The sequence below is a fragment of the Chiloscyllium punctatum genome, chromosome 40 (assembly GCF_047496795.1).
Source record: "Chiloscyllium punctatum isolate Juve2018m chromosome 40, sChiPun1.3, whole genome shotgun sequence".
Lineage (NCBI taxonomy): Eukaryota > Metazoa > Chordata > Chondrichthyes > Orectolobiformes > Hemiscylliidae > Chiloscyllium > Chiloscyllium punctatum.
The window spans coordinates 29,073,322-29,145,410 of NC_092778.1; the positions used below are offsets into that span (position 1 = coordinate 29,073,322).

Here is a 72,089-nt window from a genome sequence, read left to right on the forward strand (position 1 = left end):
TCAGTTAGTTTGCAGATGAAAGTTGAGATCAAATGACGGCCTCAAGGCACCCCCTCTGTGAGAACACTTCAATGGTTTCTCATCAGTGCGAACACATTGATGGTACAGCAGTTCGTTAGCACATTTAAAACATATTCCATAACATTGACAATTAAATGATTTCTCATCCATGTGATCCCATTCGTGCATCAGCAGGTTAGAAAACTGAGCAAATCAATTTCCAATCTCAAATCAGTTGAGTGGGTTCTCTCCACTGTGGTTGCACGAATAAATTTTCAGGGGAGAGGAATAATTGAATAGTCAACACATTCGCACAGTTTCTCTCCAGCGTCCATTCAGTTACATATCGATAGTTCAGATAGTGAATCGTTTCAATCCACACTGAATATATCTTTCTCCTTTCATTTTGAAAGGCCAGTGAGGTTCAGGCCACATTGAACATGACAACTCTGATGTGATGCTTAGTTTCAGTTTCCCAACTGCAAATTTTCATCTTCAAAACCCCTCAAATAGAACCAGAAACACCTCAGGAAGAGAGATCTTCTCAAAAGGCCAAAGCATATCATTTTCATTCTTCGTCGAATGTGGGTATTCCAGAACAGGTCAGCATTTATTGTTCATTCCTAATTTGACGAAATAAAGACATGATGAGCTGTCTTCTTGAACCAGCTTTTCCATGTGCTGTCGGTAGTCCCAAATTATAGGGGAGTGAAATCAACAATTTTGACCCAGTGATACTGGAGGAAAGGCAATATATTTACAGATCGGGAGGTTAAGTGGGTTTCAAGGATTTCCTATCTAACTACTACCCTTTTCCTTAGATGATAATAGTTGTGTGTTTGAACGGTTCTTTTAATTAGCCTTAGTTAGTATCTGCAGTGCATCTTATGGATGGTGCAGACTGTATGCCTGAATGCTTGGTGGTGGAGAGAGTGGATGATTGTCAATGTTGTGTTAGTTGTGTGCTGCTGATCAAATCAATTATGATATAAATATCTCTTGTTACTGAGTTGCTGCATCATGTTTAAGACTGAAATGATCCAGCTAAGAAGAACGATCACATCGTGTTCCTTATTTCTGTAATGTAAAGGAGTAAACAGTAGGACGGGAAAAAACAAAGAAAGAGAAGAAAATTTGGAAAAAGGAGTGGATAACGATCTGGCTATGACAGTGAATGACTGTTAATGGAGATTTCCAGTCACTAATCATAGATGGTGTGTAATTGCAGGCTATGTGATAGACAGGCTTTATGGAGTCACCAAAATCTCTGATTATGGCCTTCTCTTGACGCCACAGTGCACTATGGTTCGTGAAGTTCATTTCTCAAAGACATTGGGATTTTCACAGGACTTTTGGCCCATCTTGCCAATGTCGATCATCAAGCGACTATACATTCTCATCCCATTTTACAGAAATTGGTCTAGAGCCTTATGTGATGTTGTGCTACAAGTGATCAGAGATATATTGCATTAATTCCACCACCTCCAGCGAATAGCCATTACCAAACATATATACCCCTCCCTGCCCTTGTTGCCCTTCCCCACAGACCATTCGTTCCGTGGCACCGTGGTGCACTCTCTCTTCACTCTCAACACCTCCCCCACATCCCCATGGAAGCTTCTCCACAATCACTGAAGATGTGCCACATACATTCATAGAACATGAGAACGAAGAGCAAGAGGATCCCATCCTGGCCTTCAAGCCTGCTCCGCCATTCAATAAGGTCATGACTAATCTTTCCATGGATATACATCCACTTACCCACCCTCTCAAGATATTCTTTAATTCCTTTATTGTTCAAACAAAAAAATCAACCCTAGCTTTAAAAAAAATTGACTGAAGTAGCAGCAACTACTTCGCTAGGCATGCAGTTCCATAGATGAACAACCCTCTGGTTGAAGAAGCTCTTTCTCAGTTCAAACCTAAATGAGTTCCCTGAAATCTTGAGGCTGTGCCTCTTGTCCGAGTTTCACCCACCAGTGGAAGCTACCTCTCTAATTCTACCTTACACATTCATTCATAAATTTATATGTTTCCACAAGATTCATCCTCATTCTTCTGAATTTTGAATATAATCCTAATCTACTTAGACTCTTGTCATCAGCGAACCCCATCAACTCTGGAATCCTCCTCAGTTCCACCTCCATTCATGTAAATCCTTTGTCAAGTAAGGATACTAAAACTGCACAGTCCAGCAGGGTTAACCGCACTAGCACATTCTACAGCTGCACCATAACCTTTCTGATTTTACACTCAATCCCTTCAACAATGAAAGACGAAATTCTATTTTATTCCTAGTAACTTGTCGCACCTGCAGTCCAACTTTCATTGAGACATGCACAAGGATACCCAGTTCACTCTGCGTGGCAACATGCTGCAACGTTTTACCATTCACGTAATAATCTTTGTTTTTCCTATTATTTCTACCAAAATGTGTGATTTCACATTTAATAACACAGTATTCCACCTGCCAGACTATTACCAATTCACTCAATATTTATGTGTTCCTCTGCAAAGTTTCACAGCCCACTGCCCAGTGTGCTCTACCAATCCCATTCGTGTCAACGGCAAATGTTGACACGCTGCACATGATTCCCAAATCCAAATCATCCATGTAAGTTGTAAGTCCCAACACCAATCCCTCAGGAACACCGTTGATTGCCAAAATAATACCACACATTTAGCCCCACTCTTTGCTTCCTGTTGGGCAACCAATCCTCAATTCATGCTACTACTTTACCCTTAACAGCATGCATCCGTTTGCTGCCAGTCCCTGTGTGGCATCTTGTCGAGATCCTTTTGGAAATCTAAGAACACCAATTCACTTGATCCCGTTATACAGCATGCTCATAATGTCATCATAGAATTCCTAAAGATTTTGCAGGCATGCCCTGCCCTTCATGAACCAGTCCAATTTCTATCAAGATGCCCCAGTATTTCTTCCTTGACAATAGACTCAAGAATCTTCCCAGAGGGTAAGCAAACTGGTCTATAATTCCTCATTTTTTGTCTGCTTCCCTTTTAAACAGTGACGTCACATTTTTGTTTTCCAATCTGCTGGGAATGCCCCACAGACGAACGAACTTCGAAAAATTATCGACAGTGCACTTCTTTTTCACATGCCATCTCTTTTAGTACACTGCGATGCATTCCATCCGGGCCAGGATACTAATCCACCATTAGCTCAATTAGCTCCAATAATCCAACACTAGCTCTCCTGTAAAAATGATTGTTTCTAAGTCGTTACATATCTTTGTCTTTTAGTCAATTACTGGCATGTTGTTAGTGTCCTCCACCATGAAGACTGATGCAAATGCCTGTTTAATGTCTCTGCTATTTCCTCACATCCCATAAGTAAATACCCTTCTCATCCACAAAAGGACCAACGTTTACTTTTGCCACTTTTTTCATTTTATATTTTAATAGAACCTTCTGCTATTGATCTTAATATTCTGTGCTCGTTTTTAATATCATGTTCTTTCTCACACTTTTCTGCATTAAATACCATTTGCCACTTCTCAGCCCAGCTCTGCAGCTTATCTGTGTCCCTATGTAACTCGCAACAGTCTTCAGCACTATCCACAACTGTACCGATCTTAATGTGGTCAAAACATTTACTAGCTCATCTTTCTACGCCATCATCCAGGTCGTTTATTTAAAAAATGACAAACGGCAGTGAACCCAAAACAGCTCCTTGCAGTACACCACTAGCAACTGAATTCCAGGACGATCTTTCCCCTTTGCGTAACACCATCTGTCTTCTTTCAGTTAGCTAATTTCTGATCCAAATACGTATCGCACTCAATCTCATGCCTCAGTATTTTGTGCAGTGGCCTAACATGGCGAACTTTATCAAATGGTAACTGAAGTCCATATATGTACCAAATGAACGGCTTTACCCTCATCCATCTGTTTAGTCACCTGACGAGTTTGGAGAAGATTTGTAGCTCAGGTTTAGCGTCTTGATGAAGGTTTGCTCGCTGAGCAGTAAGTTTCATTTCCTGACGTTTCGTCACCATTCTGGATAACATATGCAAAAACTAATGTCATATACAAAATACCGTGCAACAGCTGTTACAAACACTACATTGAACAAACAAGCAGAAAACTAGCCACCAGGATACATTAAAATGTATCTGCCCAAAAAACGATGTGACATTCTCTCACTAGTATCGTTACTTACAGATAAGGAAGGACTCCATTTCGAGTGGGACAGCACATCCATCCTATGACAAGTCAGGCAGAGACACGCACGAGAATGACTAGAATCATGGCATTCCAACCGGAACTCTATCAAGAAACACATCGAGTTAGACCCCATCTACGTCCCCTTGAGAAATAAGAACAGGAAATAACGTCACCGCTGGAAATGACATCACCAAGCCCAAGAAACCCAAACATATCATTAAAGAGCAGGAATCATGAACAGAGCTTCGCCTGGAGGCCCACTGAAAATGTTGCCTCGTAAGGTAACAAAACATCTGGAAATGAACTTTCAAGTTCAGTGAACAAACCCACATCCAGTTTAGTAGTTACTGAAAGAACTAAATAATGTTTGTGAACTATGACCTACCCTTCACGAAACTGTGTTGACACTCCCTCATCAACTTGTTTTAATCGAGATGATTATAAATCTTATCTCTTATAACCTTTTCCAACACTTTACCCGCAACCGACGTAAGAGTCAATGTCTATAATTTCCAGGGTTGTCTCTACTCCCCTTCTTGAATGAGGGAACAACTTTTGCTATCCTGTAGTGTTATGGTTCTATAGCTTTAGACAATGGCGACATAAAGACCAAAGCGAAAGCATTGGCAACCTCAATCTTGACTTCCCAGCGAATCTTACGATAAGTCCCATCCAGCCCAGGGAATTAATATATTTTAACATTTTCCAGAATTTTTAACACCTCACCCTTGTGAACGTCAATCCCATCTGGTCTAGTAGCCTGTATCTCAGTAATTTCCTCGACAACATTTTGTTTTTCCAGTGCAAGTACTGACGAAAGATATTATTTAGCGCTTCCCCTATTGCTCCTAAATCCATGCACTACTTACCACGACTGTCCTTCATTAGCCATACTTAACTCCATTGATTCTTCTAGGTATTAGGTACCAATTCAAAACTTTAGAATTCTCCCTATCCTGTCTGCGATCAAATTCTCAGCTCCACTCTTGGCTCATCTTCAGTCTCTGTTCAAGACATTCCTGGTTAACTTGAAAAGCTCAATCGCCATAATGAGCCTTCACACCTCACCCTGGCACAAGCTTTCTTCGTCTTCATAAGAAATTTAACTTCTTTAGTAATCATGACTTCTGTGGTTGAAAATTTCTTCCCTGTCTGACAGGTACATACTTATAAAGGACACACAGAAGCTGTTCTTGAATAAGCTCCACATTTCTATTGTGCTCATTGCCTGCCGTTTCGTTTAAGAACCTGTGCATGTTTAATCTTGTCTAATCGCATCGTAATTGCCTTCCTCCAGCTGTAGCACTTGACGTCTGGTGTATCACTATTACTTTGAAACGTTAAAGTAAACATAACTGAATTTTGCTTGCTTTCACCAAAGTGCACACCGACGTCCAAAGCTAACACCTTGTCGGTCCATTACCCAGGAACAAATCTAATGTGACTGCGCACCTTGTTGGCCTGTTCCGTTACACACTATTCAATGAAACAATTGCGGATGCACTCAACACTCTCCTCCTCAAGACTACCTTGACCGAGTTGGTTCGACCGATCGACATGTACATTAAAATTCCACATGATAATTTCTGCAGCATTTTTTTCAGGCGTTAGTTTTTTTTTCTTTGTTTACTGCCCTCACCAATGTAATCTTAAAATATGTAGGCCGATAGACTACGACGATCAGTGACATTTTCTTCTTAGATCTTCTAATTTCCCCAAATGGAATCAAATTCATTCTGCATGAAACCTATATCATCTACCAGTACCAGTCTGAGGTTGTCCTTGAATGTTGGAGCTACTCCTTCCTATCCCGTCTGTCCATCCACATTGTCTCATGCCCCTGACCATTTACCTCCCAGTCTTGACGATCCTGTCTCTGTCATGACTGCTAAGTCATATCCATTCGTGATGATTTATGCCATTATATCTCCAGCCTTGTTCCAAAAAGTACGAGCATTCAGGTAAAGTGCCTTTATGGTCTCTTTCTTACCCTCATGACTAACAACATTGCTCATAATATTTCCTCACTTATCACTCCTTTTTGCTTCTTGCTTCTCCTCACTTGTCCATTTTTGTCCTCCTTCCTTAGTAAATAAGTGCTTAAACAAACCTTCCATGTGAAACAACACTTTCTCTACACTTGACACAATCCAGTCTACTACATTGACTGCTCGCAATCTGGTCTCCATTATCTTGGAAAACGAAATGTGTACTGCATGACCGATTTGAAGAACATCCAAGTTCTATCTCCAAAAATGTCCCTGAGCTTCCAGCTGACTGCTCCTTTAACACAGAACCCTGCTCCCTAGACAACATCTATCTCAAAGATTTTCTGCAAAGCTCTTCGCATGCTGGTTAAATCCAAATTTCATTTTCTTGTTGACGACCATGCGGCCCTCTGGACTACATATTAATTTCAATTATTTTAGTGGTGAAATCTCCCATGTCCTAGCCCCCTACACCACTCACCAGGCCTAGTGTAACATAGCCAGTCATTACACATTACCTATAGTTGGTCACTAACTGTCTCCATTAACAGTTATTCGTTTTCTAACCAAATCATAATTCGTTTGTCCAACTCTTAGCCTCTCTCTTTGAGCTCTAGCCCCATTTCTTGTTTAAACCTAATTACTGCATTCCGCCCCCCCCCCCCCACACCCATCTTCTGCGTATAACCAAAATTGTCCTGTGAACCATGAGCGCTGAAGAAGGGTCACTGGATCCAAAATGTTAACTCGAATTTCTCTTTCCAGCATTTTTGGTTGTTCCCCAGTGGAAGCGTGATACTGTGTTTGCACCATGATCGCCTACACATAAGACAGTACTGTGGCCCTGTTGAAAGGTTCTCTTGTTGATGAGTTCCATTACAATGTGAACCATCAGCATCAACTTCGTAGGCCAATGATTACAGCAATCATGTGCTTGTGATTTGTCCCACAGTTCTGTTCTCGATATGATGAACAACAGAGAGCAAAACATCACTCATATCAAATGCGAACAGACTGGAGTCTCCACAGGAGGTAGAATCAAATGACTGTATTGCAGATAGTGAATACTCAAACTATTTCTCACTCTAACAATGTGCCTGTGGTTATCAAATGTAAAGGATTTATAAGCGCAAAGGCTGAAAACAGCGTTTTCCAGTTAAAATATCTGAATGCTCCCCCACCAATTTGATAGTGCAGTTGTGTCAGTAAGTAGGATAACTGTGTGAATGACTTTACAATTTGAGCTGGTGAAAACTCCTCTTCTAGGAAGATATAGGTACAGAATGCAGGAAGAACGATTGAGAGGTTCTTGAACATTTTCACATGGGGACTGATGAGGTGTTGGAGGTTCTAACTTGCTTAAAATGGACAATTCAGGACGGACTTGTATCTCGTGTTTAACTGTGTAACAAGGGAGGAAAATACAGGTGTTCTGACCAATGGTTTTCCTTCCTCAGTGACCACAGGGGAGTTGGTTGACGACTGCAGTAAAACCAATGCTGTTCCACTTTTCAGCAAGATTGGTAGAGATAAACAAATGAATCACACGCAGTGAGTCCCACAGCAGTTGATTGGAAACGTTTTGCAGAAATCTCTGAAGGAGAGAATTAATTGCCAATTCTTCAGGCAAAAATTTATCGGGGAGAGAGATCAACGTTTTTTTTAGAGGATGTCATGCCCAGCAGATCGGATTAAATTCTTCTATTTTCGGAAGTGATCATGTGTGCAAAATAGGGTAGTGAAGTTGATGTCACTTGTGTGGATTTCAACAAAGCCTTTGACAATATCCCACTCGGAGGACTGCTGACAGTAAAAGTGAAATGGGATTCAAGGTGCCCTGAAAAGTTGGATCCATACTTAGTTTGGTGGTAGGAGACAAAGGATGGTGATAGGAGGCTGTTTGTGTGACTGGAAGCTGGTATGCAGTCGTGCAGCACAAGGACCAATGCTGGGTCCCATATTGTTTCTGAATGTACATAACCAATATAGAACATATGTTGGGGAAATGATAAGCAGAATTGCTGGTGATATGAAGTTTCACAAGGTGGTTAACAGCGAGGAAAAAGGTCTTGGGTTCGAGGAGCTTTAAGATGGATTTGCCGAATAGGCAGATCGTGTGTGTTGAAACAATCCATGTAAAAAATGCGGTGATGCAATTTCGAAGTAACCAGTCAACGTAAAGCTCATGAATGGTAGGAGACGAAGAACGCCAGAGGAACAGAGAAACATTGCATGCTGGTCCATATATCCGTAAAGGCAGCAGAGCATAGTACTTAAGAAGACAATCGAAACTTTATCAGGAGGAGAAAGTGAGGACTGCAGATGCTGAAGATCAGAGCTGAAAAATGTGTTGCTGGAAAAACGCAGCAGGTCAGGCAACATCCAAGGAGCAGGAGAATCGACGTTTCGGACATTAGACCTTCTTCCGGAATGAGGAAGGTGTGCTAAGCAGACTAAGATAAAAGGTAGGGAGGACAGACTTGGAGGAGGTACGTTGGGAATGCAATATGTGGAAAGAGTTTAAGGTGAGGGTGATAGGCCGGAGTGGAGGTGGGGACGGAAAGGTCAGGAAGAAGATTGCAGGTCAAGAAGGCGGTGCTGAGTCCGAGGGTTCGGACTGAGATAAGGTGGGAAGAGGGAAATGAGGAAGCTGGAGAAATCTGCATTCATCCTTTGTGGTTGGAGGGTTCCTAGGCGGAAGATGAGGCGCTCTTCCTCCAGGCGTCGTGTTGATATGGTCTGGCGATGGAGGAGGCCAAGGACCTGCATGTCCTTGGCAGACCTAGATTCCCAGAGATTCCTCGGATAAATCCCATCCAGCCCAGGAGACTTGTCTACTTTCACTCCTTTTAGAATTGGTAACACCTCTTCAGAACTAACCTCGATCCTTTTCAGTCTAATACATCGCATCTCATTCTTTTCTACAATATTCTCCTTTTCCTAAGTGAAAGCCGATGAGAAATGTTCGTTTAGGAACCTGTCCGATCTTCACATGGTCCACCCTCAACTTGCCACTTCTTTCTTTCACTGGCCCCGTCCATAACCTAGTCATCCTTTTATTCCTCACATACCTTCGAAAGCTTTATGATTCTCCTTTATTCTGTTTGCTAAAGACTGCTCGTATACTCTCTTTGCTCTACTTTACTCTCTCTCTCTTTAAGTCCCTGCTAGCTGATCTGTAACTCTCCATCGCCTCATCTGAATTAACTTGCCTCATCAACACACAAGCCTCCTGCTTTCGCATTACAAGAGATGCAATTTCTGTAGTACGCCACGGTTCCCTTATCTTATTTCTTCCTCCCTGCCTTATGGGGACATACCTATCAAGGACACGCAACATCTGTTCCTTAAACCAGCTCCACATTTCCATTGTCTGCATCCCCTGATTTTTCCATCCCATTCTATGTATCCTAATTCTTGGCTAATTGCATTATATTGGCCCTTGCCCCATCGATAACTCTTGACCTGTGGCATGTACCTATCCCTTTCCATCGCTGAACTAATTGTAACTGAATTATGGTCACTGTCTCCAAACTGCTCACCCATAACTTAATCAAACACCTGGCGTGGTTCGTTACAAAGCACCAGATCCAGTGTGGCCTCCCCTCTTGTCGGACCTTCGACATACTGTGTCAGGAAACTCTCCTGTACACATTCAGTAAAAAGGGATCTATCCGACGTACTAGAGTTCGAGCATTTCCAGTCAATGTTGGGGGAATTGAAGTCCCGCATAATGACCACCCTGTTCCTTTCACTTCCACGCAGAATACTTTTGCCAATCATCTCCACCAACTCACTGGAACTCTGCGGAGGCGTATAAAAATCTCCAAGCAGCATGATCTTTTCATTCCTATTTCTAACCTTAGCCGACACTACATCAGCAGACAACACCTCGTTGAAAGTTCTCTAAGCCACCGTTCTACTACATTTGAATAAACAGGCCACATCTCCCTTTCTATTGCCGCTTGCCTGTTCTTAAGGAAAGATCTAAATCCTGGAACCTGCAACATCCATTACTCACCATCCTCTATCCATGTCTCCAAAATAGGCATAACATCGAAATACCAGGCACCTATCCATGTTGCAAGCACATATTGACAAAGAGTGGTCATTCCCAAAGCTAAATTCTGGGTTTTATTCAGTGCAGCATTGGTGCATGTGAACAAATAATGCGGAAATCAGTTATTTGGGACTGGAATTTCCCGAGCTCCTTCTGCCCTTCTATTTCCACCTGTAAGCAACTGTTTTGTTTTTACTGTTGTTAAGATACTTGTTTTTTTGGGACCGCTGTGTATTTTCATAACAGCATAATTAAGTCTAGTTTGAATAGACTAAGTCCTGTGGTATTCTCTATTCTGTTCTTTGTTTTGCAATTCATAATTTTGTGAATAAACTTTTGTCTGAATTAACACCTTTTAGTCAAACTAGCTAGCTTTCTCAGGTAATTTTAACTGTACACTTAACGAAACAAATTATGAAGTTACGGTGTGGGTCCTGCATAAAAATGTTTTGAGTGGTCTAGCCTACTCCATAACAAATTGGGAGGTGCTTTGTGGATTAAAAGAGCAAGTGATAGGTGCTCGTGTCTTTATTGCGGGTGTTAATTTGGCTGGGTAGAAAATGCTCATCCAGTTACCTTGAGTTGTCTGGCCGTGGATGAGGTAAAGTTGGTAGCTTTTCAAAAAAATGGTTCAGATCAGTCTACTGGAATTAGCAGACAAGCTGGGGTTGTACCTGCCTCCTTTTGTGAGGAAGGGAGAGATCATTCCACAATAGCTTAGCATTTAACCTATCTGGAAAATCCACCAGAATCTGTAGAGTTATTTAAAATTCAATTGAAAATGAAGCAGCTTGAGTTCGAAGCGTCAGGTAAGGAAAGGTCAGCAGAAGTGAAACAGTCTGAGTTACGATTCAAAGCAGAGAGATGGAAATAATAGAGATCATCAGAGTAGAGAGAAAGGAAGAGCACGTTTGAACTTCAGAAATTGTAAATTATAAAAGACTGGAGATAAAAGCTGAAGGTCAGCTTAGTGTGGAAGAGCACAGTGTTAAAACGGCAAGATTTGCAGCTGAAGTGCCTGATGATTATGAACTCGTCCATAAAACACGGATTGGTTTCCAGAATAATTTTCAGTCTCTGGGGGATAACTTTGGGGCAAAGAGAAATCCTCACGTGGGAAGAGAAAGTGAAGATCAGAAGGATAACTTACCGCAGGGTAAAACAGAAACCATTCAGGGGGACAAAGACATTACAAATTTCTGTTGTCTTCATTGCAATAACGTAGGCAAAATGCTATAACAGTGGTGGAGTACGAGGGAAAGCACCGGAATGCCAGATAAAGGAAAACAAAACAAGCCTAGATGTTTGTTGGTGTTGGAACAGAACGCACATGGAAGCTAGAAAGTTGCACCAGTGTGCACGAGCTGAACAGAAGTTGACAAAGAGGAAGTGCCAGATCTGCTTTAAAAATATCTCTGCAATGGTAAAGTGCATGTATATTGGCCAGGGCAGTATTTCAAGACGTAACAAAATTAAGGCACACAGGATCCTCTCAGTTTGTGAAGCTGAATCATGAGGAAATGTATCTTCCTGAAGGACGATTGCCAGGAAAGGTACTGTGTACGGGAACTCATGGTGAGTCTGAAAAAAATTTAAAGTGCAAAAAAGAATGGAGACTTTTTAGTGGGTGTTCTGGACAATCTCTCAGCTCCTGGAATGCAATTTGTGCATGCAAATGATATAGCTTATACAGCGGTAAGCGTGCTGCCTCCTCCAGTTGAAAACCAAAGGAGATGCAGGCAACTGAAACAATATTCCCACATTGTGTCTTAACGAAATCACTGGGTCACAAGCTAAAGCAGGAGAAATCGAAAGGCACAGATAAGGAAAATAAAATATGATTACATAATACTTTTTTGAACAGGAAAGTGGGACACAGCAGGAGCTACATCTTTAAAAATACAAGTATCTTGAACTTTGTGCTGCTATTGAGTTAAAGCAGAAAGATGAAAACTTAATGCAGATGGATCAGAAGACACAAACGTGGAAGGAGAGTGAATGCATCCCTGTATGATATTACTTAAAAACGATTTATTAATGATGAAGTGGAAACTTTCACATATTCAAGCAGATGAGAATTGGGCAGGATTTTTTTTCACTAGGGTACAGAAAAGAGGTGCTGCTAGTGGTGCATGTGGTACAAATTGGGGGTCTTTTAGTCCTGAGGAAGGCACACGCTAAAATACAAAGACATTTTTACCATCCTGGATTGCACAAGGATGTTGTTGAATTTTGCGAGACGTGTTATACACTTCAGCTAATCTGCACATCACGGGAAAAATAAAGCCTGCACCTTTAATAGCTATTGCAGCGTTCCCGGAGTCTTTCTCGAGAGTCTTGATTCATTGCGTGGGTTCCCCACCTTCAAAGAAGGTGGGGTTGTGTATTTATTAACATTAATGCATGTACTAACGAGATTTCCAAAGCCTGTTCAATTATGCAATATTACTGCAAAAAAAATGTTTGTGCAAGAACTATGCATATTTTACTTGATTAAGACTACCAGCAGAGATATAATAAGATCAAGGGTCAAACTTCATATAAAAACTTTTCAGAATCACAAGGAACACAAGAAAGGTGGCGCCATATATTAAAACTCTTTTGTGGGTTTATGTTGGGAGCATCCAGATGATTTCCATAAGGGAATTGCGTCTGTGCTGCTGTGATCAGAGATGCAACAAATGAATCCACCAAACTCAGTACAAGTGAATCATTTTTTGGACAAATTAATGTCAGGTTTCAGCAACCACCTATGTGGGCGATGTCACAAATTTTAGAGATTAACTAAACAGAGCTGGGGAGTTGGCGAGACAGCATTTTAAAGTATCACAGCATGTGGTGAAACAAGACGTGTATAGAAAATCAAAAATTATCATTTTGCCACTGGGGATAGTGTGTTGGTGTAACGTTAAGGGATAGATGAACCTTTAAAGCAAGGTTTAGCAGACTTTATCAAATTGAAAGTAAATTGAGTGAGGTTAACCACTTGATACGGAATCCAGGCATGAAGAAATCTCACAGAGTGTGAAAAATGAATATGCTCGAATGATATTTTGGCAGACAACGCAAGCAATAAGAGGATGTGTTACAGACAACAGCACAATGGAAAGAACCAATGTCAGAGATTTCTGCATTGGACTTTAATTAAATAAAATTGGACAATGCATAAGTTGTCAAAACTTGGTAGAATTATTCAGTTATCATCCGAAAGAAAATCGCAATGACCTGTACAACATATTACTCGTTCATCGGGAGATATCCAGAAATACACCAGGAGGCACTCACCTAATTGTAGATAATGTCGGTATAGGAGATAGTGTTCTGATTTCGTCATATCCTTGTAGACATAACACTCTAAAGTTGGTACAAGTTCATGAGGAGATAGAATGCATACTCCAAGGTGATATAATCGAAGCAAGTTTCAATGAGTCGAGCTCACCCATCATCATGATCCCAAAGCCCGATGAGGCACAACAGTTATGTGTGCACTATTACAATCTTAATGTTGTTAGAAAGACTGATGTATATACATATCTGCGTTTAGAGGATTGTATGGAAAAGTTCGGACTAGCAACTTACATTGCTAAGTTGGACTTGCTCAAAGGTTACTGGCAGTGAACTTTGTCAGAAAGGTGAAAGGCAATTTCAGCTTTTGTAACGCCAATTGGACTGCAGCAGTTCAACGGAATGCCATTTCTACGAAAACTTATTCAGCCACATTTTAGAGACTAACTAACAAGTCATTGCCAGAACTGTGCAGTGTCGACTGGGGACCTGACGATTTTTAGTTCCTCATGGATCAAATTGCAGCATTTAACGGACTTGTTTGATCAACTTCAGAAGACAGGCTTGGTGGTAAACATAGCTGAAAGTGAATTTGGCACAGCCTAAGTCACCATCCTGGTCATGCTATTGAACACGGACAAATAGCCCCACAGGATGCGATAACGAAAGTTACTGGGGACTTTTACGCACCGTTGGTTCCCCAGATTGTTTGGATATAACCAAACGTTGATGCCGAATGTTAGCAGAGGGACTGCTCCACACACCAAACTGTTTTAGCAGACATGAAGTTTCAGTGAACACAAGGCATTCAAAACGTATTTGACGCCTTAAGAATCTTGTTAACCATTGCCAAAATATCCGCTAACACCTAATTACATGAAGGCTTTCAAGGTGCCTATCGATAACAGTGATGTGTGTGTCTTTCTTATTCTGCTCCTCTAATTTCGACCTCTCGTCCTCTGTCTCATATCTACTCTGTGTTTATGGGGTTTAGTTATCAGGATGGTTGAATATTTTTGGAAAAGCATAATTAAGTCTCGTTTGGATTGCTGAGTTCTGTGGATATTCTATATACTGTTCTTTGTGTTTCACGACGTAATTATGTGAATTTGTTTCTCTGATTTAGAACCTGGAAGTCAACCTAGCGAAAGTACTCCAAGCAATTTTCACTGTGCACTTACCAACACAAATAGCGAAATTACACACAGGAATAGGAGTCCATTCAGCCCCCCTCCTCCTCCAGCCTGGTACACAGGAACAGAAATCCATTCAGACCCCTCCTCCAGCCTGTTACACCAGAACAGGAGGTCATTCAGCCCCCTTCCTCCAGCGTGTTACAGGAAGAGGAGGACATTCAGCCCTCCTCCTCCAGTCTATTACACCGGAACATGAGGTCATTTAGCCCCACTTCGTCCATCCTGTTACACAGGAACAAGAGCCGTTTAGCCCCCCCTCCTCCTCCAGTCTGTTACACAGGAAAAGGAGGGCATTCAGCCCCGTCCTCTGTCTCCAGCCTGTTACGCAGGAACAGGAGGCTATTCAGACCCCTCCTGTAGCCTGTTACTCAGGAACAGGAGGCCATTCATTCCCCTCCTCAAGACAGTAATAAATTCCACAAATTCGAACCTCTCATGGCTCTCAGCATTCAGAAAGGTTTCACGATTGCAGCCCCTCGCCACCGCACGTTTCTTGTTGAAGCTCTCCAGTATGTGTCTCCTCAGTACTCCTCCCCAAACACCACCCCTCAATCCTGGGACAAAGGAACGAGCAGTTCTGAAGGATGTCATCCTCCAACCCATCTCCGCTTGAATTGAAATGACTCTGGTCCCTTCAGGTCGCTGAGAGGGGAGGGTTTAGGGTACTTCTGAGCAAGCCTTTGATGATCTCTCCATGTCCGTAGACAGTCTCAACACTGTCTCATTAAGTGCGGAACCTGTCCCAAATGTGCTTTGGCAATCTACAGAGATTACGTGTACAGTTTTCCCCGTTGTCAGAGTATTCGACTGAATCTCTCAGGCCTGCTTTCCCCCTTGCAGCCACCACAGCCTGATATCCCAGGCGAAGCTTTCACATCCTGGTGTTCGGGGTTGACCTGTTTCTCTGTCTCTCTCTCTCTCTCTCTCTCTCTCTCTCTCTCTCTCTCTCTCTCTGCCTCTGGTTTATCTGGGGCGGTTCGAATGCCGTCGAAGTTAACAGCTAAACCTGATATTGTGGACAATAAGGATGGCATCGTGACTGTCAGTTTTGCCCTGACTGAGAACGGTCTGCACGAGATGGTCATCAAGTGTGATGGGAACCAAATCCCAGGTGAGGGCGCGTGGCACTGTCGGAGTGTCAGTGCTGAGGGAGTGCCACACTGTTGGAGAGTCAGTGCTGATTGAGTGGGCAGTGTCGGAGGGGTGAGTGCTGAGGGACTGCCGCAGAGTCAGAGAGTCATTGCTGAGGGAGTGCTGCATTGTCAGACGTTCGGGACTGAGGGAACAGGCACTATCGAATAGGTCAGTGTTTTCTCCTAATTCGCCTACTCCCTGTTTTAACCTCCACCCTGTTGGTCTGTTTTTCACCGCTCACACTCACCTTTACAATCCTTTTCCCTCCTTGAAAGTTTTACCAAAAACATAGTGCAAGAACCAGCTTGTTTTTGGGAGATGGCTCCGAGTGACAGGGGTGCCCAAAGTGGCTAAAGTAGCAAGAGCAAATGGATGGTAAAAACTGCTTGTGTAAAGATAATGAGTCCCACAGTGAGCAGAGACCACTTACCGGAATAACCTCGAGGATTGTGGGAAAGGCTGAGAAGTTGAATAAGCATTTTGCATTGTTCTTCACTGCGAAAGACAGCAACAGCTCCTATAAATTCCTGCTGATTTAGGATTGAGAGAACAGTCCCAGGAGTTTTTATTGTTGTTGCCTCGCTGCAATAGTCAGCTTCAGTTCCTATTTCATTTCCCTTGTTATCAGGGAGTCCTCTGCTGTTTTACGTGGATGTTGTCATCAGCGGACATGTCAAAGCCTATACTCCAGGCTTTATTCACGGAGTGGTCAATAAGCCGGTCCTTTTCACTGTTGACACCAAACATGCTGGGGAGGGTGAGTCTCTCACGATAGATTCCGGGAACCAAACACCAACCCACACTCCCTCCCGACCTCTTTTCGGTCTTGCTTTTTTATGCTCTCCCACTCTCTCTCTCTCTCTCTCTCTCTCTCTCTCCCTTTGTCTCTGTCTCTGTCTCTGTGTCTCTCTGTCTCTGTCTCTCTCCTTTCTGGATCTGTCTCTCTCCCTCCCCGTCTCTCTGTCTTTATCTCTCTCTCTGTAACTCTCTCTCTCCCTCTCTCTCTCTTTCTCTCTTCCCCATCTCTGTCTATGCCTCTCTTTCTCTGTCGCCGTCTCTATCTCTCTCTCTCTCTCTATCTATCTATCTATCTATCTATCTATCTATCTATCTATCTATCTATCTATCTATCTATCTGTCTGTCTATCTTTCTATCTATCCAAATCTATCTCTGTCTGTGTCTTTCTGTCACTGCCTCTCCCTATGTCTCTCTCTCTCTTTTTATCTATCTCTCACTATCCATCTCTCTGTCTCTCTCTGTTTCTGTCTCTTTCTCTCTCTGTCTCTTTCTCTCTCTTCACCCCCCACCCCATGTTGCTACAATGTTTGCCATGTTCCTCTTTACACTCCTGCTCCCTCTTCCTCGTGTTCCTGATAATGTCCCGTTTCCTGCAGGTGGCCTGGCCCTGGAGATCGACGGGCCCTCCAAAGCCGATAACAGCTGTACGGTCAATAAGGGTGGGACCTGCACAGTCTCCTAACTGCCCGTTCTTCCCGGAGACCACAACATCCTGGTCAAGTACAACGACGAATACACTCCAGTGAGGCCGTTCATAGCCACAATCACCGGTAGGGAGGCTCTTTCATGCTGCTCGAGGCCTTAGGTCTTATCACCTTGCTGTGTCAACTGTGACCCTCGGCCTGCTGTAATTCACACCTCCCCCCTTCAAAAGGGGAGACCAGGAACGAACGTTAAAGTAGCCTCTAAACCATTTATTGGGGAGAGGCCATTCTGCTCAACTGCACCAAGGCTGGCTCACACAAGCCTCCTCTGGTCATGTTTTGCATTCTGTTTTTTTTTTAGGATCTGGGAATGAGCAGAGCCTATTGTTTACTCAGTTATTACCAGATGATTCTGGCTGCCCATTCAGGTTGTTGGCGCTGACCACATACGTTTATGTTGTCGAATTGAATTACTTCCGTGTTGTCTCGGGCGTTTGAGCAGAAGTTGGAGATACTCTCCTCCTTTTTATGTTGATTTTCTTCTCGACTGAAGTCTTCTTTGTGTGACCATCCCAGGAGACGGCTCCAGCTGAAGGTGGTCTCCTCGATGGACATATCCCTGGACATCAGTGAAACGGACATCAGCCAGCTGGTCGCCATGGTCCTTGCTCCCTCTGGCCGCGAGGAAGCCTACTTACTGAAGAAGCTGCCTGCTGGGAATATCAGTAATGACTGCTTCCTCCACTGCGGCTTCCCTAACTCCGGCCTGCACTCCCGACAGCACCCACACCCATATCCCCACTCCCATCCTAACCCTCAGCCTCACCCCATCCCCATTCCAGCACCCACCCCGGCCCCCATCGCCTCCCCCATCCCCACACCCACCCCAAACCCATCCCATAACACACTCCCAATCCCCATCTCCAAACTCCATTCTCAGGAATGGAAGGCGGGGGGTGTAGGAGGTGGGGGGTCAATATGTCGATCGAGTGTGTGGGGGTGGAGGGAGGAGTTGTTGGAGTTGGTGGTCAGTGTGTCAATCGAACGTGGGGTGGAGGGGCTATTCTGTGCCTGGACGGTGTCAATCTTCCCGAGTGCTGTTGGAGCAGCCCCCGTCCAGGGTAAGTGGTGAGTATTCCCTCACCCTCCTGACTTGAGCTTTGTCGATGGTGGGACAGGGCTTTGGGGGGAGAGTTGGGAGGGAGTTACTCGCTGCAAGATTCCCAGTCTCTGACCTACTCTTGGAGCCACAGAATTGATCTGGCTGGGTCCAGTTCAGTTTCTGGTCAATTGTAATCCCCAGGATGTAGATAGTTGGTGTGGGGTGGGGGGGGGGCGGTGGATGCGGGAGAGGGTGGGTGGAATTCACTGATGGTAACAAGGGTTTATTTGTTAGATTCTCTCTTGTTGGAGTTGGTCTCTGCCTAGTCCCTGTGTGGTGTGACTGTTACTTGCTACTTGTCAGCCCAAGCCTGGATATTGTTCAGGATTTGCTGCATTTGAACACAGACTGTTTCAGTATCTGAGGAGCAGCGAATTGTGCTGAATATTGTGCTATCATTAGCAAACGTCTCTACTTCGAACCTTCTGATGGAGGGAAGGTCATTGATGAAGTAGCTGAAGAGGTTGGGCCCAAGATAATACCCTGCGGAACTCCTGCAGAGATGTCCTGCGACTGCTCTGACTGATGTCCAACAACAAAGAGGCTCAGGTCCCTGAAGTGACAGAGTCTGAGTCTGGGCTTTGTGGGTATCAAGAAACTCATGTTCTGTGTCTTGTCCTGACAGGGAGCTCCTTTACAGTGAATGTGACGGGGAGGGACGAGTGAAGTAGAGCATCATTCGGAAGAGGCGAGCCGCGTCAGTGGCAAACGTTGGCAGTCAGTGAGAACTGTGCTTCAAGATTTCATGTACATTGTGATGGTGACGTCTGTCTGTGTGTCTGTTTGTCTGTTGGTGAGTGTGTATCTCTGTCGAGATGAGAGAGGAGACCATGTCTGCTCAGGATTTCAAACTCATATTGTCCCCTGGTCACACTTGAAATTTGCTCCAGCCCCCTACACCCCCTCCCTATCTCTGTAACCGCCTCCAACATCAACACCCCCTCCCTAGCTCTGTCACCTCCACTAGCCTGCTGCACCCCTTCCCTATCCGTGTCAACTCCTGCAGCCCCTACACCCCTCCCTATCTTTGTCACCTCCTCCAGCCCCTACACACCCTCCCTCTCTCTGTCACCTCCTCCAACCCCTATACCCCCTTCCTGTCTCTGTTACCCCCTCCAGTCCCTACAGCTCATCCCCATCTTCGTCATCTCCTCCAGCCCTTACATTCCTCTCTATCTCTATCATCTCCTCCAGCCGCTACCCTCTCCCTATCTCTGTCACTTCCTCCACCCTCCTACTCCCTCCCTATCTCTGTCACCTCCTCCAGCCCCGACACCCCTCACTATCTCTGTCACCTCCTCCAACTCCTACATCCCCTCCTTGTCTCTGTCACCTCCTGCAGCCTCAACACTCTCTACTTATCTCTGTCCCCTGCTATAACCCTCTGGGTTGTGTGTGTTTCTCAGATATGTGGTGTCCGCCTGCTTCATATCTATGTGCCAATGATTGATGTGGACCCTGAGTTCTCCAACTGCCTCCCTCGGCCCCTCCATGTCTTCCTTTATTTCAATGTTTCTCCCTCTCCATCCGTCTGTCCCCCTTTCTCTCTCCCTGTCTGCCTGTCTCTCTCTCTATCTCTATCACCACCACCCAGGCTCTCACCGTTCCCCTCCCTCCTCACTGGAGGATTGGGCTCCCTGTAGCCTTGCTGCAGGTCCCATCCGATGATGCTTTCATGAAGCCCCTTTGGGTCTATGGTCCAACAGGGGTGTTACTGAAATGTAAGGCTGTCTGTTGTCTCCCGCAGTTGGTGACTTCCTGTTGAAGGGCTTTTGCCAGAAAAGTTGACTCACCTCCTGCTCGGATGCTGCCTGATTTGCTGTGCTTTTCCAGCACCACACACTTGATTCTAATCTCCAGCATCTGCTCTCCTCACTTCCACCTTGTTTACTGCCTCACCCAACAGTGTTCCAATGGACGGACTGGAACACACATGCCCCTTGGGCTAATGTCTGGACCCTCTTTCTGCAGGCTTGGCCTCGACCAGATCCAGGCCATTGTTCATCGGAGAGTCAGAGTGTGGCTTTGCAGACTTATCAGGACAACCATTTTACCCCTTTTTTCTTCCCCCTCGTACCCCATTCTTACAGAAATCAACGTGGGTGACATAAAGGCGCAGGTGACCAATCCCAGTGGAAGCGTGCACAATGCAGAGATCATGGAGGGCGAGAACCACACCTACAACATCTGCTTTATGCCGACAGAGATGGGTGTCCACATGGTCAGCGTCAAGTACTGGGAGCAGCACGAGTCTTGGAGCTCCTATCAGTTCACGGTCGGACTCGTAGACGAAGGCGGGGTCCAAGTGAGGGCTGCGAGCCCTGGCTTGGAGAGCGCTGCACCTGGAGAACCAGATCGGTCTCACATTCCATCCCCCCATAGGATCGGCCTTACAGTCTCCACCCACAACAAGTAGGACTCACTTTCGAACATCCCCAACAGGGTAGCCTCATGGTCTCCCCCACCACACATTAGGCTTCATGGTCTCCCCCCTGGTAGGCCTCATTTTCCAAACCTCCCTCCACTGGGTGTTTAATGTTGTGATGGATTGTCGGCCATTTCGAGCTGAGATCGGGGGAGAGGCCACAGCATTGAGTGTTTTTGTAAATAAGTCAGATGGGCTAAAGGGGTCCAAGGGTACACTGAAGAAAATATAGGATTGAGTTATTTAATCGTCCGTGATCCTAGAAGCAGGCTAGAAGGCCCGAATGGCCTCCAGCTGCTGCTGTTATCTCTGTTTTTATTCTGTGGACTGGTGACTTTTCACTTTATCAAATGGAGGAAGTCTGGCCATTAACTGTGAAGGACTTCCGATCTTCGAGGGTGGAGGATTGGATCTTGGGATTCATGCCCATTGGCTATTTAAGGGGTGGGGGAGGCTGGGAGGGAGGGTGAGTTGGAGGGAGGAGGGGGACAGTCTGCCCATAGCCCATCTCTGAGGTTATGTCCTGTGGAATGGGGATGGGCTATGGCCTGAATGGACACTCTGAGGGGTCATGCTTTGGGAGTGTCCTGGGATATGACGTGGGGGAGTAGCGTATGGCGAGGTTTGAGCACATTGTCTGTACCAGCTCCCTCCGTTCAGGCTGGGCATATTCAGAATGTGAGTCTCTAACAGACACATACCCCCCACGCACAGACATAGACACACAGACACAGACACACACAGACACATACACAAACACTCAGACACACACGTGTATATACACGCACACACAAAGACGCACACAGACGCACACAGAGACAACACACGCACCCACACGCGCACACACAGACACGCACACAGACACACACACACAGGGACACACACACATACACACACACACACACACAGACACATACATTCTCCCAGACACTCACACTGGTTCCATTTTATTGATTTGTTTTTTACTCTTTGTTCCCGCTCACTCTCTCTCTGCACCTCCGTCTGCCCGCCAACTCCATTTTTGTCTCCCCTCAGTTCTCTCCGTTTCCACGCCCTGCCCCGCATGAGTACCCTTTCCCTCTCCCTCTGTCTGTGTCACTTATGTCTCATTCCCACATTGTCTCTGCCTGTTTCCTGTCTCCACTTCCCCGCTCTTTCTGTGTCTCTCACTTGCTCCCTCTGTCCGTTTTCACACCCCCACCCCCACCCCCTAGCTGAGTTCAGTATTTGGACCCGTGAGGCTGGAGCTGGTGGTCTGTCAATCGCAGTCGAGGGTCCCAGCAGAGCGGAGATTGCCTTTGAAGACCGTAAGGATGGATCATATGGAGTGTCTTAGATCGTCCAGGAACTGGATAAGGGCCAGGGCGAGGGCACAGTCAGATGGGGGCAATCGAGGGAGGAATGGGGACAGAGGAGAGGGGAGTGTGTGGACAGAAGAGGGGGGAATGTGTGGGAAGATGGGCTGAATGGGGACAGAGGAGGGAGGTGTGGATAGAGGACCGGGAAATGTGGAAGGGGAGGGAGAATGGGGGAACACTTGCACAGGGGAGTGTGGGAGGTTTGAATTGGGAGAAGGAGTATGGATTCTTGGGGTAGGGGATTGGGAGGAAGATTGAGAGAGGGAGAGGGTTGCTCCCAGTTGGGTGAGGGGAGGAGGGCGAGGGTCAGAGTAGGGAATGTGAAGGCGTAGAATTATCCCTGTCACGTTCTCAAGTCACTCTCTCTGTGTCTCTCACGACCCCTCTCTGTCGCTCTCCCCACTCATCTCTATCCCTCCTCTAATGCCCCCCTCCCCCTCTCCCCCATCGCACCTCCTCGCCTGCAGGTGACTACGAGGTGTCGATCAAGTTTAAAGAGCAACACATTCCTGACAGCCCGCTTATAGTTCCCATTGCCGGTCTCTCTGATGAAAGTCAGCATCTCACTGTTATGATCCTTCAGGTGAGGCGCTGGCATAAATCACCTTACCTTGCTTCCCCAGCGATCTAACCACTCCCTCCACGAGGTTGGGTTGATGCAGTGTCATCCCGGCCTGGGGTCGGAGAGGGTGAAGTGTGTCACCTGGGTCTTGGTTGTGGGTTCGGGGAGAGTTTAGTCCCTCCCTTGGGAGTCTCCCATCCCTGAGGAGATCCATCACTGATCCCTGTCGGGAATATGATCAGCGTTTGTGGGATGAAGGCGTCTATTCCTGGGCTGCGTTCATTATCCGCCCGTAATTGCACCCGAGGGCGGTTAGGAGCCCACCGTGTTGCTGTGGGTCAGGAATCACGTGCAGGCCAGAGCGGGTAAAGAAACGTTCGTGATCCAGTTGGGTTTTCCTGATGATCCATCCATGGTCATCTTCAGATCTAGTGGGTGGGGTGGTTTTATGGGAAACCTTCCGGGGTGGAGGGACCTAATTGGTGAACCCTTGGGAGGGGGGCATTACTGTGGAACCATCTGGGGTGCAATGGGAGGCCTTATTGGGGAACCTTCTGTGGGTGCAGTGCGAGGTCTTATTGTGAATCCTCTTAGTAGAGTGGGGGAGGCCATTTTGGGGAAACATTTGCTGGGTGGTGTTGGGAGGCCATTTTGGGGAATCCGCTGTATGGGGGAAGCCTTATTGGGAAACGCTGTAGGGGAGGGGAGGCCTTATTGGGGAACAATCTGGTGGGGAGCCCATGTTGGCGAAACCTCTGGTGGGAATGAGGAGGCTTATTGGGGAAGCCTCTTGGTGGGAGTTTGATGGTGGGTGTTTATTGGGGAACCAACAGGAGGCAGTTTGCAGATCGAGGGGAAGTTGCTGGTCTGTTGAGGTTTGTTGGTGTGTTCCTCCCACATCTTTGCTGAAGCTCCCTAACATTGACCGGACCGTGTGTACATTCCCCTACTTTCCCCTCTCTTACCGACCCCGACCCTATCATCCCCTACACTTCTCTCCCCTCCCTACCATATCCCCTCCCTTCCCCTCACCTCCCCTCACGTCTCCTCCCTTGACCCCACTCAACCCCTACCCCATCCATTGCTCCCCTGATGGGTTGAAGGTAAAGAGGGAGGTGCATAAATGAAGACGTGAGCATTGGAATAGCGCCAGTCTGAGCTCAGGCAGTGTTTTTTGAGGGAGAGCGCAGCGGGGTATCTGCTTCATTCAGGATGTACAGCCTGGTCATTGAGCTCCCTCTTTATGTCTCGATCCACACTCCTCATCAGGTACGTTGCCCAGAGTGAGGAATCTCGGCCATCACAGTGTGCTGTTCCCTAGTTATTGCTGTGGACTATGCTAATGAGACTCTCCTTGTTCAACGTGGGTCGGGGTGGTGTGTCAGGCAGTGAGGGGCGGGGTTGGGACAGAATTAAGGGAAACGGGGCAGAGGCATGCTCATCCTGATGCTGTTCGCTACCAGCTCAAGCTCCTCAATCTACAGAGTCCAGAGGCTTCCCTCAGAGAGAAACCTTTCACCCACATGTAGACAGACTCCTCCTCCAGCCCCCTACACCTCCTTCAGCACCCTACTCCCCTCCCTACCTCCATCACCTCCTCCAGCGCCCTACACCCCGTCCCTATCTCTGTCCCCTCATCCAATCCCTACATCCCCTCCCTATCTCCGTGCCCTCCACCAGCCCCTACGGCCCCTCGCCAGCTCTGTCACCTCCTGCAGCCCCTACACCCCTCCCTCTCACTGTTCCCCTCCTCCAGCCCCTACACCCCTCGCCATCTCTGTCACCTCCTGCAGCCTCCACAACACCTCCCTATCTCTGTCAACTCCTCCCACTCCTACACGCCCTCCCTATCTCTGTCACCTCCTCGAGCCCCTATACCCGCCCCATCTCTGTTACCTCCTCCATTCCCAGCGCCCTCGCCCTTTCCCAATCACCTCCTCCAGCCCCTACACTCCCTCCCTATCACCATTACCTCCTTCAGCCCCTACCCCCTCTCTATCTCTGTCCCTTCCTCCAATCCCTACAACCCTCCCTAGCTCTGACACCTCCTCTAAGCCCTACACCGCCTCCCTATCTCCATTACCTTCTACAGCCCCCTCCCCCTCTCTAAATTTGTCCCCTCCTCCAATCCCAACACCCTCTCCCTACCTCTGTTACGTACTCCAGCCCCTACACCCTCCCCATCCTTGTCCCCTCCTCCAGACCAACACCACTTCCCTATCGCTGTCACCCCCTCCAGCCACTACACCCCGTCCCTATCTCTGTCACCCCCTCCAGCCCCTACACCCCCAGCCAACTTGTCACCTCCTCCAACCCCTACACCCCCTCCCTATCTGTATCACCTCCTCCATCCGCTACACTCCCTCCCTGTCTCTTTACGTCCTCCAGTCCTAACACCCCTCCCTATCTCTGTCACCTCTTCCAGCCTGTAAACCCCCATCTCTGTCACGACCACCATCCCCTAAATCCCCTCCCTGTCCCTGTCACCTCCTCCAGCCACTACACTCCCTCCCAAACCCTGTCACCACCTCTTTTCCCTACACCCCCTCCCTATCTCCATCTGCTTCTCCATCTCATCAACACCCTGGTGAATACCATTGATCACAAACTGAGCTCGAACCCAGCCAGATCAATACAGTAGCTACAGGAGCAGGTCAGACGGGGGGAATCCTGCAGCGAGTAACTCCACTCCTGACCCTCCCTCCTAAAGCCCTGTCCCACCATCGACAAGGCACACGTCAGGAGGTTGTGGGAATAGTCCCCACTTTCGCTAGACGGGGGTGGCTCCAACAATGCTCGAGACATTCAACACTGACACCCCGACTCGCACTGACACCCCGACTCGCACTCACACTCTCCATCCCCACACTCGATCGACAAACTGACACTGACATTCAACACTCACTTACTCCATCCCCCACGCACTTGACCGACACACTGATCCCCACCTACAACACACCCTCCCTCCACCCCCTCCCACACTCGATCGACACACTGACCCCCAAATTCAACACTCACTCCCTCCACCCCCTCGCACTTAATCGATACACTGACCTTCACCGTCAGCACTCCCCCCACCCCCACACTCGATCGACACACTGACCCACACTTCCAACATTCCTTCCCTCCAACTCCGACAGCAGTGCGTACCATTACAAGACACACTGCAGCCACTCACCGAGGTTCCTCTGACAGCACATTCCAAATCTCCCTTCTCTACACCCTGCACTGGGTGGGGGTAGCAGCAGGTACATAGGGGACACCATCCCCTGAGGGGACAGCAGATACAATGGGGGATACCACCCCCTGAGATTTCTCTCCGAGCCCACCTCACACCATCCCAATCGGGAACGATATAGGCCATTCCTTCAATGTCAAAGGAGACAGAATCCTGGAACTCACGCCCTGACGGTGCAAGCTGCGGGATCTCCCTTCAATAAACGGGGGTGAGGGTTGAACTGCAGCTCGCCCCCACCTTGTCAAGGGGCAATCGGTGATGATTGATCCATGTAAGTCCGAGACGGGGGAATATCTTGCCGAGAGATGGACTGACCTTTCACTTTGAGGCTGTGTCAGAGAACGATGATCTCCTTCAGAGCAGAAGGTGAAGCTCACGTCCGGTGAAAACGTTAAAAACCCCAACAAATAACAGCTTTCTGATTCCTTACGCCTTGATTCAATCTCCCCCTGTAAACTCCCCTGCTGTGAGGAGATGGGACCCAGCTTGTCCTAGTCTCCATCCACGGCCCTGTTCCTGTGGAATGGGGCCGTGGGAGGTCTAGGTTTCAGGCCTGGTCCTCAGGTCCCTGGGCTCCCTTGGCAGGGGTGGGGGGTGGGGGCGTGATGGTGGTCGCGCGTGGTACTGTTAATCTCTACAATGCTGTGTTGTGATTCCAGGAGCCAGAGCTGAAGGAGAACCATCCAGCATCCTTTGCAGTCAGCTTAAACGGAGTGAAGGCAGTGATTGACACAAAGGTGCACAGTCCATCTTAAGCTCTCCAAGAATACTGTGTCTCTGAGATGGTAGAAGGTACTTCAACTGAGAGCCACGGGGTATTACGTACTGTAAAGCTCCCTCTACACCGTCCCCATCAATCGTTCCCAGGGACAGGGACAGCATGGGGTTAGATACAGAGTAAATCTCTCTCTACCCCATCCCCATCAAACACTCCCAGGGACAGTACGGTGTTAGATATTGGTTAAAGCTCTCTCTACAACATCCCATTAAACAGTCCCAGACACAGGCACAGCACGGGGTTAGATACAGAGTAAAGCTCCCTCTACAGTTTCTCCTCATCAAGCACTCCCACGGACAGGGACAGCAGAGGGTTAGATACAGAGTAAAACTCTCAACATATTCTCCCCCCCATGAAACACTCGCAGGACCGGGACAGCACGGGGTTAGACACAGAGTAAAGCTCTCTCTAAACTGTCCCCATGAAACACTCCTAGGAAAGGGACTACTTGTGTTTAGATACAGTGTAGAGCTCTCTTTACGCTGGCCCCTCCATCAAACATTCTGATGACAGGGACAGCACGGGATTCGATACAGAGTAAAGCTCTCTCTACACTGTCCCCACCATCAAACACTCCCAGGGACAGGGACAACACTGGGTTAGATGCAGCCTAAAACTCTCGCTACACTGCCCCCCCCCCCCATCAAACACTCCCAGGACAGGGACAGCACGGCGTTAGATACACAGTAAAGCTTCCTCTACCCTGTCCCCATCAAACACTCCGAGGACAGGGAAAGCATGGGGTTAGGTACACAGTAAAGCTCTCTCTACACTGTCATCCCGTCAAACATTCCCAAGACAGGGACAGCACAGGGTGAGATACAGAGTAATGCTGTCTCTACACTGTTCCCATCAAACAGTCCCAGGACAGAGACAGAACGGGGTTAGACTCAGAGTAAAGCTTCCTCTACACTGTCACCCATCAAACACTCCCAGGGACAGGGACAGCACGGGGTTGGATGCAGAGTAAAGCTTCCTCTGCACTGTCCCCCTATCCAATAGTTCCAGGGCAAGATCAGCACGAGGTTAAATACAGAGTAAAGCTCTCTCTCCATCTCCATTGTTTTGTGTGTGTCTGTTCACATCTGGTCTTTGGTAAGCCCTCTCCGATTCTGTTCCAGATAAATACGCTGTTTGCTTTATCCCGCAGGAGCACCGGATTTATCTGATTGATGTGAACTTCACATTCCTGGAAGCCCCTTAAAGATCCGAGTGTGAGAGCCATATCAGGCTGGTGACCCAGGAATGGTGTCTGCATCTGGTGCTGGTCTCAACCGAGGACACACTGGTGAGAGACCATCACCTGATGTTTCACTGCCTCCACCTCGTCACCCCTCCTCCCTGTCTCTCCCTCCATTTCTCTGTCTCTTTCTGTCTCACTGTTTCTCTCGATCACACATCCCTCTGCATGCTTTTTCCCTCTCACTCTGCACCCCTTTCCTCTCTCCTCCTCTTCCATCTATCTGCATCCGCCCTCCCTCTCTCTCCTTCACCCCTTCCCTCTCGCTCCATCACCCTCTTCCCACTCTCTCTGCTCACCCCTTTCCCTCACGCTCCTTCAGCCCCTTTCCCGCTCCCACCTTCACCATCCTTCACTCTATCTCCTTCAACCCCCGTTCACTCTCACTCCATCACCTCCTTTCCCTCTCTCTCGTTCAACCCCCTCCCCTCTTTCTCCATCGCCACCCCTCCCTCTCGCTCCTTCACCCCACTGCCGTCACTCTACATCAGTCCCTTCCCTCTGTCTCCATCACTACCCCTTCCTTCCCTTTCCTTCACCCCTTCCTTCTCGCTCCATCACCCCTTCCGTCTCTCCCCCTCACCACGCTTCCCTCTCTCTCTTTCAACCCCTTCCCTTTCTCTCGTTCACCCCTCCCCTCTCTCTCCATCACCCCCTTCCCGCGCTCTCCAAAATTCCCCCTTCCTTCTCTTTCCTTCACCCCTTCCCTCACGCTATCACCCTCTTCCCTCTCTCTGCACCCCCTTCCCTCCCTCATGGCACCTCCCTTCACTCACTCTCCAACACCACATTTACTCTCTTTCCTTCACCCCTTCCCTCTAACTCCATCACGCCCCCTTCCCTCTCTCTGCTTCACACCTTCGTTCTCTACGCTTCAAACACCCATACCTCACGCTCCTTCACCCCTTCCCTCTTGCTCCTCCACCCCTTCCCTCTCCCTCCTTCACCCCTTACCTCTCTCTCCTTTACAACCCTTCCCGCCCTCTCCATTACCGCCTTCTCTCTCTCCTTCACACCCTTTCCATCTCTCTCCATCACTATCACTACCTCTCACTCCTTCACCCCCCTTCCCTCTCTCTCGATCACCCCTTCCCTGTCGCTCCATCACTCCTCCCCACTCTCTCCTTCACCCCTTCTCTCTCTCTCGTTCACATCCTTTCTCTCTCTCTACATCACTACCCCTCCCTCCCGCTCCTTCACCCCGTCCCTCTCTCTCGAACACCCCTTCCCTCTCGCTCCTTCACCCGCTTCCCTTTCTCTCAATCACCCCTTCCCTCTCGCGCCATCACGCCCTTCCCACTCTCTCTGCACACCCTCTTTTCCCTCTCTCCTTCAACCCCCTTCCCTCTCTCTCCTTCACACCCCTTCCATCTCTCTCCGTCACCACATTCCTTCTCACTCCATCACTCCCCCTTGCTTCTCTTTCCTTCACTCCAATTCCCCCTCGTTCCATCATCCGCTTTCCTCTCTCCTACAAACCCCCTTCCTTCTCACTCCATCACCTCCGTTCCCTCTATCTCCTTCACACCCCTTCGCTCTCTCGCCTTCATCCCCCTACCCTCTCACTCCATCAACTCCCTTCCCTGTCTCTCCTTCACCCCTTCCTCTCTCTCCATCACGCCCCCTTCCTTCTCTTTCCTTCACCACTTCCACTCTCTCCCTCACTCCCCTTTCCTTCTCTTTTCTTCACCTGCTTCCCTCTCACTCCATCATCCTCTTGCCTCTCTGTCTCTGCACACCTCTTCCCTTTCTCTCCTTCATCCCCCTTCCCTCTCTCTCTGCATACCCCCTTCCCTCCCTCTCCTTCATCCCTTTCCTCTCTCTCCATTACCCCTTCCTCTCTCTCCATCACGCCCCTTTCCTTCTGTTTCCATCTCCTCCTTCTCTCTCACTTCATCACCCTCTTCCCTCTCTCTGCACGCCCCCTTCCGTCTCTCTCCTTCTCCACATTCCCTCTCCCTCCTTCGTCCCCTTCCCTCTTTCTGCGCACACTCCCTTCCCTCTCTCTCCTTCACCCCCTTACCTCTCTTTCCATCACCGCCCCTCCCTCTCACTCCTTCACCCCTTTCCTCTCTCGCCATCACACCTTCCTCTCTCTCCATCGCACACCCTTTATTCTTTGCCTTCACCCCACTTTCCCCTCTCTCTGTACCCACTTCCCTCTTTCACGGCACCTCCCTTCCCTCGCTCTCCATCAACCCCTTCCCTCTCTCTCCATCATCCCTTCCCTCTCTCTCCATACCCACTTCCCTCTCACTCCTTCACTCACCCTTCCTTCTTGCTCCTTCACCCCCTTCCCTCTTTCTCCCTCCCCTTCCCATCCGCTCCTTCATCCCCTACCCTTTCACTCCATTAACTCCCTTCCCTCTCTCTCCTTCATCCCTTTCCTCTCTCACCATCACCCCTTCCTCTCTCATCATCACGCCCCCTTCCTTCTCTTTCCTTCACCCCCTTCCCTCTCACTCCATCACCCTCATCCCTCTCTCTCTGCACACCCCCTTCACTCTCTCTCCTTCACCACCTTCCCTCACTCTCCTTCATCCCCTTTCTTCTTTCTCCACACACCCTCTTCCCTCTCTCTCCTTCACCCCTTTACCTATCTTTCCATCACCACCCCTCCCTCTCGCTCCTTCACCCCTTTCATCTCTCTCCATCACCCCTTCCTCTCTCTCCATCACTCCCCTTCTCTTTCCTTCAACCCCTTCCCTCTCATTCCATCACCCTCTCCCTCTCTCTCACTGCACACCGTCTTCCCTCTCTCTCCTTCACCATCTTCTCTCTCTCTCCTTCAAACCCCCTTTCCCTCTCACTCCATTACTTCCCTTCCCTCTATCTCCTCACACCCGTTCCCTCTCTCTCCTTCACCCCCTTCCCTTTCTCTCCAACACCTCCTCACCTCTCTCTCCATCACTCCCCCTTTATTCTCTTTCCTTCAACCCCCTTTCCCCCTGTCTATGCACCCCTTCCCTCTCTCCCGGCTCCTCCTTTCCCTCGCTGTCCATCACCCCCATTTTATCTCTGTCCTTCACCCCCTTCCCTCTCTCTCCATCAAACCCCCTTCGCTCTTTCTCCTTCACCCCCTTCGCTCTCGATCCTTCAACGCCCCCTTACCTCTTGCTCCATCACCACCTTCCTCTCTCTCCTTCGCCCCCTTTCCTTCTTTCTCCTTCACCCCATCCCTCTCTTTCCATCATCACTTCCATCTCTCTCCGTCACCCACCTTTCTTCTCTCTTCTTCAGTTCCCTCTCTCTCCTTCTCCCCTTCCCCCTTTCCCTCTCTCTCCATCACGTCCCCTTCCCTCTCTTCATCATCCCCCTTCTGCCTCTCCCATTCACCCCTTCCTACTCTCTACTTCACCCCCCTCTCTCTCCATCACTAACCCCTCCATCTCGCTCCTCACACCCCTTCCATCTCTCTCCAAAACCACAATTTTTCTCACTCCAGTACTCCCCCTTGCTTCTCTTTCCTTCACCCCACTTCCCTCTCACTCCATCACGTCCCTACCCTCTCTCTCCTTCACCGCATTCCCTTTCTCTCCATCGCTCCCCCTTTATTCCCTTGCCTTCACCCCACTTTCCCTTCTCTCTGTACCCCCATTCCCTCTCTCACGGCACCTCCTTTCACTGGCTCTCCATCACCCCCTTCCCTCTCTCTCCATTATCCCTTCCCTCTTGCTCCATCACGCCCCCTTTCCTCTATCTCTTTCACCACACTTTACTCTCAATCCATCCCCCCCTCTCCTTCATCCCCTTCCCTCTCTCTCCATCACCCACCTTCCCTCTCGCTCCTTCACTCTCCCTTCCCTCTCTTTCCTTCACCTCCTTGGTCTCGCTCTGCACCCCATTTCCCACACGCTCCTTCACCCCCTTCCCTCTTTCGACCTCGCCTTCCCTTTCTCTCGTTCAGCCCCATTCCCTCTCTCTCCATCACCAAATTCCCTCTCGCTCCTTCTCCCCTTCCCCTCTCTCTACACAACCCTTCCCTCTCTCTCCTTCACCCCATTCCTCTCTTTCCATCAAACTTTCCTCTCTCTCCATCATTCCCCTTTCCTTCTCTTTCCTTCACTCACTTCCCTCTCACTCCATCATCCTTTTGACTGTCTCTCTGCACACCCCCTTCCCACTCTCTCCTTCACCACCTTCCCTCTCTCTCCTTCATCCCCTTCCATCTCTCTCTGCACACCCCCTTCCCTCTTTCTCCTTCACCCCTTAACTCTTTTTTCCATCAGCACGACTCCCTCCCGCTCCTTCGCCCCTTTCCTCTATCTCCATCACCCCTTCCTCTCTCCATTACTCCCCTTCCTTCTCTTTCCTTCACCTCTTCTCTCTCACTCCATCACCATCTTCCCTCTCTCTCTGCACACCCTGTCCCCTCTCTCTCCTTCACCACCTTTCCTCTCTCTCCTTCAACCCCCTTCCCTCTCACTCTATCACTTCCCTTCCCTCTATCTCCTTCACACCCCTTCCCTCTCTCTCCTTCACCCACCCTTCCCTATCTCTCCAACACCCACTTCCCCCTCTCCCTATCACTCTCCCTTTATTCTTAATCTTTCACCCCCGTTCCCTCTGTCTCTGCCCTCTCTTCCCTCTCACGGCATCTCCCTTCCGTCGCTCTCCATCACTCCCATTTCCTCTCTCTCCATCACCCTCTTCCCTCTCTCTCTCTTCCAGGCCACTTCCCTCTTTCTCCTTCACCCCCTTCGCTCTCTATCCTTCAACACCCTTACCTCTTGCACCATCAACCCCTTCCCTCTCTCTCCTTCGCCCCCGTTCCTTTTGTCTCCTTCACCCCTTCCCTCTCTTTCCTTCACTCCCCTTCCCTCTCTCTCCATTACCCATTCCCTATCTCTCCATCACCCCTTCCCTCTTGCTCCATCACGCCCCCTTCCCACTCTCTCCTTCACCCCGCTTCCCTCTCTCTCCTTCATCCCCTTATGTCTCTCCCCTTCATCCCCTTCCTCTCTCTCTGCATCCCCTTACCTCTGTCTCCCTCCCCTTCCCTCTCTCTCCTTTATCCCCTTCCCTCTCTCTCCATCACCCACTTGCCTCTCGCTCCTTCAACCCGTTTTTGCTCTCTCTACACCTCCCTTCCCTCTCACTCTTTCACCCCCTGCTCTCTCACTCCTTCACCCTCTTCCCTCACTCTCTGCATCCCCTTCCCTCTCGGTCCATCACCCTCCCTTCCCTCTGCTTCTTAGCTCCCCTTCCCTCTCGCACCTTCACCGCACTCTCCGCTTCTCCCTCGTTCCTCCCACGCCATCCACTCTCAATACTCTTCCCCCCGCCCCTCCTCCCGGTTACTGGTTGTGTGCCTGGTTATTTTGGTGATAATTTGTAACCCCCTCCCCACCACCTGTGCTCTGCTCCTCAGGACTTCTTGCCGAGTTTATTGTGAACATTCAGAACGCTGGACCAGGGGCACTGAGTGTCACCATCGATGGGCCGTCTAAGGTCACAACGAACTGTGTTGAGTGCACTGAGGGTTACAAGGTGACCTATGCCCCCATGGCTCCTGGAACCTAGCTGATATCCATCAAGTTTGGAGGCCCCTACCACATTGTCAGCAGTCCTTTCAAAGTCAAGGTCACTGGTGATAAGCACATCATAAACACCGGCTTTGGGAAGAGACAGAGAAAGGGCAGGCAGGGTTAGGGGGAGTGAGGCACGGGTTTGGGGGTAGGTGGTGTTGGGATGGAATCACAGTGAGTAGGGCTCACCCCCACAGCTCCCATCTCAAATGGTGGAGGGGACAGAAATAGGGAGAAGGTGTGGCGGTTGAAGGGGGTGACAGAGGTAGTAGGGGATGTAGATGCTGGAGGAGGGGACAGAGATAGGGAGGGGGTGTCGGGACTGGAAGAGGAGACAGAGATAGGGAGGATGTGTAGAGGCTGGAGGAGGTGACAGAGATAGAGAGCGGGTGTAGTGGCTGGAGGAGGAGGAGAAGGCAGAGATAGGGAGAGGATGTAGGCACTGGAGGAGGGGACAGAGACAGAGAGGGGGTGTAGGCGGATGGAGGAGAGGACAGAGATAGGGAGGGGATGTAGGGGCTGGAAAAGAAGGTAGAGCATGGTAGAGGCTGTAGGGGCTGGAGCGGGTGACAGAGTTAGGGACGGGACCTGTTGAGTCTGAACAGTTGTGTAGAAGGACGCTCAGTGCAATGTGAGTCTCTGGGCTGGGCCTGTTTTGGTGTGGGTGGGGGTGGACAGCGTGAGACCTCTCCGTGATGAGCTCACATGGGGGTCCCCATTTAACCCATGAACCTCCCCCAGATATTAGTCATTCAACTTTGAAGTCTTCACTTGTGATTGACGTTGTCTGTGGGCAAGTTAACCTCTGATTTATTTTTTAAACTCGTCCCTACTCTCCATTTGTTCTCTTTCCGTCCTCCCTGCCATGCTCTCACCTCCCCTGCCTTCTCGCCTCCATCCTCAATCCCTTCTCCCCGTCCTCCACCGCTTCATCCTCACTTCCTCCTAACCTCCTTCCACTCCTCCTGCCTCACTCCCTCCTCATTCCCTCCTCCCCTTCCTCAACCCCTCTGTCCTCACTCCCTCCTCCCCTCCCTCCCCACTCCCTCATCACTCCCTCCTCCCCCTCCTCCCCTCCCTCCTGCCCTCCGTGCTTTCTCCCTGCTCTCCTCCCTCCACCACTCTCTTCTCACTCTCTTCTTCTCTCCCTCCTCACTCCCTCCTCCCCTCTCTCCTCACTCCTTCCGCCAGCCACCCCGGTGGTTCAGTGCAAGGCTGCGTACTTCGTGAGTAATACCCACCGAAATCACGCAAAGGATGTGGGCACCATCTCACAGTCTGCCAGTTTTCACACACGGTGACGACAACTCGCTGTTCTCGCATGCCACACTACCATTCGGCTGCACTCTATGCCATGTCTGTGCTGTAAGAGTAGACAGCCTTCGAGGGAGATGCCACTCAAATCTTCAGAGAACGTGTCCTCGAACGGGGCAGGATGTTCCGCCCGTCTGCAACATTCTTGCTCCGTACCAGCCTCTCCACTGCCTTTCCTTCATCTCTGAACCGCATCTCCAAATCCTTCTCCCTAACTCCCCTTTCCTATATTTTTCCAGCTTTAGACCCCAATCCCAAATGCTTTAACAGGAGCCCTTCAATCACTCCCCATGGGAGCGAGTCCCCATTCACTCCTCTCTCCCTATTAGTGAATCTTCCAATTCTCTCTGTGGGATGATATTTCTTCTGTATTCCCAATTTGGTTTATTTAGGACTGGCATTTCACTGACTCCACTCTCAGTTCCTCAGTGATCCACAACAGAGAGAGAGAGAGACAGAGAGAGACAGAGAGACAGAGAGAGAAAGAGAGACGTGAACATTCAGTGAAATGTTATATCAATGACCTGGCATGATTGCATAATCCGCGAGACTGCAGCTTGGGGAACAGGGTGGTTGTGAACAGATGCTGTTGGAGCTCCTGGGTTTCTCCACATCTGTCTGGTTTTGTTGCAAACATCTCCAAAACTGCCAGTCCAGGATACAGGCCCCAGCAAGCCGCAATATTAAAAACTGTCCCTGGGAGTGTTTGATGGGCGACAGTGTAGAGGGGGCTTTACTATATCCAACCTCGTGCTGTGCTGATACAGATGAGATCACCAGCCATGCCTACTTCAGTTCAATAGGCGCCAAGTCAGGTCTATGCACACACATTCACAAAGCAGGGAGCATCAGAGTGGGCTATCCACCAGCCATCAGTGCCTGAGCTCAGGACACGATTTCCAGTGACATTAGTTGCTTGGGGCTGAGGTTGAATTCCAGGAGCTGCTCAGGAGAGTGCTGGATAAAAGCAGAAAAATACAGAACATGAAGTTTTTAAGATGATGAGTGAAAGAAGTGGGGCATTTCAAAATAGCACATGAGACAGTACAGCACAAGAACAGGCACTTCAGCTCACACGGTTGTGCTGGAAATCAGGCCCAATTCAACTAATCCTTTCTGTCTTACCTTGTTCGATATCCCTCCATTCCTTACATATTCATGAGCTTATTTAAAACTCCCTTAAATATCCTTAGCGTACCAGCCTCCATCACCACTCCAGGCAGCACATTCCAAACTCCTACCACTCTGTGTGTAAGAGCACTTGCTCCTTATATCTTATTTGAACGTACCCCCTCTATCCTTAAATGCATGCTCCCCGCTCCTCAACACACACACACACACACCCTCAGTATGAGACATTTCAACTCTGGGTTGACAGTCAGTATCTTTTCCCAATCTTTGTATCTCATAATTTTACCAACTTCTATCAAGTCTCCTATCAGACTCTGCCACTCTACAAAAAAGAAAGGGAGTTTTTCCAGCCTCTCTTTGTAGCCATTCCATCTAATACAGGCACCATCCTGATAAACCTCTTCTGCACCCTCCCCAAAGCCTCCACATCCTTACTGTAATGTGGTGACCAGAATTGAATGCAATGCTCTAAGTGTGTACGAACCAAAGTCTTACAAAGCTGCAACATGACATCCTGACTGTTGGAGAGTCAATATTAGAGTTGTGCTTAAAAGAACAGCAGGTCAGGCAGCATCCAAGGAGCAGGAAAATCGAAGTTGCGGGCAATCCTGACTCTTGTACTCAATTCCCCGAACAATAAACGCAAGCATGTCACATGCCTTCTTTACCACCATGTCTACTTGCATAGCCACATTCAGGGAGCTATAGATTTGAATCCAAAGATCCCTCTGTACATAAATGCTGATCAGAGTCCTGCCATTTACTGTATACTTCTCCTTAACCTGTGGCCTCCCAAGTTGCAGCACCTGACACTTACCTGAATTAAACTCCATCTACTATTTCTCCACTCGTAATTGCAACTGACCTATATCTCGCTGTATCCTTTGACAACCTTCTTCACCTTCCACAATGCTACTGATCTTTGTATTGTCTGCAAAACTTACTAACCCATCCATCTACATTTCCATCCGTGCACGTATCACAGATTTTATAGTGACAGAGTGTCTTTCAGTGTCTGTGGTGAGGGAAGAGTCTGTGGTAAGGGAAGAGGCATTGACATATGCACTGGAGGTGGAAAAAGGACATTCCAAGTGTTACAAGCCCCAAGTAGGTCAGTCACTAGGTTTCAGACAGAGCTTTAAAAAATATCTGAATAAGCGGAAAACAAGATGAGAATGGAAAAGGAGGGGGGGCGAGGAAGAAACTGCTAAATAGCACCAAAATGGAAGAGGCTGAGTAGATCACAGATCCTGATCGATTGGTTGACTGGACGAATGGATTTCGCGTTTACAACTTCCCCGCCCCCACCACCAGAAAAGAAAACGATGGAAATGTGAGTTTGTCGAACTAAGTTTTTTTTGTAATTCATCATTTGTAATGCAAATACTGTCTTGTGCACGAGAGAGGGATAGGAAAACAGGTAGGGAGTGAGGGAAGGAAGGAAAGACAGTTCCACTGGTGCATGTGCTCGCAAGTGAACTTGTGCTGAACAGCAAAATACACCCTTGGTTAAGAGCACAGCAACTAGAGTTAACGAGCAATTAAACCACGTCCCAATCCCCGACAATACCCAACACCAATCAGAATGCTGACGCTCCTGATCTTCGGGCACCCGGTACGGAGGAGGGAGGGCAGGTCCGAGGACCTCCTCGTGGGTCTGCTCCTGGGCCTGGCCAAACTGGCCATCAACAGGTCCAGGCAGCGGGCCGTGGATGGGGTCGTTAGGGCCGACTGCCTGCCCCTCTTCCGGGGTTACGTTAGAGCCCGGGTGTCCTTGGAGAAGGAGCACGCGGTGTCCACCGACACCCTGGAGTCGTTCAGGGAGAGGTGGGCGCCGCAGGGAGTGGAGTGCATCATTTCTCCCTCCAACTCTATTTTGATTTAGTCCCTACCCTCCCCTTCACTGTTTTGCTCACACAGCATTGCCCTGTGGTTTGAAGGGCAGTGCTTGTCACTGGCCACTCGGGTGTTTTTCATATCTTCCTGGTGGTGGAAATTGAATAAAGATTTGTGCACTTTGTGTCTTTTCACTGTGTCTCACACCTGCACACACACACCATGGGTGCAGGGGATAAAAATAAGCAAAAAAAAAATAAAAAAAAAGTAGAGAGCTTTTTGCTCACACAGCATTGCCCTTTGGTTTGAAGGGCAGTGCTTGTCACTGGCCACTCGGGTATTTTTCATATCTTCCTGGTGGTGGAAATCGAATAAAGATTTGTGCACTTTGTGTCTTTCACTGTGTCTCACATCTACACACAAAAAAAAAGAAAAAAAAAAGAAAGAAGAAAAAAAAAGTCAGAATGCTGACAGCTCACTACTAGGAGATGGCGGATAGGGAGTGATGGTGGAGTGAAAGAGACAGATACACACATAGACAGAGAAACAGCGAGAGAGAGAAACAGAGAGAGAGAGAGAGAAACAGAGAGACAGAGTGAGAGAAACAGAAAGAGAGAAACAATGAGAGAGACACACAGAGAGAGAAACACGTACAGACAGAGAAACAACTTGAGCGAGAGAGAGAGAGCAGATTAGTAAACTGGGTGAGAGGTGGGGCAGGGTGTGAAGAGAGATCACAGTAGTAATTAAATCTCCAGAATTCCAGCCCCTTCTGCTTCCTGCCACCACAACACGCCCCACCACCCTGTGCGCCCACTCGACAAGACAAGGGCGTTTGGGGGATAAGGGGTTAAACAACTAGGGGCCAGAGACAGAAACTTGGTAAAACAGATCAGGGTTTAATTACTGAGTGGGCACGGGGAAGATAACGAGTGTGAAAGCCTTTTAAAAAAAACTATTCTGATTTGTGAAACTTTTACACCCTTCCTTAGACCTACCCACCCCACCATCCAGGAACCACGCACCCCCCCCCCCCCACTCCCCTCCCTCAGTGGAGGGGGAAACAATTTGATGCTTCCTTTGTTGGAGGGGGTCTCGGGGTGAGTAGGAGGGTGAAGAGGCATTTAGTGTGAGTTTACAGGACAGAGATCTGAAAGGGGCTTCGTGGGATATGATTGTCTCCCCATTTGACGAGCAAAATATAACTGCCCTTCTCTTTGAGTCAGTAAGAGACGGTGTACAGCTTGCTGCCAAGGTGTTTCACCAAGACCTCTTCACATGGGACCTTGGGACCTTGCAAGACCCACCAGGAGCATGTTCGAACCTGGAGGGCAGTGGGCACAGTTGGTCAGAGGTTTCCAGTCACAACAACATCCCTCCAATAATCCCCTCTGACTCCTGTTTCGAATCCAGTATGGGATCCAGTTTCCCAACATAGCTTGGATCCCATTGGTTCTTATCCTTTGGACCAGCCTTCCATGACGGACCTTCCCCAAAGCCCGACTGAACTGCGTGTAAAACATTTCAACTGCATAATCCGCATCAATATATTTAGTCCCTTTCTCAAAAAAGCACTGAAACTGTCAGACAGGATCTCCCTCTGAGAAATCCGTGCTGACGATCCCTGGATGAACCCTGCCTTTCCAGGCGTTCATGATCTTGTCACGCAGAGATGTTTCCAATTATTTTCCGATCACAAATGTCAGGAAAAGCTGGCATTTCTTGAATAAAGACATCTCATGAGCTAATCTCTAGTATTCTGGAACATTCACATGTGGCCAGTGTAGTCGGAAATGTTTCTGCCAGGGTCCCTGTAACCTCCTCTGTTATCTGCTAGAACAGCGAGCTATATAACTTGTTAGGCTGTGTACGCTCAAATACCTTGTACTCCTTCAAAATGAAACTGTAGCTCACTCGAGCATTCCATACAGACAATCACACACTACAGTGTCTCATGAAACAGGGACAACACGAGGTGAGAGACAGAGTAAAACTCCATTGACACTGTTCCCCATCAAATACTCCCACGGACAGGGACAGCACTGGTTATATACAAAGTAAAGCTCCCTCTACACTGTCCACCCATCAAACATTCCAAGGGCAGGAACAGCACTGGGCTAGATACAGAGAAAAGACGCTAGTGCACTGTCCCGTTGAACATTCTTAGAGAACATTGTGTTGTCAGAGGGTCAGTGCTGAAGGAGTGGGCACTGTCAGAGAGTCAGTGCTGAAGGAGTGGACACTGTCGGAGTGTCAGTGCTGAGGGACTGCAAACTCGTCTGTTAATGTAGCTCATAATTAAAAATCACACGACATCAGGTCATAGTCCAACAGGTTTATTTCGACATACAACCTTTCTGTTGCCTGACAAAAGAGCAGTGCTCTGAAAGCTTGTACTTGCAAATAAACCTGTTTGACTGTATTCTGGTGCAGTGTGATGATTAACTTTGTTCACCTCTGTCCAACCCAGGGTCCTCCAGATCATATGTAGCTCATGACTGCCATCTCCTGTTGTCTCCGGGGACTGCCCTTTCAGACAAGCTGACAGTAAGAAAGTCTTCATGAGGTTTTGAGGCAGTGTTCACCTGATAGAAGGCGTCCCGATCTGCAGAAGGAGATTTACGAGTTTGTGAATAAAGAGCAGGGAGAGGCCATTCAGCCCCTCCAATCAAATCCCTGATTAATTTCGATTGTGGCTGACCTGATTACTCTACATTTCTGCCCAGCTTCGATAACCTTTCTCCCTTCGCTTTTCTCAATAGTAATCTATCCCTGCCCACATTAAAAATATTCAATTTCACTACCTTTAGAGGCAGCGATTTACAGAGACCTATAATCCAGTCATTCAATGTGCCCTTTCTTGTGGAAAGATATCCCATGGGCTATCTTACAGTATACTGGAACATTCACATGTGGCCAGCTTTGCAGGAAATGTTTCTGCCAGGGTCCCTGCAAACTCCTCTGTTACCTGCCAGAGCAGCGACCAATACAGTTTGTTGGGATGTGTACACTCAAGCACCTTATACTCCTTCAAAATGAAGCTGTAGCTCACTCGAGCATTCCATACAGAACATCACAAACCACAGTGTCCCATCAAAAAAGGGAAAGCACGGTGTTACATAAAGCTCCCCCATCACTGTCCCCCATCAAACACTCCCAGGGACAGGGACAGCACGGGGTTAGATTAAAAGTAAAGCTCCCTGTACACTGTCTCTCCCATCAAACACTCCCACGACAGGGACAGCACGGGGTTAGATACAGCGTAAAGCTTCCTCTACACTGTCCCCCATCAAACACTCCCAGGACATGGACAGCACGGGCTTAGAGAGAGGGTCAAGCTCCCTCTACACTTTCCTCCATCAAACATTCCCAGGAGGCGGACAGAATGGGGTTAGATACAGAGTACAACTCTCTCTGCACTGACCCCCTGTCAAATACTCCCAGGCACAGGGACAGCACAGGGTTCGATACTGAGTAAAGCTGCTTCTGCACTTTCCTGTTGAACACTCGTCGGAGGGTCAGTGATGAGGGAGCAGGCACTGTTAGAGGATCAGCACTGCAGGAGTGCTGCATTGTCTGGGAGTAACTATGACGTTTTGACGTAGTTTTGGACCATAGTTTATGTCGTGCCTCCCCGTTGGCCCCGCCGGAAGCTCACTAGCCCTGGCGACTGTGTGACCAAACAGCTGAGAAAAAGTGCGAGACAGCCGTGGTCCATGTAGACCTGTACTCAAAAAAAATTAGTCTTCCATTATCAATAGAGCAGTTCGGCTGGGACTGCGAGCTGTGATAAGTCATTAAGATGTACATGTCTAAATTCCGCAACAAGGTCCATCTTTGCTCAAACCGAGACATGAGTCTTGAGACGATATCTCTTGCCTTACATGGAGCTGTGACTTGACACCCCTCTCAGGGAACCGGCTCGCGCAGTAACAGGTGACCCAAATAATGTTGAAGAAGAGATAATAAGGGCGGCCCACCTTACGGATGGGCAAACATAACTATCTAAACCTTCTATGACAGAAGTAATCAAAACTCTATACAGGGCACAGGGAACAAAAAGACTGCAACCAAAACTGGCGAGGAGACATCCGAGACAACTGCCTTCATGAAAGGAGTTGTTATCGAGCCAGTATACGACCGAACATCTGGCCCAGAGGTAATTATTCACGACTCCGTCGACGGCCCGTTCTGCAATCATTGCCACACCCTCTTTCCCACGGTGAGCCTGGTCAAGACTCATTTGAGTCAAGTGAACAGAGTGAAGAACATTCTAACAAAATGGTCACGCTGCGAAAAAGCAGGAGAATATCATGCAATCGCCTGCCACCATCTAAAATGCAAAGGCAAAAAACAAACCCCATCAGGGGACTTTGCATGCAGCGCATTTGACCAACGGTTTTCTGCTCAGTCGGGCCTTGGCCAACATGAGAGCACAGACACCCTACTCTGCAGAATGAAAACCGCCTCAAAACTGCACCCAACGTAAAGTCAAGGGCAAACCTGGGAGAACTGATAGCGTTTGTACACAGGAGGAGGTGACACTCCTGAAGGAACTGGAAGCGAGATTTGCAGGATGCAAGTTTATAAATAAATCGATCGCCAGCATCCTTAAATCAAAAACCCGAAAAAAATCTCAGATAAATGCAGACTCCTGGCAAACACCCCGACAGAGGTCCAAACCCCAAACGAGTCAATGACAGGTATCGACTCGCACGAATCATAGGCAGAGAGTGTCCAGGAAAATTCCAACGATCAAAACCTGCGCCAAGCAGCCCAGTCGAAGAATACTGGCTTCAATCCCTAAACACAGGAAGGTAGATGACCAACTTATACAAGCTGAGGAGCTAATGGGCGCGAGGAATGACCCGGACACTCTTGGCCTGGGGTTGGACTATTGGAAAGCATTTCAGATCTGCTAATGAATTGTAGGAAAAGACAGAGAAAATGCAAGAGGCCTCAAAAAGGACCAGGCGAAAAGAGGCAAATAGACCGTTAATAATACCAGAGCCAAAAAACGGTGGGCAGCACGTGCAGCGCTGTTTAGAGCAACACAGCAGCTCTAGAAAACTAACAAGCGCCAACTATCTCGCGAGATTATGGGGGCGCCTACCTCATCCGCTTGTCCTTTCTCAAAAGAGGAATTGGAGACATGTTTCTGTGAAAAACTGTGATCACCAAACCAGAAATCGAACATAAATAAGTGTGTATCATACACCGGTAAAGTTCATAACGGGTCCTTGATGAAACCCATCGAGGCAGAAGAAGTTGAAGTTGCCATCCAGGGGATAGATGAGACCACTGCCGCTGGACCAGACGGCCTGAAACTGCACGACATAAGAGCAATCCATGAACAAGTTGCAAGTTGTCTATGGCTAAATTCAAGCACAATACTGGATTCACTCAAGAAGAGTCGAACGGTCTTGATTCCTAAATGCGTCGAGAAAGACCGCCTGAAAAGAATTGACAACTGGCGGCCAATAACAATAGTCCAATGCGGCTGCGACTGTTCACGAAAATAATGGCAAAACGCCTTCGTGACACAGTCGAAGTAAACCCCAGGCAAAAGGGGATCATGGTAGCCACTCCCGGATACAATGAAAACATTGTCATCCTTGAAAACATCATTAAGGGAGCTAAACATAACCGCAATGACCTGACAGTTGTCTTTGTCGATCTGGCGAAAGCGTTCGACTCGGTTGGCCACAAACTATTAATCAAAGCATTGCACAGAGTACAAATTCCCAAAGACCTCGACACTGGCAACTCAACAGTTTTGGAAGGGAACGGGATCTTTATCACACCAATAAACATTGAGAGGGGTGTAAAACAAGGCGACCCACTCTCACCAATCTTATTTAATATTGCTTTGGATCTGCTGGCATACTCTCTGGAAAATGCCAACTCAGGGGTCGCCAAGCCCCTGGGTGGCAGAAGAGTCAACTGATCAACTTTGGCCTTCGAGGATGACATTGCCTTTCACGGACTCCCACACCGGACTCCCACACTAGAATGGAAAGGAATCTGAAGCTGCTCCAGCCATACTGTGACCAAACAGGTCTCAGTATTAACAACGCAAAGATGAAGGGATTCCACTTTACGTTTAAAGGAAAAAATTCCGATACAACCACTCCCCAAACTTAAAGCTGAGAGATGAATCCATAGCCTACATAACCCCAGGCAACATAGAGAGGTACCTGGGAGCCCGTATCGATCCGGGGGCAGGTGTGGCAGAAGGGGAGTGGGAGGAGAGGCTGAGGTTCTGGGTTAAAGGAATGCAGTCAGCACCACTCCGACCACGACAACGGCTGGAAATCCTGAAAACACATGTCATCCCCAGACTGTATTTCCACCTAATCCTAGCAGAAGCATCTCAGACAATCCTCCGAAAACTGGATCAAGTAATCCGTAAAGCAACAAGAATTCCTACACCTCCCACCTCATACCGCTGACGGAATCCAGTATTCCAGCAACAGAAACGTTGGTCTCAGCGTCCCAAAACTGTAAGTGCAGATTCCATCCGCGATTATCAGCAAACGCGAGGCACTTGAGATGTCCAGTGTTGTGGTAATTAGAGCCTCCTTTCAGTATAAAGGAGAAAGCAACACAGATACTGTTGCAGACTGCGAGAGCTCAAGGTCCTTAAACAAATTGATGATTTCCTACCCACCAGCCGTAACAGCGGCGAGGAAGAACAGGATCGGATGACCGACATCCAAGATATCATGCCAGCACGCCAGGCGGCAGACGCTGGGCGACAGAAACCGTCCAACAGGTATGCAGGTTGAAGGGAATGGGAATTCGAAAAGTGGCAAAATCAGATATGTCAAGGGACAGGCATCCAAGTGCTTCAGAGACGACAATATCTAAAACTCGTGGACAAAAGCAGCAATACAACAAATATCCTCTCTCTTCATAAACAGCTTGTTCTTGCGGTGTAATCTATAAACGACTAGAGCTACACTATCTAGCGGAAGACCAAATCGTTACAAACTGTGCCGAAGGTCTGAGATGCCAGTCGAGACAATCTCACACATGTCAGGATGCTGACCATTTGTAAAAAGCGCTTGCATAAAATGCTAGAACAAGATTGCTTACCTATGCAGAAACATATCAGTAAGTACGGCTGAACATCGTACGTGGAGCCCAGATTGTTCACAAAAGACGGCTCCCTATGGAAACCCGATCTCATATGTAGGAAAGAGCAGAAGATCGCGGTAGTAGATGCCACAGTTTGGTACGAGACTGACAGTAAAGCACTGGAAATGGCGTGGCTTGAAAAAAGTGAGAAATATAGACACCTAAATCCCGAGGTCAGGGAATTCAGAGGAGGCTTGGGACTCAAGCACTTTGGCTTTGTGATGGGCATGAATAACTGCCTCATGAAATTCCTCAACTTTGAGGGATTCGATACATTCACCCAAATGACACTTTGTCATTGGCACTCGAAGTATTACAACTCTTCAGTGACAAGTGAGCAAACAACAGCAAGACGGTGATGGCACCGAGGCAAGGATTGGTTAAACCCCAGCAAAAAATTATATAAAAATTGAAAAGGGAGGGGCGATCCACTAAAACCAAGGCAGGTCGGAGATCCCCGCTGACGAAAAACACCCGAGTTTCATCTAACACCAGTATCATCCCAGCCCTTGCTCTGTGGTGATGCTAGAGAGCCAAAAACATCGACGAGCGATGTAAAGAATCGAAAAGGCACTCCTGTGAGTTTTACAAAATTGCTTATAATGAAAAATCGCTCGACATCAGGTTATAGTCAAACTGATTTATTTTAAAGCACAACCTTTATTTTGTCTGGCAAAAGAGCAGTGCTCTGAAAGCTTGTACTTGTAAATAAACCTGTTCGACTGTAGCCTGGTGTTGTGTGATGTTTCACTTTACTCATCTCTGTCCAACGCAGCCTCCTTCACATCCTATATAGCTCATGACTGTTATCTCCTGGTGTCACACAGGACTGGGCTTTCAGACAAGCTGACAGTAAGAAAGTCTTCATGAGGATTTGAGGGAGTGTTCATCTGACAGAAGACGTCCCAGGCTGCAGATGGACATTTATGTGTTTCTGAATAAGGAGCAGGGAAAGGCCATTCAGCCCATCCAATCTACTCCCTGATTCAATATGATTGTAGCTGACTTTATGACTTCACATTTCTGCCCAGCTTCTCGATAACCTTTCATCCTTCGCTTTCGTCATCAAGACTCTATCCCTGTCCACCTTAAAAATATTCAAATTCGCTACCTTTAGAGGCAGGTATTTCCAAAGGCCTACGAACCCAGTCTATCAAAGCGATCTTTCTTGAGAAAGGAACCTTCGCTACACTGTCCCCATGAAACACTCTCAGGGACAGGGACATCATGGGGTTAGATACAGAGTAAATCACACTCTACACTGTCCCCCATCAAACACTCCCAGGGCAGGGACAGGGACAGCATGGGGTTAGATATAGAGTTAAGCTCTCTCTGCAGTGTCCCACATTGAACACTCCCAGGGAAAAGGACAGTACGGGGTTTAATACAGATTAATGCTCCCTCTACACTGCCCCCCAACAAACATTCTCAAGACAAGGACAGCATGGGTTTAGATAGAGAGCAAAGATCCCTCTTCACTGTCCCGTTGAACATTCGTCAAGAGCATTGCACTGAGGGTCAGTGCTGAGAAATGGGCACAGTCAGGGGGTCAGTGCTCAGGGAGTGCCACACTGTCTGACGGTTAGTACTGAGGGAGCGAGCGCTGTCAGATGGTCGGTGCTGAGGGAGGGTCGCACTGTTGGAGCGTCAGTACTGAGGAGATGCCATACTGTCAGATGGTCAGTGCTGAGGGAGTGCCGCAGTGTCAGAAGTTCACTGTTGAGGGAGCGCCGAGCTGTCAGGGGGTCAGTGCTGATTGAATGCCATACTGTCGGAGGGTGAGTGCTGAGGGAGTGCCACCTTGTTGGTTGATGTATCTCATAATTAACAATGCCACGATATTAGCTTATAGTCAAACTGGTTTATTTACAAGTGCAACCATTCTTTTGCTTGACAAAACACCAGTTCTCTGAAAGCTTGCACTTGGAAATAAACCAGTTGCACTGCAGCCTGGTGTTGTGTGATGTTTAACTTTGTTGACCTCTGTCCAACACAGGCTCCTTCACATTATACGTAACTAATGACTGCCATCTCCTGATGTCTCCGGGACTGGAATTTCAGACAAGCTGTCCGTAAGAACGTCTTCATGAGGTTTTGAGGGACTGTTCATGTGACTGTTGGATTGTTGTGGATGGAGTGGATGCTGTCGAAGGGTAAGTCGTAGGGATTGGCAACTGTCAGAGGGTCAACGCAGAATGAGTGGGCACTGTTGGAGGTCAGCGCTGACAGAGTGGGCACGATAAGAGGGTCAGTGCTGAGGGAGTGACTCACTGTCGGAGGGTTCAGGCTGAGAGTGCGCCACACTGCCAGATGGTCAGGGATGAGGGAGCGGCCTCTGTCAGAGGGTCAGTGCTGATGGAGTGGGCACTTTGGAGTGTCAGTGCTGAGCGGATGGGCACAGTCAGAAGGCCGATGCTGATGGAATGGGCACTGTTGCAGGTCAGTGGTGAGGGAGTAGGCACTATCAGAGGGTCAGTGCTGAGGGAGTGCCGCACTGTCGGATGCTCAGAGCTGAGGGTGCGCCGCTCTACCAGAGAGTCAGTGCTGAGGGAGTGGGCACTGTCAGAGGGTCAATGATGAGGGAGTGTCGCACTGTCTGTGGGTCAGTGCTGGTGGAGTACCACGCTATCGAGGGTCAGTGCTGAGGCAGCGGGCACTGTTGGAGGGTTATCTTGTTAGGCTCTGTACACTAAACACCTTGTACTCTTTCAAAATGAAACTGTAGCTCCCTCCAGCATTCCATAGAGAACATCAGAAACTACAGTGTCCCATCAAGCAGGGACAGCACGGGGTTAAATACAGAGTAAAGCTACCTTTACACTGTCCACCCATCAAACACTCCCAGGACAGGGACAGCACGGGTTTAGATACAGAGTAAAGCTTCCTCTACACTGTCTTCCCCATCAAACAATCTCAGAACAGTGACAGCACAGGGTTAGGTACAGAGTAATACGCCCTCTACCGTGATCCCCAACAAGCACACCTAGGACAGCGACAGCACGGGTTTAGATACAGAGTGAAACTGCCTCGACACTGTCCCCCAAGCAAACACTCGCAGGACTTGCTGATAAAGTGCTAGAAACAGAGTAAAGAACCCTCTACACTATTCCCATTAAACACTCCTAGGGACAGGGACAGGACGGGGTTAGAGACAGAGTAAAGTTCTGTCTACACTGACCCAGGTCAGATACTCGCACAACAGGGACAGAATGGGATTTTATACAGAGTAAAGCCTCCTCTACACTATCCCCCATCAAACACTCCCAGTGACAGTGACAGTGACAGGGACAGCAACGGGTTATATACAGAGTGAAACTGCTTCTGCACTGCCTTGTTGAAAATTCCAACAGCACGTTGCACTGTCATCGAGTCAGTGCTGAGGGAGCGCCGCTCTGTCAGAGGGTCAGTGATGAGGGAGAGCCGCATTGTTAGAGCGGAAATGCTGAGGGTGTGCCGCACTGTCGGCGGGTCAATGTTGTGGGAGTGCTACACTGTCGGAGGGTCAGTGCTGAAGGTGTGGGCACTGTCGTTGGGTCTTTGCTGACTGAGTGGGCAATGTCGGAGGGTCAGTGCTGAGGGACTGCCGCACTGTCTGACGGTCAGTGCTGAGTGATTGGGAATTGTCCCAGGGTGAGTGCTGAAGGAGAGGGCATAGATGGACAGCCAGTGTTGAGGGAGTGCGCACTGTTAGAGAGTCAGTGCTGAGGGAATGGGCACTGTCGGAGGGCCAATACTTAGGGAAAGGATGCTATTGGAGGGTCATTGCTCAGGGAGTGGGTACTGTTGGAGGGTCAGTGCTGAGGGAGTGCTACACTGTTGGAGGGTCAGTACTGAGGGGGGTACTGCACTGTCACGGTCAGTTCTTATTGTCTGTTAATGTAGCTCATAGTTAAACATCACACGATATCAGCTTATGGTCGAAATAGTTTATTTACATGTACAACCTTCCCTTTGCTTGATAAAAGAGAAGTGCTCGGAAAGCTTGTACTTGTAAATAAACCTGTTGGACTGTAACCTGGTGTTGTGTGACGTTTAACTTTGTTGACCTCTGTCCAACACAGGCTGCATCACATCATATGTAGCTCATGACTGCCATCTCCTGATGTGGCCAGGGCTGGTCTTTCAGACAAGCTGACAGTAAGAAAGCCTTCATGATGTTTTGAGGGAGTGTTCATCTGACAGAAGATGTCCCGAACTGCAGTGTAGATTTACGGGGTTGTGAATAAGCAGCAGCGAAAGGCCATTCAGCCCCTCCACACTACTCCCTAATTAATTGTGATTGTGACTGACCTGATGACTCCACATTTCTGCCCAGCTCCTCGGTAACCTTTCAGCCTTCGCTTTCTTCATCAAGAATATATCCCTGGCAACTTAAAACTATTCAAATTCGCTACCTTTAGAGGCAGCGATTTCCAGACTCCTATGAACTCGATCGACAAATGCGGCCTTTCTTGAATAAAGAAATCACATGCTATCTTCCAGTATTATGGAACATTCACATGTAGCCAGCATTGTCGGAAAAGTTTCTGCCAGTGTCCCTGAAATCTCCTCTGTTACCTGTCATAGTAGCGAGTGATCCGTCTTGTTCGGCTATGTACACTCAAACACCTTGTACTGTTTCAAAATGAAACTGTAGTTCACTCGAGCATTCCATTCAGAACATCACAAACTACAGTGTCCCATCAAACAGGGTAGCATAGAGTTAGGTACAGAGTAAAGCTCTCTCTGCATTATCCCCCTATCAAACTTACCAAGGCTCAGGGAAAGCACGGATTTAGATACTGAGTAATGTTCCCTCTACATTGTCTCCCCCCCACCCCCCCCCCCCTCTTCAAACACAGCTCGGGACAGAGAGAGCACGAGGTTAGATACTTCAGTGCTCCAGGATATTCAGCCTCGGACCTTCGGGTGACCATCCTCCAAGGTGGACTTCAGGACAGGCAGCAGAGAAAAGTGGCCGAGCTAGCTAAGTTCGGTACCCAAAGGGAGGTCCTCAACCGGGACCTTGGGTTCATTTCACATTACAGGTGATCACCATTTCACTACACACACACAGATATTCTGACACACACACACACACTGTCACATACACACGGACAAGGTACACACGACGCGCACATAGACAACCACGAACACCCTTATAGATACACACACTCCCACACTCAAACATGCACCCCCTCCAAGACTTAAGAGACTTTGCACTCACCACACACACACACACTTTCTCACACTCACAACCCCCACCCCAGACAGACACACACACACAGACAGACAAAGACCCACATGCACAAATAAATTTTGTGGGGTGAATTTGTACTTACAGAGTTACATTGTACTTTCCTCAAAACTTGCATGCATTCATATAGAACTCTGAGCTCAAAAACTGCATGAATTTATGTAAAACTCTGTTATCTCACTTTTTAGATTAGAATCAATGTAAACATCATGGGGCAGACAGAGAACACATGGGGGCAACAACTTCAACATATTGTCTAGCTATCACCATTGTTAGCAGCTAACCCGAGAATGCAACTTTTAAAAAAAAGGATTTGTGATTTACACATGAAAGAAGTGAAACTATCACTGTATTCTAAAAGATGAAAGGCTTAACAGAGAATTAATTTTTCAATGTATAATTTCGGTTACATGACACTGTAAATTTTTTCTATAAATTCTGTGTTACGATCGAGCCCTCCACTGTCATCTGATGAAGGAGCGTCGCTCCGAAAGCTAGTGTGCTTCCATTTAAACCTGTTGACTATAACCTGGTGTTGTGTGATTTTTGACTTTGGACAGCAAGATCGTCTGCATGCTGTTTTAAGGAAGGGTTCATCAGACTGTTGGAACATCAGTGCTGATAGAATGGGCACTGTCGAAGGGTCAGTGCTCGGGATTGGACACTGTCAGAGGGTCAATGCTGAGGGAGTGGGCACTGTTAGAGGTCAGTGCTGAAGGAGTTCGTACTATCGGTGGTTCGGTGCTGTAGGAGTGCTGCACTATCGAGGGTCAGTGCTGAGGGAGCGGGCACTGTTGGAGGTTCATCATGTTCCGCTCTGTACACTCAAACACCTTGTACTCTTTCAAAATGAAACAGTAGCTCCCTCTAGCATTCCACACAGAACATTACAGACTACACTATCCCAAAAAACAGGGAGAGCACGGGGTTGGATACAGAGTAAATTTGCCTTTACACTGTCCGCTAATCAAACACTCCCAGGACAGGGACATTATGGGATTTGATAAAGAGTAAAGCTCTCTGTACACTGTCTGCCCATCAAACACTCCCAAGGCAAGGGCAACACGGGGTTAGACATAGAGTAAACCTCCCTGCTACACTGTCCCACATCTAACACTCCCAGGACAGGAACAGCACAGGGCTAGATACAGAATAATACGCCCTCTACAGTGATCCCCATCAAACACTCGTAGGACAGGGACAGTACGGGGTTAGATACAGAGCAAAGTTCACTTTACACAGTCCCCCCCAATAAGCACTCCCAGCTACAGGGACAGCACGGGGTAAGATACAGAGTAAAGCTGCTTTTGCGCTTTCCTGTTGAATATTCCAACAGTGCGTTGCACTGTCATGGAGTCAGTGCTGAGGGAGCGCTGCTCTGTCGGAGGGTTAGTGCTGAGGGAGTGCCGCACTGTCAGAGGGTCAGTGCTGAGGGAGTGCCGCACAGTCGGAGGGTCAATGCTGTTGGAAAAGGCGCTGTCGGCGGGTCAATGTTAAAGGAGTACTACACTGTCGGAGGGTCAATTCTGATGGAGTGTTTCACTTTCTGACGGTCAGTGCTGAGTGAGTGATAATTGTTCAAGGGTGAGTGCTGAGCGAGCGGGCACTGTTGGAGAGTCAGTGTTGAGGGGCCGGGCACTGTTGGAGAGTCGGTGCTGAGAGAGAGGGCACTGTCGGAGGGTCAGTACTCAGAGATAGTGTGCTATTGCAGGGTCAGTGCTGAGGGAATGGGTACTGTTGGCGGGTCAGTACTGAGGGAGTGTTGCATTGTCGGAAGTTCAGTGCTAAGGGAGTGCTGCACAGTCAGGGTCAGTTCTGAGCAAATGGGCACTGTCAGAAGTTCAGTTCTGAGTGAGTGGAACAGGAGGAATGAGGGAGAGAGACAGAAAAGAGAGCGAGAAAGAGAGAAAGAGAAACAGACACACATAGAGCCTAGAAAGAGAGGGAGAGAAAGAGTCAGAAATAGTTAGTGACAGAGAAAGGGAGACAGAAAGAGACAAAGAGCAGAACGCAGACAGAGACGGGAAGAAGTACAGAGAAAGAGGTGGAGTTTGATAGAGTGAGATAGACAGAGACAGGCATACTGGTACTGGGAAGAGACGGTCAGCAGTCAGGGATGAAATCCTGGAATCCCGTGATAGGGGAATGGGTGTGGAGGCTGAGTAGATGAGGAAGAGGATCCTCGAATGTGATTTTTTTTGACCAGCTGCTGCCTCTCTGTGTGCTGGTGGCTGACCTCTACAGGAAAAACAGCAAGTCCAGAACCAGCAAAGAGTTATTGATAGAGAAGGCGACGATTTAGACTGAGTTCCCTGAGCCAGTCCCGCTTTCCTGCCATAGAAGTGGAACCAGTGCTGAGGGATCATCTCGACATTCCAAGACAATTAGCGACCGGACAAGCCGTGCATTCCGAAGAGGTCTCCTTGATCCACGATGTAACAGCAGCTTTTTTAAGTAACAATTTGTGTCTCTGATTAACTTCCTGTCACACCCAGGTCCAGGGAATCGCCAAGAGTGGGGTTCCCGGTAGTGGAACGATATTGGATCGGTGCTGGGGGAGAGAAACAGAGAGAAAGAGAGAGAGAGAGAGAGAGAGAGAGAGTGACAGAGAGACATAGATTGAGAAAGAGACTGAGAGAGGGAGACAGACAGACCGAGAGAGATAGACAGACAGAGAGACAGACAGAGCGAAAGAGACAGACTGACAGAGAGAAAGACAGAGAGAGAAAGAGAGAAAGTTAGAAGGGGAGACTGCATGCAGAAGGGGAGAGACACAGGCAAACAGACTGGATGTAGGAGGAGAGAGAGAGAGAAACAGAGATCGGGTGTGGGATGAGTGTTGGATGTGATGGGTTTATAAGATGCTGTCAGTTGGAGGAGCCTTCGCAAGTCGCTGCAGTACGTCTTATAGATGGTACATATTGCTGCTGCTATCTGTGGTTGGTGGAGGGAGTGAGTGTTGAAGGTGGGGACAGTGTGTCAATCGAGTGTGAGGTGTGGAGGGAGTTTTTAAGGTGAAGGTCAATGTGTCGATCTAGTGTGGGGGTTGTGGGAGGGAATGTTTAAGGTGGGGTTTAGAGTGTCGATCGATTGTAGGGGTGGAGGGAGTGAGTGTTGAAAATGGGTTCAGTGTGTCGATCGAGTGTGGAAGGTGGAGGGAGTGAGTAATGAAGGAGGGGTCAAAATGTAGATTGAGTGTGTAGGGGTGGAGGGAGTGAGTGTTGAAGGTGGGGTTCAGTGTGTTGATGGAGTGTGGGGGGTGGCGAGAATGAGTGTTAAAAGTGGATGTCAGTGTGTTGATCGAGTGCGGGAGGGTGGGGGAGTGAGTACTGAACCGTGTTGAACGAATTGGGGGGATGCTGCATTGTCCCTGGACGATGTCGAACTTCTTGAGTGCTCCTGGAGTTGCCCCCATTCAGGGCATAAGGGAATATTCCCTCACCCTCCTGACTTGTGCCTTGTCAATGGTGGGACAGCTTTGGGGGGAGAGTCAGGAAGGGAGTTACTCGCTGCAGGATTCCCAGCCTCTGACTTGCTCTTGTAACCAAAGGATTGACATGAAGTCCAGCATCGGTTTCTGTTCAATGATAACCACCCACAGGATGTTGATAGTGGAGGGTGAGGGGTGGGTGGAAAACATCAGTGACATAACACCATTGAATGCCAACGGGGAATGGTTAGATTTTCTCTCAATGGTAACACCCAGGACTCCGATATTGGGTGTGGGGGAATAGTGGGGGAAGGGAATTCAGTGATGGTAACACCATTGAACGGAGGAGATGGTTAGATTCTCTCTTACTGGTGATGGGCATTGTCTGGCCCCTCTGTGGTGTGCATGTAACTTGCCACATGTCAGCCGAAGCCTGGATATTGTCCAGATCTTTTCACATTTGAACATGGACTGCTTCAGAAGCGGCGAATGATACTGAACATTGTGCAAACATCACTGAATATTTCCAATGATGACATTCTGAAGGAGGGAGGTCATTGTTCAAGCAGGTTATGATGGTTGTGGACTATGACACTACGTTGAGGATCACCTGAAATAACGAATGGCTGTTTCATGGCCATTGTCATTGAGAATAGCGTTGTTGCTGCTTGATTAATTCTGTGTAAATTCCAGCAGCTGCTGTTGGTTTTAGGGTGAGAGGCCAGTTGGGGAACCACAGTTTAATAACACTGGTTCACGAATGGGTTTTGGTTTAGTCAACCAAAGATCTCCTACGTCCTTCCAAGTTTGTTTAAATTTTTTGCCAAAGATGCAGCCCCCTTACACTTTCCTATGTCCATTTCATGGTCATCAGGTTCGAGAAATCGTGAGAGAGACTGTCTCCAAGCTTGGGATCCTCAGCTGTAGAGAGATTCCAGCCAGGAAATCTGTTCAGCTGCCCAGGAATCAATCAGAGGTGGCATCTGACTGGTGATCGTTAGAATCCACATGTCAACGAACCAATGGACATCCAGTAGCTGGGTGAATCCCACTGCATGCTTGCATAGACATACGACAACTGCTCTCCTATATATATCTCCCTCTACTACTTCCAAAGCAGCTGCATAAACACAACTTACAATTAGGTCCAGTTATTCGGCTTTTTTCTACCCCAAAAATGCAAAATTTACTTCCTTGGGCCTTGGTTTTTAAACAATGAGAAATTCAGAGAAGTTAGAAAGCTGTAGGTCTGACCTACATGTGACTACTAGCAATGCGGCGACTCTGAGGTGCCCTCTGAGGAAGGGCTTAGTTCTGGGCCAATCCAAATGGACTTCACATCCACACTTCCCATGAAAGAAGTAAATGTTTGAGACATTCCAGCATTACAGAATTGTTCCAGCGCAGACGGTCGCCCCTTTACCTGAATCAGCTCTTCAAACGCGGTTCCTTACCTGGTGACAGTCTGCTGCCATTTCCCCATTTCTCGCTGAAAAAGCTATCCAATGCTCTCTTGAAGGCCTCCTCCACATTTCCAGGCAATGATTTTCCAGAATCTAAGCACTCACTTGGTGAAAAGATTATTCATCTCTCCTCCTTTCATGCACCACGATAAACCTCCATTCTCTCACTCTTGTAAGGGTGTTGTAATAGCCCCCTCCCCCCTAACCAGTGCTGGAAATCAGAAGCAATCAGGATCAAACAAAGATACTGGAGAAACTCAGCAGGTCTGGCAGCACATGTGGAGAAAAACTGTTTTTGTTTTGAGTTCAATACGACTCTTTAGATCAGACCGCCTTGCGTTCTTTTTCCTATCGACTCCATTGAATCCCAATCAGGAATTAAAAACCCTTCCAATTGAGCTCCATTCAGCCTTCTCTTGACATAACTAATCTTGAGCTTATTCTGGCAATATTTCATAGATTCTGTCAGATTTGCTGAGTTTCTCCAGCAATTTCTGCTCTTTTTTAGATCTCCAGTATCTTTGCTTTATCCTCAATATTTATTGTCTTGAAAAAAATACCCAACGAAGTTTGGGATGGCACGGTGGTTCAGTGGTTAGCACTGCTACATGACAGCGCCAGGGACCTAGGTTTGATTCCACCCTTGGGCGACTGCCTGTGTGGAGTTTGCACATTCTTCGTGTATCCGCATGGGTTTCCCATGGTTGCTCTAGTTTCCCACCACTGTCTAATGTTGTGCAGGTTAATGCCAATTAGTCATACTGAGGTGTCTAGCTTTATAAGCAATTGAAATGTGGGGATCGGTGAGATGGTGGGTCTGGGTGAGATGCTGTTTGGAGGGTCGGGATGGATTGAATAGCCTGATTTCAAGCTGTAGGCGTAAAGCGATCCTATGCTTCTACCAACGGTTGAGGGGGACCTGATAGAGCAATATACAAATAAACTGTGAGTGCAATAAAATTCATCGTGTCTCCTTTCAGAATTAGAGACGGCTGGATAAAGTTGGAATGGGAATACTCTATTTAATGTGTATAATGTCACGAAATTTGCCCGAAGACATATCATTGCCACATTGCCGAGCGAACATATGCATTTATGAACATGAACATCTTTCACTCTGAGGAGCCTGAATACGATATCATTCCTCCCCATAACAGCACAGTTTGCGTCTGTGTGTGTGTGTGCCTGTGTGTGTGTCTGTCTGCGTATGTATGTGCACCTGCGCGTGTGTGTGTTTGTTTGTGTGTGTCTGTGTGTGAGTCTGTGTCAATCTGTGCCTGTGTGTGTGGAGCTGTGTGCGTGTGCGTGCTTGCCTGTGTGAGTCTGTGCCTGTATGTGTGTGTATGTGAGAGAGAGTCTGTGCTTGTGCATCAGTACTGTGTGTGTGCCTGTGTGTGAGTCTGTGTATGTTGTGTCTGTGTGTGTTTGTCTGTTTCTATTGACGTTGCTGTGAGCTGCTACTCTTTCTCTCTGGTTGATGATTTTCACCCTCCACTGTACCCTGTGCAATGGCGTGTGAAGGCCAGCACAGTGTGGCAGTGCATCACTTTAAACAAAGAAGGCAGCATTCAGGAGCGAGACCCAAACAATTTCTCTTTCTATGTCTCGCTGTGTGTCTGTATGTCTATATGTTTCTGCATGAATTATGTGCGTTGTTCTTCGATTCTGTATTTCTCTCTGTGTCTCTCTAATGTATGCGTGTTTCTCTGTATCTGTGTGTGTTTCTGTTTTCGTGATTGTCTCTATCTCTGTACGTTTGTGCATATTTTAGTGTGTCTGTGATTGGGTTTCAGTATGTTTCTATGTGTGTTTCTTTGTGTGTTTGCGTCTTAGCACGTGCCAATATGATGGTGTGTTTGCATTTGTCTATATGTCTCTGTGTCTGTCTGCATATATGTATAGGTCTCTGAATGTGTGTGTTTCTGTCTCTGTTTTCATGAGTGAGTGTGTGTTTCTGTAGAACCACCACTATGTGTTTGTGTCTGTATCCATTAGCTAATGTATAAGAGTATAGGCACTAGTGTGTGTCTTTGTACATATATGTGTCTCTATGCAGTGGGGACTCTGTTTTCTGAGCAGCGAATCCATTGAAATGGTTTCACTGCCTTTTTCTATGCGTGTTTATATCCATGGGTCTATCTCTGGTAGCGCAGGGATTAAACTAGGAGAAAATGAGGGCTGCAGATGCTGGTGATCCGAGTTAAAAATTGTGGTACAGGAAAAGCACATCTGAGGAGCCAAAGCGTCGACATATTGAGCATGAGATGTTCATCAGGAATATTGGTGTGGGGAGCTAAGAAATAATTTGGAAAGAGGTAGAGCTGGGGGGAAAGGTAGCTGGGAATGCGATAGGTAGATGCAGGTTGGGGGTGATGGTGATATGTTGGAGAGGATTGTTGAGTGGAGAGGTGGGATGGGAGATGGTCATGTAGAACAAGTAAAGAGGATGGTGATGAGTTGGAGGGTTGCATCTGGGATAAAGTAGGGGGAGATGAGATATTGGAGAAATTGACCTTGATCCCTCGGATTGGAAGGTCCCAGAAGACGAGGCGTTTTTTCTCCAGGCGTAAGATGGCTCGAGTTTGGTTGTGGACCAGGCCCAGAGCTTGCATGTCCTTGGCAGAGTGGGAGGGGGAGTTGAAGTGGTGAATTTCCTCCACCTTCATCGACCTAATACTTTCCCAGCTACCTTTCCCCCTGCCCCAATCCCCTCCTATTTATCTCTCAGCCCCCTCTGGCCACCGTCATATTCTTGATGAAGAGCTCATGCTCGAAACGTCGACTCTCCTGCTCCTTGAATGCAGCCTGGCTGGCTGTGCTTTCACAGCACCACACTGTTTGAATTTGCGCTGGGACTCAACTGGAGGGAAATTTGAATGAATGGATAAATGATGTAAAAAGTGATGAGTCAGAGTCTCTCAATCTTGTGTTTAAAGTGACACAATGCCACCCTCTTTTGGCCACCCCACGTCACTACACAAGCGACAGATTTAATCACTCAAGTTGCACAATCGTGTCCTTCTTCAAACAATGTCTTTGGAGACACAGAACAGTTTTTTTTTCGATCGATGTTGCCCCTGAGATATTGTGATGACACGGGCTAAATCCTCCTGCTTAATTTGAACCAGCAACTCTGAAAAGGTTTATCCTGTGCAGTAATCTGTGAAAATTCGAGAGGCCAGGAACTAATTCAAGTAAAATAACAATTTTATTTCTTAAAGTATAACAGGGAATGATTAAGTAACAACTATTTACAACTCCTTCCTCTAACCTATATTTTACTCTCCCCTCTACAATACTCGTCCAACAAAAATCCTGATTAATATTTCGAAGCAAAACGTCTTATCTCTAAACCAGGCAGCTTTAGGTTCTTTTCTGTATTCCTGCCTTCTTTTCGTTTTCTTGGGGATTCTGTTTCACAGGTTACTGATTATAAAGGTACCTTTAGAGAACTATTTTCAGGCAGACGTTACATGCTGGTGGCTTGGCAGTTGTCCTCCTAACTGTTCAATTTTCCCTTGCCCTATACCCACCTCCCCCCCCACCCCCCAAAGCATCAGATTGTGCCATTGGCTTTTAAGGTTGTCAATATAGTAAATTCAAACTTGATTGGAATTTGTTTTACTTTGGTGTTTACTTTAAACTTATTGGCTGAATTCGAATGTGCTTCTGTCTCAAAGTAACTCAGCCAGTGTTATTTGTTCTGAACCAAATATTGCATTATAAATTCTACAGAACTCTTTGTGCTTGCAAAGTCCTTCACTCTCTTTAATGTACAGTGCACTTCTACACCTTCATGACATAACTATACCTCGCATGTTCACATTCAAAGCATTTACAAATAATCAATGTGTATGAATGTCAAATAGCAGAGGAATGAGCACTGAACTTCTGGCACACTGATGGTCACAGACCTCCAGTCTGAAAAGCAAACCTCCATCAACACGCTCTGTATCCCACCTTCGAGCCAGTTCTTCATCCAAATTGCTAGTTTTCCCTATATTCCACGTCATCTAACGTTAACCAATCTCTTATGAGGAATCTTGTCGAACGCCTTACTAAATTCGCTCGTCTCTTATCAACCCCACGCACAAAGTCATGTTGAATATCCCTAATAAGTCCTTGCCTTTCCAGTACATATAAATTATGTCCCTCAGGAATCCCTCTAACAACTTACCCATCAGTCCCAGAGCAGACTTGATCCGGTTGGCAATGACTTTAGACAGGATTTTATAGACTGCATTCAGCAATGACATTGGTTACCAATTTCTAATTGCCTTCTCTCCCCTTTCCACTTGTTTGTGAGATGATGATGCTTATCCTCACGTGATTGGCTCATGGTACATGCCAGTAGCATACTGTCACACAACTCCAGCCATCAAGGAGATAGAGGATCAGCAGGCTAAGTTCGCTAAGAACATGGCCTTGCCCTTCCCTTAATTTATCTTGGCTCCCAAGGCCAGTTCAAATTAAATGGAGCTAAATAAAACTGGGCTGGTACATCGTCAATTCCAGCAGCTTTAATCTTTTCTAAAGACTCAAGGACTTTTGTCACCTCATCCAGGAATAACAGCTCGTGCAGCCTCATCGACATACTGTTGTCTGAGACGTCCGTGATAGAGGACAGGAACAACTGGGAGACTGCACTGTCTGTGTCCATTGTGTCATACAGACTGGCATCAAAGGATTTGCTGATCCTCAGGATGTCAGACTGAGATGACGTCACCAAGACATCTTCTCCCTTCAGTTACTGAGTGCAGAGCTATCCTTGAATGTCTTCTGGAAGAAGAAATTCTCATCTTGCTCAATGGTGCTGATCTGGGAGCGGAAGATTAGATTGTGGGACTCTGAGTCAGAGAATGAAGTTTGCTGGCTGATCACCTCCTGGAGATCCTCAGTGACATCCACTCCCATTGTGTGTAGCAGAAAAAAGTTCTGCATAGTTTTGTGGTGTTTCAACAATTTTTCTCTGCTTTCTCACTCGCCTTCCGAACAGCTTTCGGGGTAAATGACCTGTTCCCTCAAGTCCGATCAAGACTCTTGGAGGGGTTTCATGGTTCTCCAACCTGTGCAATCCCTTTCGAGCTCCTGAATGGTTTCTGTGTTCAACAATTTCACATTTAGCTTCGCTGTTCCCTTGCCAGCCCACTGATCGTCTTGTAGGTAACAATTGGCCAGCAGGAGGCAGTGGCTAGAGAATAATATCGGCTTGATGTTGGTGGATCTGGCCAAGAACATGTGGGACCCAAACAGGAAATCTTTCCTTGAGCCGATAGATCGCCTGGCTGTGACCACATGTATCTACATTGCGTTCAATCTGCAGAGCTGCTGAAGATATCATGCAGATTTGTGAATCTAAGTGTTTCCATCACGAATCTGAGCGTGGAGCTCAGTTTGCTGTCAGCCCCTCAGGATCGTCCTTCCACATTGATGATGCAGTCGAAGTCTCCGGCCAGAATCATGAAATCTCTACAATGTAGACCCAAGCCATTTGACGTATCAAGTCCACACTGACCCTCCAAACAGCACCTCACCTAGACCCATCCCCATCCTATTCCTGTAACCCCCGCATTTCCCCGTTTGGAGCTGCTGAATAACTCTTTATCATGGGGCTTGCACATAAGTCTGGCCTTATCTATGCAGCTCCCAGTCCCAATACAGTGAATTAAAATGTCTCACAGTGAGCTAACCTAACTCACGCTCCTCCTACTAACATTACAGTTACTGTGAGCAGTGATTCTGGCCTCAATTATATACCTCCCAATATTTACAAGGTGATTGTAAAGCGTTTCACAGATGCTCTGTCCTCAATTACACACCCCACTGTAAAGATACAGTAGTTTTAAACAGTCCCCCAGTGACCGTGACCTCAGCTATTGACATCTTGGTAATTGTACAGTAACTGTTAACAGCCAGCCCTCAACTAAACGCCCCGCAGTAACTGTAAGTTCACGTTAATTAGTCTCAAAGCCAGCCTGTCCTCATTTACACTGTGCCGAAAATCTAAATGGTGACTGTAACCAGTCTCACAGTGAGCCTCGTCACATCTGCACAACACCCAGTGACGATATAATTCAATTGAATTTGGACTGAATTGAATTTAATGTTACATCTGCCGCGGCATTGTGAAAAACTTTGTCTCGTGAGTAACACAGGCAGATCACAGAGTTAAATAGCATAGATAAGTAAATAATAGGGCATCAGCAGCATAAAACAAAAGACTGGTACAAGTAAATGGAGGTGAACAGCCTGTCCTCATCTACATGTCCCCTAGCAACTGTAAGTTCATGTTAAACAGTCTCCAAGTGAGCCTGTACTCATTTACGCACCACCAAAAATATAAACGGTGAGTGTATCAAATCTCATAGTGTGTCTGATTGATTCATACTCCTATCAGTAACTTCCGAATGTCTGAGGCCTGTTTCACAGTCTGCCTGGCCTGATATTCTCTTCTTGAGAATCAACCCTTTGTGTCCTCTTTCATTTCGCCCCTGCCTTTGGGAATGCAGATAGACTCCCCTGCAGGCTGCATTTCACTTTCCTCACTTCCTTGGTGCTCCCACGGACAGCTTTTGTCTCTCTCTTTCCTTCATTAATAGCATGAGTGAACGTCAGTCCCATTCCCGAACTCAACATCAAGCTACAATATTGGCGAATCCCCCACCATGGGGCACTGCCATTACTTCTCCCGCTCGATCATATTTCTTCATAAAACAGGAATATGACTCATTGACAGGAATCAGTGGCATAAGAATGAGATAAATCATACATCTTTTCACTGTCCCTCGGTACACGTGACAATAAATTCAATTCAATTAAAATCAATTCAATTCAATTCAATTCATCTGAATGCAGATTGCTGCCCAGTGGTGAACTTTAGGCGTGGATCCGTACTTGGGACTACGATGTTGTGGCCATCACGGAAACGTGGATATAAGAGGGACAGGAATGTTTGTTGGTGGTTCCTGGTTACAGATGTTTCAGTAAGATTTGAGGGGGGTGGTAAAAAATGAGGGTGGGGGTGGCGTTGCTAATTAGAAATTGTACAACTGCTGCAGAAAGGCATTCCGAGGGGGATCTGCCTGTGGAGGTAGTATGGGCTGAAGTCAGAAATAGGAAAGGAGCAGTCACCTTGTAGGGTGTTTACTATAAGCCCCCCAATAGCAGCAAAGGTGTAGAGAAACAGATTGGGAAACAGATTTTGGAAAGGTGCAGAATCCACAGGGTAGTAGTCATGGGCAATTTCAACTTCCAAATATTGATTGGAATCTCTTTAGCTCAAGTAGATTGGACAGGGCAGTGTTTGTGCAGTGTGCCCAGGAAGCTTTTCTAACTCAGTATGTAGATTGTCCGACCAGAGGGGAGGCCTTATTGGATTTGGTACTTGGTAACGAACTGGGACAAGTGATGGGTTTGTTAGTGGGTGAGCATTATGGTGATGGTGACCACAATTCTGTGACTTTCACCTTGGTTATGGAGAGAGAAATGTGCACGCAACAGGGCAGAATTTACAATTGGGGGAAGGGTAAATACGATGCTGCAAGACAGGATCTGAGGAGCATAAATTGGGATCACAGGTTATAAAGGAAGGATGTCGTTGAAATGAGGAACTTTTTCAAGAAACAGATACGACGTGTCCTTGATGTGTATGTACCTGTCAGACAGGAAAGAGATGATCGTGCGAGGGAACCTTGGTTGACGAGGGAGGTTGAATGTCTTGTAAGGAGGAAGAAGGAGTTTTACATAAGGTTGAGGAAAGAAGGTTCAGACAGAACGTTGGAAGGATACAGGATAGCCAGGCGGGAGCTGAAGAAAGCGATTAGGAGACCTAAGAGAGGGCATGAAAACTCTCTGGCGTGAAGGATCAAGGATAACCCCAAGGCCTTTCCTGCTTATGTGAGAAACATGAGAATGACGAGCACGAGGGTAGGTCCGATCAAGGACAGTAGTAGAAGACAGTCTATTGAGAGATAGGAGAGGTCTTGAATGAGTACTTTTCTTTAGTATTTACAAATTAGAGGGACCGTATTGTTGAAGAGGAGCGGATGAAACGGACTGATAAGCTAGAGGAAGGAACTTGTTAGGAAGGAAGATGTGTTGGGCATTTTGAAAAACTTGAGGATAGACAAGTCCCCGGTCCTGACGGGATATAACCTGGGATTATGTTGGAAACAAGAGAGGAAATTGCAGAACCGTTGGCAATGATCTTTTCGTCTTCACTGTCAATGGGGCTGGTGCAGAGTTGGGAATGTTGTGCCCCTGTTCAAAAAAGGGAATAGGGATAACCCCGGGAATTACAGACCAGTTAGTCTTACTTCGGTTTTAGGCAAAGTAATGGAAAGGCTACTGAGGGATAGGATTTATGAGTATCTGGAAAGACACGGCTTGATTAGGCACAGCCAGCACGGGTTTGTGAGAGGTAGGTCTTGCCTTACACGACTTATTGAAATCTTTGAGGAGGTGACCAAGCATGTGGATGAGGGTAGAGCAGTAGATGTAGTGTACAAGGATTTTAGTAAGGCGTTTGATATGGTAGGTTTATGCGGAAAGTCAGGAGGCATGGGATACTGGGAAGTTTGACCTATTGGATAGAGAACTGGCTAACCGGTCGAGGTCAGAGAGTGGTGGTAGATGGTAAATATTCAGCCTGGAGGTCAGTTACAAGTGGAGTTGCGCAGAGATCTGTTCCGGGTCCTCTGCTGTTTGTAAGTTTTATTAATGACTTGGAAGAGGGAGTCAAAAGGTGGGTCAGTAAATTTGCAGACGATACGAAGAATGGTGGAGTTGTGAAAAGTGAAGAGGGCTGTTGTCGGCTGCAAAGGGACTTAGATATGATGCAGAGCTGGGCTGAGGAGTGGCAGATGGAGTTCAACCCTGGAAGTGTGAGGTTGTCCATTTTGGAAGGACAAATAATAATATGGAATACAGGGTTAATGGTAGGGTTCGTAGTAAGGTGGAGAAGCAGAGGGATCCTGGAGTCTATGTTCATAGATCTTCGAAAGTTGCCACTCAGGTGGATGGAGCTTCTAAGAAGGCCTATGGTGTATTAGCGTTCATTAGCAGAAGGATTGAATTCAAGTGTCGTGACGTGGTGTTGCAGCTGTAAAGGACCTTGGTAAGGCCACATTTGGAGTACTGTGTGCAGGTCTGGTCGCCACATTTTAGGAAAGATGTGGAATCTTTGGAGAGAGTGCAGAGGAGATTTACCAGGATGTTGCCTGGAATGGAGAATAGGTCGTACAAAGATAGGTGGAGAGTCCTCGGCCTTTTCTCATTGGAACGGTGAAGGATGAGGGGTGACTCGATAGAGGTTTATAAGATGATCAGGGGAATAGATAGAGTATGCAGTCCGACACTTTTCCCCCGGATACAACAGAGTGTTACAAGGGGACATAAATTTAAGGTGAAGGGTGGAAGGTATAGGGGGATGTCAGGGGTAAGTCCTTTACCCTGAGAGTGATGGGGGCATGGAATGCGCTGCGTGTGGGAGAGGCCGAGTCAGAATCATTGGTGACCTTTAAGCGGCAATTGGATAGGTATATGGATAGGTGCTTAAACTAGGTCAAATGATCCGCACAACATCGTGGGCCAAAGGGCCTGTTCTGTGCTGTATTGTTCTATTATCTGTGGTGTGACTTATTTTATTTTTATATGTACGAAACAGAATCAGGAAAATGTGATTTTTGAGAAAATTTATGGCTCCGGCTGTGAGTTTGCTCGCTGAGCTGGTAGGATTGTTCTCAGACATTTTGTCACCACACCAGGTAACGTCGTCAGTCAGCCTCCGGTGAAGTGCTGGTGTTCAGTCCTGCTTGCTTTTTGGGTGCATTGGCCTGTTAAGAAGCAGGGAAAATTGTGTGTAGTTATGCGTGCAAGCCATTTCACTGAATGCAACTATGCAAAGAAATTAAATCTCTGCTTTTCAACCAATTCCAATGGCATAACACTGGACAGAGGGCATTTGGAAATGATAGAAACTGCATAGTTTAATGAGTTAATAAGGATTACAAGTCAAGACAGGGGAAACTGAAGACATGCTCTGTAGTCAAACTCTTAAACCATTTTACAAATGGAATGCGTCACTCAAACAACTAAATCTGTCTTCATCATTTTGTACTGGAATCTCTCCCATTTGATTTTCTTCCAGTATCTGAGCCACCCTCAACGTGCTGTTCCCTTTCCGTCCCCAGTACGGCCGCACGCCTGCCTTTTTCGCCAGGTATGTAGCTACCTCTTGTTAGTGTCTGTTGATTTCCGGAGGACATACCATCGCAGTTGTGTAAAGCAAGGGACAGAGTAGGAAAAATTATAGACAGACAGGAAATGTGAATAACAGCGAAGGAAGCACAGGGAGACAGATAGATGAAGGCAAGCTGAGAGTTGCGTTTAATGATATAGTGAACATTAACATTTTGCCTGTGTGTGGAATGTTAGTATTTTCTTTAAACGTCACTCTAATGCATTTAGCTGTCTCCTTTATTTCGGCATCATTCCTGGTGGAGGGCCTTTGCCAGAAATGTTGACTCTGCTTCTCTTCAGATGTTGCCTGAGATGCTGTGCTTTTCTACCACTACTCTAATCTTGTCTCGAATCTCCAGCATCTGCAGTACCCACTTCTTCTCAGTAGATGCTGTCGATTTCACTCTGAGTGCGGTGACCCTGAAAACCTTGCAAAACTTACATCGGAAATCCCTTCCTCTGGCAGGAATGCAAGTCCTGGGTAGTGTGTTGAGACTTATTTCCATTGCTACAGAGTACTTCCTACACCTATCGTGTCCTCTCCATCTAATAAGAGCTTGCTCCAGACATGGCGAGTTAGATTTGAGTTAAGCTTGAGGAGCTTGGCGGGTCAGATCTGTTTCACTTACACTTAACGAACGACAATATGAGGCAAGTCATCGTTTACCAGTTCAGTCTTATCTGACATGGGATCGTGAACAGCAACATGAACAGGCAGAGTGTCGTCAGTTCGAAAATTGTCAGCAATCTTTAATCATACTGTAGGAGCATACCAACAGAACTGAAAAGAGGAATAAAGACTTGTTCAATTCATAAATTCATTGGTGAGAGAGAGAGGCAGACACACATGGACAAACATTTTGGAAAACAGGAAATGTCTTTCTATCGTCACAGGTGTTACGTTTACAATTTATTAAACAGAAGTGCTGGTTATCTACCATCAGTATAATTTGCAAAAGAAGATTGGAGTTTCTTCCAGGAGCTACAAATATCCCAGAGGATATTTCTCAGTTTCTCAGCACTGTGAATGAACTCCAAACTGACACTGATATGGGTCCAGATTCAAGCGTGCCCTTGTAGACATTTGTAAAAAAACATGAGCGGCTTTGGTGGGGTGAAAAATTAAAGTTCGTTTCCCTAGGCTAGGGCAGGGCAAGGCCAAAGGTATGGTGTTCAGATGAGAAGATAGAAATTTAAAAGGTACCTGAGGGGCAACTGTTTTATGCAGAGGATGACTTGCATTTGGACTGAATTGCCAGAACAAGTGGTATGTGCAGGTATAATTTCAATAATTAAAACGCGTTTGAACAAGTACCAAAATATGCGTCACACCTGTGCAAATGGGAATAGTTTAGATGGACTTAAGTGTCTGTTTCCATGCTGTATGACTATCACTCCACTGATGTTCTTTACCAGCGGTAGCTGAATTCAAAACGAAAGAGTAAGACGGTACGACATAAGAGCAGAACTTAGGCCATTCAGCCCATCACGTCTGCTCTGCTATTTTGGCTGATAAGTTTGTTTACTGTATTGGCCCACTTTCGCCATGTAACTCTTGATCACCCAGATGTTCAAGAACCTATAAATCTCAGTCTTAAATACGCTCAACGACCTGGCCTCCATATCCTTCTGTGGCAATGATTTCCATCTATTCACCGCTCTCTCTGCTGAAGTTTTGCCTTATCTCTTTTCTGAAATGTTTTTCATTAACTCCAAGGTCACGTCCTCGAATCCTGCTCTCACCATCTAGTCTGTCCAGGCTATTCAGTATTCTGTAATTTCAATTGGACCCTTCATTTCTGTTTTTCTTGAAGAGTGGGAGCTTGGGCCATGGACTTGTTGGGAGTGCTGAGTCACTGATTTGAGTCTTTACATCTAACGTCTGAAAGCAGAGGTTTCTGGGAAAGGAGGGACTTTTTATTTCCCTCGGTTTTATAAGTGAGTCTTTTGTAGGGCCTCACCCCCGTCCAACTCCTCTAACCTTAAACACCAGGGACACATCAGTTAAGCTACTCTTCTTTTATATTCTGACAAGGGGACTAACAGGGATGGCAGTGCAGTGAGGGCAACGTTCCTCCTGCATGATGTTTGAGGTGAGGGATGCAATTGTTGTGCCATCCAAGTACATCTGCAGGAAGTGTACCCAAAACTTGCTCATCCAAGAACACGTTAGGGAACTGGAGTGGGAGCTGGATGAACTTTGGATCATTTGGGAGGCAAAGGCTGTGATTGATAAGAATTACAGAGAAGTAGATACTCCTTGTCACAAAGAAAGCTGGGTAACTGTTCGAGGGAGAAAACAGTCAGTGCAAGGATACCCTGCGGTCGTTCCCCTCAAAACAAGCATGCCATTTTGGATACTGTTGGGGGGTGGGTCTCTTACCGGTGCTATGCCGTGGTGTTCAAGTCTCTGGCACAGACCCTGTCCCTGTTGTGCAGAAGCAAAGGAGAGAAAGGAGAGTGTTCGTCATCAGCGACTCAATAGTTAGAGGGTCGGATAGAAGGTTTGTTGAGAATGAGCATTCTGGGGAAGGTGGAACCTTAGCAAATGGACAGTTTTCACTTGAACTGATATCCTGGGTAGGAAAGTTGCTGGTGGTATTCGTATGGGTTTAAAATAGCTCAGCAGGAGGATAGGAAACTGAGGTGTAGTACCAGTGCACAGGAGGATGAGAGTAAGGATGATTAGGACAGGATTTCACGGTCACAGGATTGTGCTGGCAGACAGCAAGCTGTTCTGAAGTGTGTCTACTTCAACACCAGAAATATCCAAAATAAAGTAGGTGAGCCTGCAGTATGGATAGGTAGCTGTGACTTCGATGTGGTGACCATTTTGGATACATAGGTAGATCAGGGTCAGGAATGGATGTTGTAGGTTCCAGGGTTTAGATCTTTAATTCAGAAAAGCGAAGGCACTAAAAGAGGGGGAGGTGTAGCCTTGTTAAGCAAGGACAGTATAACGTTGGCTGAAAGAAATTTTGACGAAGGCTTGTCTACGGAGATGGTATCGGCTGAGGTTAGAAACAGGACAGGAGAGGTCACTCTTCTCGGAATATTTTATAGGCCTCCAAAGATTTCCAGAGATGTCGAGGAGACGATCGATAAAACGATTCTGGGTAGCAGTGAAAGGAACAGGGTGGTCATAATGGTGGACCTTTACTTGTCCAACATTGACTGGAAATGCTATAACTCTAGTACATCAAATTTTGTACTCAAAGTTATCTCTATTTACTGTAATTACAACTGCATCCTTTAATCTAATTACCTGAATAAAGGAACCGTTATTTGACTCTACCTTAAACAAATAATTTGGCAAATGCTGCCTTTGGAAGCGCAGAGATGAAAATAAATTGCTGCATAAAATTGTTGAGGTGGTAAACTGTAACATTTTCCGACTAAAGTTCTGAGTGGCAGCATCATTGTTTAAAACCACTTTGAATTAAATACAACAAAGCAGAAAACTGCACTGCCATCCCTGTTAGTCCCCTTGTCAGAATATAAAAGAAGAGTAGCTTAACTGATGTGTCCCTGGTGTTTAAGGTTAGATGAGTTGGATGGGGGTGAGGCCCTACAAAAGACTCACTTATAAAACCGAGGGAAATAAAAAGTCCCTCCTTTCCCAGAAACCTCTGCTTTCAGACGTTAGATGAGCAAGAATAAAATATTCCCAGGAAGAGAGTTTTGAGAAGGTTTGTAGATCTGATGGAGATTCTGGATGTACGCTTGCTCACTGAGCTGAAAGGTTCATTTCCAGACGTTTCTTCACCTTACTAGTTAACATATTCAGAAGGCCTCTGGGCGAAGCACTGTTGATAATTCCTGCTTTCCACTTATATGTTTGAGTTTCTTTGGATTGGTGATATTATTTCCTGTGGTGACATATTTTCCTGTGGTGATATCATTTCCTGTTCTTTTTCTCAGGGGGTGGTACATGGGGTCTAACTCGATGTATTTGTTGATAGAATTCTGGTTGGATTGCCATGCTTCTAGGAACTATCATGCTTGTCTCAAAAACATCCGATTGAGGTAAATTTGATTACAAAAGGTAATTGGAGATCAGAACAATTCGTGAAGTCGGGTCAGATAACCAAAGCAGTGCCGGTTTATAATAGCTATAAAAATAGATAAATTCTATTCTCAATTTTGTGCAGTGTGCAATATCGTATGCGGCAACACATGATCCAAAACATCTCAAAACAGACATAGCAGATGCTTTATTAATTAACACAAACAAACAAAAAATCAGGAATACTTTCATCGCTTACACGAACCATTAGTCATAATCCTGACTGGTTATTATGGCAAATTCAAAAACCACAGCGCTACGGACCAGGCCGGAACTGCTCAAAACTGTCCAAGAAAGGAGCGCGGACCCGAATTTTGCTAGTTGTTTTAAACAAGTGCAACGCAGATATTCAAGGAGTGATGCAGATGGTGTAAACACTTAGTTTTAAGTAAAACTAAATTTATTTCCAAGGTTACCAAATAAAACACAAACAAAACGGAACGGAATAATTTAGCCTATCCAGAAACCCAACAGACTATCCCGATGTAATCACGCTTTTCCAAATACTTGCAACAATCCCCATAAACACGCCTTGGCAAAATTGTTACAATCAAACTCAGTGTCTGACAAGAGATAAGTCACATGAGAGCATGGAACAAATACTGCCTGGCTGCTTTCAATGAATAGCCAGACTGAAAAAATCAAATCAAGACAGAAAAAAGCTTAGATTGGGGAACTGTTGAATCTCCATTCATTTTCCGATTATTTAAAAATTGAAAACCTTTTTCCTGATGCAGTATCTGTTAGCTGCAATCAAATTGGCCCTAAAACCTTTTCAGCCAGAGTTTTCAGGACCTCTCAGCAAAAAAAAACCAAGAACAACATATCCTTCTTATAGGAGCAGCGGCATAACAACTGATTGCCAAAAATCATTGTTGTTGTTCATGATTCAGGAGCAGTTTCTTGACATAATGGTAGCAATTTAAAACATATAACACAGAAAATAGAACAATGTCTAGTACCATACAGTACAGGCCCTTTGGCCCTCAATATTTGGTTGGCCTTTAACCTACTCATGTTCAACTAACCTATATGCCCTACATTGCATAACTTCCATGTGCCTATGCAAAAGACACTTAAATGTCCGTAATGTACCATCTTTACTATGGCTGCTGGCAGTGTATTCGTGCATGCACCACTCTCTGAGTAAATAGATGAGCTCTGATACCTCCCCCGAAACTTGCTGCAGTTACCTTATAATTATGTCTGTTCATGATAGATATTTCTGCCTTTGGGACAAACTCTCCAAATATTCATTCAATCTGTGCGTCTCAACGTCCTGTAGTCTTCTATCACTTCACATCTTCTCCTTCTTCGCTCCAATGAGAAAAGCCCTTGCATCCTCAACCTTTCTTCACATGTCCACTAGTCCAGGAAGCATCCTGGTAAATCTACTCTGCACCCTCTCTGAAGCGTCCACACCCTTCATATAATGAGGCAACCAGAGCTGATCACAATATTCCAAGTGTGGTCTCAACCAGAACTCTATAGAACTGTAGCATAACCTCATGGCTCTTTAACACAGCTCCCCGTATATGAAAGGCAGCACCTCATATGCGCTCTGAAGAATCCTATCAACCTGGATGGTAACTTTGATGGATCCATCGAGATTGACCCCAAGATCCCTCTGTTCCTCCACACTCTCTTGCTTTTAACCTAGTGTTCGGCATTCAATTCGACCTTCCAGAGTGAATCACGTCACAGTTTTCCAGTTTGAACACCATCAGCTACTTATCAGTCCAGTTCTGCATCCTGTCAATGTCACGTTGTAACCTACAATAGCCTTCCACACGATCAAAAGTCCACAAACATTTGTGTCATCAACAAACTTACTAACCCACACTCATGCAAGCTAATTATAAAGGTCACAAAGTGCAGAGGTTCCAGAACAGATCCCAGTGGAACACCACTGGTCAACGAACTCCAGGTCGAACAATTTTCATCGACCACCTCCCTCTGTCTTCTGTGGACCAACCAAATCGATATCCAGATGGACAGGTTTCCCCGTATCTTATGCCTCCTTACTTTATGAATGAGCCTACTATGCGGAACTGTATCAAATGTTTTGCGAAATTTCATGTACAACACATGTACCTTCACCAACGTATTTTATTGCATCCTCAAATAATTCAATAAAGATTGTGAGGCATATAACGCCATGCTAACTATCTCGAATCAACCTATGGTTTTCCAAATAATCAGGAATCCTGTCTTTCAGAATCCTCTCCAATATTTTGCCCATCACTAATGCAAGCCTATCGGATATCTAATTCCCTGGATTATCCCCTTTCCCTTTCTTTAAGAAGGGAATAGCTTTTGCTAATTTTTAATCATTTGGAACTACTCAGGTAAATAGTGAGGATGCATAGATCATCACCAAAAGGTGTGGAAATCTCTTCCTTCCTTTCCTGAAGCAATCTCGGTTATATTCTGTCTGGCCCTGGGGATTTATCTATCCTTCTGCTTTTTTGTAATATTCAGCACGTGCTCATTCTTAATATCAACGTGTTCTAGCATATCAGTGTGTTTCAAGCTGTCCTCAGAAACGTCAAGGTCACTCTCAATACTGAAGCAAAGTAATAATTAATTGATTCTCCTATGGCCCCCGACTCCAGACACAAGTTCCCTCTCATGGGCCTAATCGGCCTC

At 47.1% G+C, this 72,089-nt stretch overlaps 1 pseudogene; it reads left to right on the forward strand.

Moving 5' to 3' along the window:
* Window positions 1–15,698: 15,698 nt before the first annotated feature.
* On the forward strand, window positions 15,699–43,388 carry LOC140464792 (filamin-A-like; annotated as a pseudogene).
* The last annotated feature ends 28,701 nt before the right edge of the window (window positions 43,389–72,089 follow it).